Below are 72,089 nucleotides of genomic sequence, written 5' to 3'. Positions count from 1 at the left end.
AGTTGTGTAGATTCAGTTTTCTCCTGCAGGTTGCATGTTCACAAACTGACAAAGTCCAACCAGTTTTTTACCTAGGGGATACGTGCTTTGTACCAAATTTTCAGGCAGTTTTAAGATAGTCTCTATAATTAGTGGTCTAATTTTGTCATGCACAAATGACTTTACCCACCCAAGTAGGAACACAAAACTCGTATTTGTGAACTCAAATTGACTGAATGTGTGTCCTCAAACAAATGTGCTGTGAGTTTGCTGCATGCATAATATTAAGTATGGCAGTCTCTGAAACTACAGCCAACAAACTAATATGAAACACTGCAAAATTATTTTCGTGCAAAATAGGTGAGGCTAGGAAACAGACCAGCATGAAAACTTTGACTTTCCTAATCTGTCTCCTGTCCAGATCTCCCAAACATAGGCAAATTCTCCCAAGAGACTTGGGAGCACTCAGAGATTTGGCAAAGTTGATGTGTTGCCCTGTCAGGGTGTTAACATCTGGTACCATGATCTCATCACATGATCGAGGACTCCATTGCTGGACCTCATCCTTCAGGAGCACCTTGAAGGCATGCATGAAGGTTTATAAACCCCTGTGAACCAGGGACTCTATAAAACACCAGACAGATTAGATTACTGATCATTCCATTCACAGTCCCAAAATATACTTGCACTACACATGTTCTGCACTAGCATTTATAGTCTTGGTTTTCAAACTGTGCCTGTTTCTGTGTTTTATAAGCTGCCTACAAGTACAGCTCAAATGCTGTACTCTGAGCTTGATCATTCTTTAACAATTCTCCATTCCTGTTTCAAAGTTTCTCTCTTCTGTTGAATTATCCAAGTAAGACTAAAGGAATGAATATTGGCAAAAGCACTAGTTAGCGCAGACAGTGGTCCATATCTTCAGCAAAATCTTTTAGACATCATTCTGGCAAATGTGCGAACCACTATGGCTTGAATCCATATATTGTTTCTTGCAATATTCCATAGGGAATCGTAGTGCAGTAGAAACAATTAATCTTATTCCCCTACCAAATATGTGGGGGTTATAAACCCTTCTGAGTAAATACCTTGATTTTATTCTTATCTGCACCCTTTAGTGCTATCTTCTCCATATAAGTAGAAATTGTAATAACAGTAATTATTATTATTATAACTAATAACACATTTCTTAAATTGAGGATATTTTGAGTTATAAGAACACAAAAAGCTTGAAAGAGGTGGAATGATTTTCTTTAAAAATCACAAAACAGAAACCAAATTAATTTTTTTTTAAGTTTACTTTTGAGTTAAAAACATTGTCAAGTTATACCCTAAAGCAAATTTCTGTGGATGACTTATAAATCTCTAAATAATGAGGTTTTTAACAAAAACAAGGCTAACTCAGTGTGAACTGTAGCAGAACAAATTGTGTCACTATAACTGTAACTTAATAGAAAACTACAGAATATTGAAAATGTTTTCTGATTATTTTTTAATTTATCAAAATCATATCATTTACAGCACACTCTAAACGAGGCAAAAGCATATTCAAGGATGTGACAGAGGTAATTATAAAAAGCACCAAGCAGCCAAGGAATGAGTAGGTAGAAGTGTAAGTCACATGAGAGGAGAAAGTATTATTAGGCACAATGTAAATCTGGGATTTCAATGGTTATATCAGCTATAGGTATGGGAGATGGCGGGAAGAATTGAGGACAGGGGGCGGTTAGATGGAAGGAGGGATATAGAACAGGAGCAGAAATGGCTTTGTGATCAGTGAGTTAGTAACATCATCTATATTTCTTCTTGGGGTATAACTGCTGTATATGTAGGCATTTTTAAATGGAAGCTTGAGATGCAATTAAGCAAATGAACAGCTAAAACCAAAGGGTCCTAAAATAAAGGAAAGGCTAGCAAATTAGCTCTGAAGTAAATAGCACTCATCATTTGTGCAGCATTTTACATTTTCAAGGCACTGTACAAACATTGACTAATGAAGGGCCTTTTTTTTCTTCTCCCTGGAATTCACAGGAATTAAGGCATCTACAAAAGAGCAGGAACAGGCCCAAAATTAAGTAGTGCATCAACCAAAGATAACAGAGGAGGGGATACCAAGCAATAGCTGACTACTAAGTAGACACATGGAAGACACAAACTAAAAGAGCCATTAATGGTGCAGTGCATTGCTGCTACAGAGCTAGTTGGTCCGTTACCTGGTACATTAACATTCTGCATCTTTAGGGACTGCACCTGAGCCTTGAAGTCCTCCCTCTCAGACAGGCACAGCACTGTGCTGGGACCAGCTATTACTCCATCAGCCCTGCCTCTGTGCTTCTGCGCCTCTGTGCCTCTGTGCTGCACTTCATCGCACATGAAAGATGTGCGTGAAGCATCACATAGTGCACCGAGAGGATTACAGACCAAGGAATTGCATCCAGCAGGAGCTCACACTGACTGCAGGGAGAGCCCATAACCACCACACTGACAGCATTGCTCTTTCCTCTCTTGAAACTCGACCACCATCCAGGCAAGAATGGGAGATTCATGGAATGGAAACACTCTAAAGCCTAATGCTTACAGAGTTCACTTGCTAAGGGAACAGTCAGGTTCCTGGGCATTAATTTTATGTTACAAACTCTTACAATAAAAATACATAAACTATTGTGGGAACAGGGGAAGAAACACTTGCCAGTGAATGCCCTTATCATAAGATGATTTTGCAAGGGCTCCCTCCAGCCTCACAAATCTTTCAGTTTCAGTTGTAAAATGATCCATTTTTCATCTTTTTTCCTGTTTTCCTGCCAATCAGAAACCTCCAATAGTACCCTGGATTGTGGGAGAAGAAAGTACAACCCCTTTTCAGTTGAGGACACCAGAAACTTGGTTTTACCACCTCAGCCAATATTCCAACCACCAACTATTTTACAGAAGGTGGATATCTCCCTCTTCTGAACAAAAACAGCTTTGATGGCTCACCATCCTGTGAGCTTGATAAAATGTAGCAGTGGTTCCTGTGCTTCAAAGTGAGACCAATCCCACAGTGTGAATTAAGTGTTCTAAGAACAAACCTACCAAACCTGACTGCTCAGGGGTTTAGGCCTAGGCAAGCTTTTTGGATCCCACAGGGACTTCGGACTAACCCCACACTCATCTGAGAAGGTAGCAGCTCTGAAAATGGATACTAGCAGGACCGTCAAGGCCAGGCAAAAGTGCAAACACTTGAGTATTCACTTCTACTGAGTGGTTAGGCACATCACTTGTGCCTCGGTTACACCTATGTAGCATTTGAAGTACATAAGTGTCTTTTTGGATCTTGGCATGAGTGTTAGAGATGACACTAAAAACACATAAACAGGAGCCCTACACAGCCTGGACTGCCAAATGTCAAGTCCTTAGTAACAAATATCTTCTGAGCTGTGAAGTCTGGATCACAGAAAGAGATGCTGAAAGAATACAAGTCATTTTGTGACTGTGTAGTGGCTGTTGGTGCAAAGCATACGTTTTCAAGTGTTTCCAGGACTACAGAAGCTTGCAGCTGGTTCTGAGTCATTCTGAGCAACAGAAAAGGTGATGAACATTATAGGAAATGATCTCCAGTTACTTCAAAATATTATTCTGGAATGGAAACTTCTGTGAGCTATTTGCTCCAGGAGGTATTTTGTGGTTATTAGGCTCATTTCTGTTCTGTTTTTACAGAAATGCACTGCCTACTCCTGCCCAGCACTTTGCAATGATACGCACAGCTGCATCCCATGAAGACTATCCAAGGCATCATTTAAAGAAAGCCAGTAAACAAAACAACAAAGTTTAGCTCACCCAGCAGATGTTGAGATAATGTCTCATGCTGTCACATGATGGGGTTCTTACTCCTTACACCACTAGAGTGAGTAGTCACCAAAGCTCTCACAAATATACTACATCACCTGAGTGTCTCATCAGACACTACATCACCTGAGAGAATCAGCCCCCATTATTATGAACTGAACCAGCAGATCCACTTAGCAACATCACCACCATTCTGCTGGCTGCTGTCAGTTTTCCCCTCTGTCTCCATGCTTCTAGGACAATGGTCTGTTCCTTCCTGGAGTAATTTGTTATCTTAACTGTTCCGCCAAGGGAAGATACAACATGAACACATGAGGTCTTGCTGGAGACGGGGATTGCTTTCAGGTCTAGGAGCTGAGACATACAAACCAGCAGCTGGAACTACCCACTAATAGTAAATGCAGCGCAGATACAAAACACCAGTCTTGTAAATTTTCAGAGAAAATTTTCCGGACACTGACTTCTATTCTATTGCAGTCTAATATCTCAAAGGAAATGGCAGAAGTTTCCTGACTTTAGGCATTTAAGCCTCAACTGCTGAATAAAACTTAACAAAATAGACTGTAGTGAGTAGCTTTTCTTTGGCAAGAAGACAGCCTCATCATAAGGGCTTGCCCTCTCATGCGTCTATGATATCTGACAGATTACAGTTAGCCAAGTAATTAAGGTAAATAAAGTAGCTTAAATGAGAACCTAAAACTGTGAGAAAGGAGAATGATTATAAACAGTGCAGACTATATTAAGGGATTATGGTAAAAAGAAAAAAAATGCCCCAGGAGGATTAAAGTGTTAAACGGTAGTTAAATAGCAAAGGGAGAGAGAGAGAGAGAGAGAGAGAACACAGTCTAATGCCTCTTTTTTTTTTCTTTTTCTCTGTAACCAGATTTAGCAGCAATTTTCGGATGTCTGATGTCCTGGTGTGTGAAAATTGGATGCATTTTCATGAGATTAATTTCCTCAACAGGGATGGCGTCAGGTGAGGCACTATTGTAAATTCTTACTGCCAGACAGCCACTAGGACATTGGTGGAGGTCTTGATGCAGGTCTTATGCCTTGCTCTTCCTTTCGCTGAGAGGGAATGCTTGCAGAAGGGGATGTTTGTGCTATCTGGTTTGAGTCGAGCAGCCCTGTGAGTTCTGCTGTTTACTTGGAGGGGGTAGATGTGGCACAGAACAACCCTTTTAGTATCTGGTATCAACAGAGAAAGATAGCCTTAAAAGAAATAAACAGAGAAGACTCGTCTGAAACTGAAGCATAGATTTAACAGAAGGCATCTTATACGCCCCTATGGCATGGTAACCCAAAAAAATATGACTTTCATCGGAAAGTAGTTTATGACCACAGCTGATTTAAAAGGTGAGTCACTGAAGGACATACTCTAAAAGAAGGCAGTGCCCAGTAAAAATTGACTACATGTGGCAAACCACATACCAGTCCTGCCTCAAATTCATCCATGCTGGCCATACTCCTGTGTCCAGCCTATGTACCAAACCTATCCCAAAATGAGCCAATGCTCCTCTCCGGCTTGACAATGTGTTTGACAAGATTTTAGCTTAGATTCATCTAATATATATCAATCTATTTGTACTCTGTGCCTTTGACAGTTGAGTGAGAAAAAGAGACCATCTGAGAATCTGTGTATAAATGTGATTTAGCCTGTCAAACAAGAGTGCTCCTCAGTTGGGGGTGTTTAAATAGGAATTGAGGCAACAGCAGGAAACAGTAGGAAACATCAAGGTCAAGACACACCGTGTTTGAGCCCTGCTTCCAGTTTCGGATGCTGGGGCGAAAAGAGAGAAGCCTCAGAGAGGAGAAGGCAGCAGCTGGGAGAGCTGAGGAAGCCCTGCTGCAGGGGCAGGAGCAGACAGATGCCGGCTCCTGGGACTTGTATTTCCTGAGGCCAACATCCCTTCTTGGTTTTCCTCTGCTGCTACCCACCACCAGAAAGCTCGTGTGCCCATGCATGTATGTAGCTCTCAAAGCAGCCACCTCCAGAGGTTTTCCCCATGCTGAGCTCCCAGGTCTGCCCTGAGGAAGCTGCCACCGGGAAGGGAGACTAATGCCCTTGCAGGCACAGGGATCAGAGCAGTGCCAGAGCACCCACCATCTTTGTACATCCTGCTCTGTATGCAGCCAGCTCGCAGCAACCTAGCTACACTAACTCTTAAAAAAATCATTCCAAGAAAAACACCTCCTTAAATATCGGTGATTTGGGTGATTTTAAAATGTCATCGCACTGCTGCACAGATCTGCTGTCTGTGGCTGAAGTTTTCAGTACTGTCATTCACTTTCCGTTAGCACTGAATCTTGTGGCTCCAGCTCCGTGTGTTACTTTGAAAATTTGCCCGTATGTATCTTCCAAGATCAATCCACTCAGTTTACTGACACAATCAAATGTTTACTGTGCTCAGTGCTGCAGAGCCAATATAGCTGAGCAGCAAGCTATATCTACTTCTTGCAGCATCATCAAAATTGCCAGCTAGATTTTGATTTCTGATGCCTTATTATTGCTATGAAGATGTACGGAGAAAAGAAAAAAAAGTTTCACTTCCAGATACCTATGTGATTCTTGAAACTGTCTTTGAAACAAAAAATACCCACTCCCAAAAAAGGAACATTTTTTCCTGAACAGTAAATGAACATCTAAACACAAAAATAAATTAGATAGGGAAGAACTAATAGGTCATTTTATACTTTAACTCCATGTGGAACTAAATTCTCAAAAACAACTGTCAGTATTGCAAGCACAAACTTTGGCACCCATGATTGCAGGCAGTTAATAACTGAACATCCTGACGTAACCCATAGTTCATCTCTTAGGTATCCTCTATGTATTTAGTTGAAAGTACAAATAAACATGACCACAACTGTTCTTTGCAAAAGCCAGGCACTCCCACAGTAGGTGTAAGCAAAGTGGGACAGCCTAGCGAACATCTCATTAAAAAAGACCTGGTTAAAACAAACAAACAAAACAAAACAGGTTTTCAAAAATTAAATGCATTCAATACAAGGACCCTAGGAACTAAAGCCTGAAACATCTGACTTGTAAGTCCCAGTTCCTGATGTGGCATTTAGAACCCAGACTTTGGTGTTTTGGGACTCATTGAGCTGCCAGCATTAGTTCATGGTTCACTGGGGATGAGAGCTAAAACCCTGGGACTTGACTATATCTTCTTTTTCTAAAGGCTTTTCAGCAGGGTGGTTGTCTCCAACCCCTTGCCTGGTGGTTAGGACTCTTCCTGAGGAAGGACAGCCTCGAACTTCTTCATCCTGAGGATGGACCCAGAAGCAAGTGTCCCTCAGACAGTCAAACTGAATCCCTGTTTCCCTTGTCTCAGAGCTGCTAACCAGTATCCACAGTCAGAAGGAAGGTGGGGTTTAAAAGTCACCCATCTCTGTTGCCTGCCTGGCTGGTTGGCTTCTCTGTCCTCTTCCCCCTCACACACAGCCTCATGGGCACCTCATGTTGAAAACAAGGCCCATCCCAATGAAGCAATCACCAGGACACAACCCAGCACTGTGTTCACACACTGCTTCAGAAGTGACTGGTTTTAAGCAACAGAGTGTTTTAGTCCTGCACATCTGAACCTACCATATTTCTTTCAGATCCACATCGAGGTAGAGCTGAGCAAGAGTGGAGTCAGGAGGGAAAGCAAGCAGCAAATATTATGGACAGGAGGAGGACAGAAGAGGATGCAGATGTAGGAGAAATATATTTAGGACAGGGAGGCTGCTGCTAACAATGAAACCTAATGGAGGTCTCGTGACCAGAAAGATGCCTGTGCAATTGTGGCTATCACCCATTTAGACCTGTCAAGTCTCAAGCTTTATGTCTGAGGGATATTTGTTCATCTGCCTCCTGGACTGGTGCTGTGCAGCCTGGAGAGCAACAGCAACACAGATTTTCTGTCTTTACCTCCATTGACCAGCTATATTCCGTGCAGGAGGCACCAGGCCTGGGGGAGGCTCTGGCAAGGGACAGAGGCAATGGAGTTTGTATTCCCATTGGGCCCTCACTGGTTGGTACCCACTGGTTTCATGTAGCAGCCATAAATAATATAATGTAGAGCTGCATGAGGAAAATGTGGAGTCAAAAACCACTGTACCCATCTGTCAGGTATTCTGATACCTAAAGTTTGTTACCTCAGAAATGGCTGGATGTCAGTGCTAGATGAAGCAATTCCTATGTTGAGATTGTGAAGAGCTTTGATTTAATGAAATAAAGCATTATCATTGATGTTATTATTAATATTAATATTATTGTTATTATTAATATTGTTGTTATTGTTATTATTACTATTGCTTGTTTGGCACACCTTCTAGTTTTAAAGGCCTGGAGAAACCTGACAGCTGATATGAGGATTAATGTTGTCATTTGGTATGGTTACCAGCAAACCTTTCATTAAATTCATTGCTGCAAGGTAAACTGTGTTTCCACATTTGCTCTGGTTCTATGGCTGCAGCAAGCTGTTAAGGTAGGACTTGGGATTTCGCTGTTCAAACAGAAATGTGGGCAACCAATTCATTGTAATTTGGCTTTCATTCTCTTTAGCATTTGTTGGGGTTTTTTTCAGCACATATGGATAATGATTACTGCACAGGCAGAGATGTTTATGCTAACTTTCAAGGACCCTCAAGGCAGGACTCTGGTTCTGATCCATCTCTTGTCAATAATTCTTTCTCCTTTTAAATAACTGAAGCACATTCTTCAATCACCAGGTATTAAATGAAATGTATGAGATTGAAACATCTATGGTGAAAATACTAGATGGAAATAAAAGGGCAACTACTTTGTAGTTATAATATTAAGCAGCATCAATGTGTCCATTTCCATTAAAATATTGTCCATTAAAGGTCACAGGAAAGGCCACACTGCAGCAATAGTTTGATTTGTACCACTTTTCTCTATAGAGTATATAAATCCTGTCTTAATTTTGTCAGATGATATGCCAGCCTAGAAGAGAGTATGCAATTAAGAATGAAAAAAGCACAAATAAACAGTGCCATCTTTTGGGCACCGCTTAAACTCCACATTTATTAAATTCCAGATACATGTAATGTATGAATGCTATACAGGAATGCACATATACACTTAGCTGTGCGGCAGGTTACTTTAGGGTAGTGATAGGGACTCAGAGCCTGAAAGTCTCCATCCAGGTCTCTGCAGCTGACCACTTTTCTGCTGTGGACCTCCAGGCTCCTGCAGTGTGGGGTGCAGAGCAACGTCTGCCTTCTGAGGCTGTCTGTGGCACCTCCCTGGTGGACGTAAATCATATCAAGAAATAGTTGGATGACTGAGTATCCCTTGAGAATTGTGTATTGAATCATAAAGAATATGAAAGTAAGGTAGAAATGCAGTGTTTTCATTTCTGTATGGGTGAAGAAGATTCATGTTTTACCAACTTGAAGTCCAAATGGATTACATGTAGTATTGGACTGTTAACCTCTGGGATAGGTTTGCCAACCAAAGTTGTGTGGGTCACTGTCCCCCTGACTGATAAGACTTTCCCTCTATCACCTACACTTCCACCAATGCTGGGCTCAACTATTACAACATATTGCAACAATGAGCAGAAGTCGGGCCTTAAACAAGTTCCAGCCCCATCAAAAGGAGTCTCCCAAACCATAAACAGCACCATCCCTGTGCCCCTGGCACTGCCTTAACACTTTCTAAATGCCACAACGAATTCCACTAGTTAGGAACAGCCTGTACAAACAGCTCCAAAGGCAAGCATTGATTTGCAAGTGTATTTATATGTCCAATGCTCATTTGAATAGAAACTTGGTACTCAAAAATCCCCTGAGAATCTGATCCTACCTTGAAAGGAGAGTGGATGTTCAGCCATACTTTATCGAAAAGGTACCCATAGAAAGAGTTTATATAAGATTAATGGCTAATTACAGGATGTTAGAAGAGTGTTGCACTTACCAGTGATACATGCATTGCAGCAGTCATCACCATTGTGGTGGACAGCATCATGGCTGGTGGTAAGCAAGCAATTAACTACCTGGACCATAACAAGGGATTAAGCAGTTCTTGAAACATCCAGGAGCACTCTGGCCAAGAGGAACTGTATAAGGAGATATGACACCAGTCACTCTGCTCCCAGGTGTTTTGCCAATTGACAAGGTCAACAGAAAGGACACAAACACCAAGTTAAAAAGCTAAGCTTATTTTACTTTAGTTTAAAGCAGCAGAAAGAATAAGCAAGGTAATGCACCTGATCATTACTACATAAGGTTAGCTATAGTGATTAAGAAAGATACATCAACAATTGCCCTAATACTTTACCATCACCCAGATCTGTGCTTCAGCTGGGGACCCCCGTCACAGCGAAGGACTGGAGAACAGCTCCTGGCAATTGGGAAGTCCTACGCAGTGCATCCACTCATAGGTGAGGTCTCCACCTTCACTGTGAGAGGGTCCTGTTTTTATACAGTTTAACAAGCAAATCATATTTAAAAAGGGCATGAAAACATCTGGTAGATTGGCTTCACTTCACTTGGACGCATCCCGGATCTGGCCAGGATCCCAGGCACATCCGAGGAGTTCCTGTCTTCTAGAAAACAGCTGGCTTAGGGTCCAAAAATATATATTCTTTATAGTTTTCAGAGGATATTACCATGGTCATATTTCATGCTGATACGATGCTGGTCGGGAGGTTCACTCAGTAGTCAACTCTGGTTCGAGGCCTGTGGTTCAAGGCCTATGGTTCAGGCCCTTTTATGTCACCAGGTAAAAGTAAAATAACAATTTGTACCTGATTTGGGTAGTGTGTACATCTTCAATCAAGGTCATGTTTAGTCCTGAATAACATAATCTATCAAAGAATATTCAGTGATTCTGCACAAATCGAGTATACTATGAAGACCAGAAGGTAATTCCTGGCAGCTCCTCCCTGACCTTCCTCACTGGAGACATGGCACTAAATCCCACAGGGTTGTGAAGGCACTGGCATGCGCTGGAGTCCTGCCCACCAGAGTAAGTGTGGACAGTAAGGCAGAACATTCGGAGACAGAGGTCTTGACCCTTGAAAGAGTAAGTGTTACAGTTAGGAACTGAAGATATACAGACTGGCAGACAAAGCCTGAGCTCAAGATGCAAGGAAAAACAAAATAACCTCTGTGGCACAGATTTTTAAAGATGTTTAGGCTCCTAAAACTTGAGAAATCTGTGGGGGTTGGCTGCTTCACAACACCCAGGTTTCTTTGACAGACATGTTCCTGTTCATCTCCTGTGTCTGTGCTCTCTCTCCTTTCTTTCTCCTCCACACCTCTGTGGTGGAAAGGCAGTTGTATTCAATTACATTCCCAGATAAAGATACAATTCCTTAACATCTCTCTCAGGAAGGCCTACACAGAGAGTGATATTTTGGGGAAAGGAGAATTAGACTATAAAGAATTATGACTTGTACAGGGGTCCAAAACTAACCCACTGAATTTTGACATCTCCAGGTTTCCACTGCAATTCTTTATCTGAGCTGTGATCTGAGAGATGGTTGTCTCTTCAGACTAGCTCTCTCCAGCTAACAATGTTCTGCTCTGAATTTTTCTTCTTACCATCCCCAGATGCTGAATTTGTTAATATTTTCCCAAGAACATGGAGAAGTTTGAAATCTGATGTGCCCTCTTTATTCCTGTAAATTTATATGCTCTGTTCATTTACTCAGAGGAGTTTGGCAGCAGTAGCCACAGCCCAGTTGTGCATGGCACACATTGCAGAGACCAGCGTACAGATATGTCTACTCTGCTTGCCGAGCATATCATTTGCTGCTTTGCAAACAGTGAAAGGCTTGATTAAATTCAGGTTTTGTGTGCTTGCCAACCTGACTTGAGGTCGTAGTCGATGAAATCAAACTCTCATTAGAACTGAAGCGTACACTCAAGAATAAATCATTATCTTTTTCACCTCCAGACTCTTCACAGTCTTGCATGCATTGTTTCTGCGTGCAGTCTTTTATTTGAATTGGTCCTCAATAATAAACACTACATCCAGTTACTTTTTGGTGACAAGAAGACATTGTTTGACACTGTATGGCTCAGATACATTTTCAGGTTGTTCTTGTCTATATTGTTATGTTTTATCTATTACTGTTATGCTGCAGGTTGCCTGGTCAAGAAAAAGGAGTGTGCGATGCATTCTTTGAACAACTGGATGAAGTCTCCTGGTCTCATGCCCTGGTTCTCAAGGTGGGGTTTACTCACTCCAGCATCTGCTGGAAGGGCAGCATGTAGGGCTCAGGCAAGCCAGGAGTTTTCTGGGATGTGTTGAGGGCGATTTTTCACACAGGTACCGGACAGGACAACTAGGGAAGTGCTCGGACAATTCAGCTGCTCATGGATAATGAAAGACTAATCAAGGATGTGATAGCTGATAGCAGTGTTGGCTGGGAGGACAATAGGAGCCTAAGATCCTGAGGGAAGTGAGGAAGGCAACTCGTGCAAAAATTGTTATGAATTTCAGAAGGGTGGACTTCATTTTTTCAGGGCAATAGTAGTCAGGATCCCTTGAGATGCTGCTCAAAAAGCCCAGGAGAGCTGGTTGAGCAACCACCTCATTGCACAAGAATAGTTCACCTCAATGTGCAAGACAGAGCACATGGCATTGATACAGCAGGAGGCCAACCTGTTTGAATAGGGAAATGTCAACTGAACTTAAATGCCAAAAGGATATATAGGGAAGAGGGGAGCAGACATAGGCTATCAGGAAAGAATATAAAGACATTGCCAGAGCATGCATGAGGGAAGTATGTTTGAAACTGGCGTGAAAGGCAAAAAGGAGCAAAACAGCTTGGACAGTCATGACTCTCTGGAATTCTACATCCTTGAGACTTTCACCCCACACAGAGTTGTTGCTTCACAGTTTATTATGTCAGCCTTGCACCAATAACACAGAGATAGCTGGAATTATTTTAGTGGGAAAATAACACTGTCCTCACAAAAAGGCAATTTTCCATGAGAAAATTTTCAATTTTGCTCAAAAATGTTTTGATTTTCTGTCAAGCAAATTGAGCAGACAGCAGACCAGCTGCTGACTTGGAAAGCTCTTTCAGCTGTGTTTCATGGTGGCAAAAAGTCAAATCAACCAAAGCCTGCCAAGGGTAAAGCTAAAGGCCACATCCATCCTCTTTGGTTTTCAGTCTGCGCATCTCCCTCATTTACGAGTGTCCAGCAGGGACAGCTGAGTTCCTCAGCCCTCTGCCTCGCTGGGTCCTACTCAGCACGTCTCCAACCAGCACAGCAGGAGGAGAAGGTGGGCTGTCCGTGCTGTGTCTGATGGAGCTGTGGGGACCAAGTCCTTGCTTCTCTTACACCCAAACCCTGTGGAAACCACCAGCTGATTTCACCTGGCACCCACCACCAAGAGCCTTCAGGTGAACAGTCAGAAACCTTCCTCCTGAGGTTGCTTTGGTTCTTGACATCCCTTTTGCCATTTTCACCTTTACTTCACATGTTTTGTTGGGTTGTTTTTTAAATGCAAAGTCTTTCCTTCTAAGGAACCACCAGTCTCCAGGCCAGAATGACCACGAGTTTCTTCTGTCAAGTCCTTCAGGCCACATCTACACTGCTACAGAAAAGAGGCCCAGGGATGAGTCTGAGGCCAAGCCCACAGATGGGCTTCCAGCCACCCTGCAGAGAGCTATGCCCTGTGCAGAGCAGTGCTGTTTGGTGGGAGGTAGTAGCTGCAGCAGCAAAAAACAGAGCCACAGCTATGCAGCACACAAAACTAGGGAACCTGTGCTGAAACTTGCTTCCTGTTCCTCTTTTACTTAGCAGCACAGCCATACCGTTTGGCACAGACCAAGACCTTGCTGCAGACGACTCCAAAATATGTGCTATTGCCTGGCTGGGGGGATCTTACAGCACCTTCTGAGCGCTCCTTACTCCCTTTGCCACTGGCAGAGGTGATCTCTCCCTCCAGGCTCTCATCTCCTGGGGAGCTCAGCAGTAGCCCATTTTCCCCTACCCTTGGCAACTCATCCTCCCGCTCAGGGAAACATTTGTCTGTGCTGGAAGGCTTCTGTGGGGTAGTCCCAGAAATATGGGATTTGCCAGTGATACTGAAAGCTGTACTCACCAGGAACAAACAGGTCCATCTGAATAGCTCTAGAGGGGGTAGAGAAGCCTCCCGGAAGTGCCTCCATGAGCCAGTGAGATGGACACCTTCACAAGGATCATCCTCCCACCTTTCCCACCTCCTCTTTTACAGCCGATTTGATCCCCATCTAGGGCATCTGCTGTCTCCACTGACTGAAGAGCCTGGATATAGGCCTCATTTAGATGGCTGAAACTGAGGTGGCTTCAATACTAAGTTGGCATCATATACCACTCTTTACTCTGATTTGTGTTAAAAATTCACCTCCTTTTAGAAGAACAGCCCAAGGCTTATTTACCTCTTCAGGTACCACACTTCTTCTTACATCTTCTTGTCTTGTTTATCCCTTTACATGGGATTTAAAAAATGTCTCAGAAACCTAATCTTCACATGACTGGCACTTGAAAGGCCAAGGACCATTGTGCCCTACTGATGGCAGGCCATTTTAACTAGTTAGTTAATGGCAGTGTTTCTCTGACATCTGTAATGTTTAAACATTTATTAAGGGATGTGTTTTACCAGACAGCACAAGAACCTTCTTGGATCCATTTGTGCTACTGTGGTTCCAAGGAAACAAAATGAACAGTTAGTTCAGAAGTGAAAATTTTCATTTGTGAGTGTTTATCTAGAAAATATGTAAGGACATACATGTATATATGTGTATTCCATCATAACCCTACTGCCTAATTCACATTGACACCTGTGAATTTCAGCTCCTAGATGAAAGCTGAAAGTGGCATTTTGGAGGAATAACCCACAGATAATAGAGGAGACCAAAGTGTGCATGTCTACACCTTTACTAGGAGAATTTAAATGACTAACAGCTCATCACAATTGAGCTGATTTCAAGGACTGGAAGGCAGGTGATGAATTCTAGCATGCACTGAGGTTATACAAGATAACAGCATCATTTGAAATTTTACGAGATAACCCGTTTCCTGCTTCAGATTTTTATTATGCATTTCAAACGAAGAGGAAATTCTAGGTAGTGCAGCTGCCTGGCTGTGTTATATGACTTCAGTCTGCCAATGGCTGATTTCTGGTGCAGTTTTAGTGGTGTGCATGCTGGTTCAGAGTATGATAAGCAGCATAGGTCCTAGTTAATGCAGATACTTCCTTAGGTTCTGCAACTGTGGCCAGATCAGATACTGCAAATATCTCAATATCTACCCCTTGCTTGCTAAGAAGCAGCTGCCAACACACTACACAAAAGAAGGTCCCCAAATGTGGGCCCTTTATGGCACACCACATTTGGGGAACTTTGTGTGTTTTGGGGTGAGGAGAGTGGTAGGAAATGGCAGTATGCTTGGATCTTTGAGGTATTTATATTTTGGACATGAAACAACAGAAGGAGGCAGGGTCTTCCCAAGGACAGTCACTGGAGGAGTGGGACTAACACCTCCCTAACCACAGGAGGTAGAAGGACCCTGAGAGGACACATGTTCCTTTTTAGTCATCAAAGCCAGCACACTAATGCTGGGGAGAAGAGGAGATGATGATTCCCCCCCGCCCCCCCCCCAAACCTCCCTTGGAGGGGTGTGTGCTGGCCAGCCTGTGCTGCAGAGAAGGAAAGCTTTCCAGTGCATAGATACAGGGGTCAAAAAAACCCCACCCCACTTGTCTCATCTACTGACCCACTGAGGCAAGTTACCTCAGCTCCATGTAAAACATAGTTTAGCTTTAATCACAATTACTATGGCAACGTCTAAGGATTAACCAAGGACCCCATCAGACTAGGGGCTGCACAGATACAAGGAAGCAGTCTCTGTCCTTAAAGCCTGTACCCAAAATGGGCATTGGTGGGGGCAGGTAAGACTCACAGCAGATGCAAAACAAGTCATCGTGGCAAAGACCGTATTAGTGCCAAATGGATGCAGGACTTCTGCAGGGTGGGAAAGAGGCTGCCATGGGACAGGTGAGCTAACAAAGAATGAGGGAGAGGGACAGAGTATGGAGGGGAGGAGGACCTGAGCTGAGCAGAGGTGAAGCGATGGGGCAGCAGAGACACCGCAAGGAGCAGGATGTGAGCAAGCAGACTGTCAGCACAGGGAAGAAAAATGAAGGCGGCAAAAGTCCCTGGCATGCTTTCTCAAGCCTGTTGGCCACAGGGTTTCCCCAGGACCCTGAGTGGAGGCAAGACGTGTGTTGTCATGCAAGTCAGAGAGGATTTAAGTCAAGAGAGGTCTCCCTCCACCAGCCTGGGGCCGGAGGGAAGGTACTATTTTGGGAAAATGTGGTCCTGTTTTATCTCTTCCCAACAGACATCCCAGCATTGCTCATCGTCCCTTACAGACATTAGTCTGGACTCTTCTCTTTCCACACAGCAGACAGGAAGATTCAGAGGATAAAATCTTAGCCTGGATTTTTCTGAGACAGTGAAGGAATTTCAGCGCTCAGCTCTCAGCAAAATTGGTAGTTAAACAATTGAGTCCAGCTTCAAAAATCTCAACCAGATCATTCATTGCTGTTGTTATTCTGTATTTATATACTTTTGGCCAGGCACATTATTTATGATTCTAAACAATGTCCCAGTTATTGTTCACTATGACACTGAGTTCACACACAATGGAAATGTTAAGAAGAACCTGTGGACATCAACCCTTCCTTGCACAGAAATCAATGCTTGTAGGACAGCACAGAGATGTCAAAGTGTCAGAAGAGTTAGCTTTGATCAAATGATTCTAGAGAAGTGGACATCTGAGGCTGATTTTCCCATTAGTGAGTCTAAAAATCCTGTTGAGTATTTCAGTTTTTAATGTATAATTTCCCAGACCTACCTACTTTGCATGTTATTGTGAGGATTATTAATGATAAAATTATTCATTGATGAATTTAGAAAGTGAAGTTATACATTTCTTCTATGACCCCTGTGAACCCAAGTGACTTTCAAGCTTGGCAGAGCAAACCTCCTACTTACTTATGCAATTTATAGGAATGGACCCAGAAAAGCCTGTGTTGAATGTTCCTCCTCACAAAACTTTAAATGACTCAGTAGCAGCTTAAACCACAAGCAGCATCAATTTTTGCACCACCAATTATTTTGAATGGGAAATACATTTCCATTTTCATGAAGCGGAGGAAGATAAAGTGATGTTTTATGAACTTCCTCTTGTGTGTCAAGCTTGTTTGGTTGATTTTTTGGATAGCACTTAATCATGTTGGGTCTTTTCCAGGAAATGATAATTTACAAGCTTTTGAAACTCATACTCCCCCTCTTCACTTGTCAGAAAGTATGACCTAGATTAAGTTACAGCTTGAAGATGTGACCTAGTTTTACAGGTAGCCTGCACCCATTGTGCTCAGCTCAGCATTATAAAATTTGGAAATCTTCTCTTCATGAAAAGTGAGCTGGACTGTCACCTTGCATCATTGTTCCTTCTCATCTGGCCCCTGAAAAGTTAACAGCATTGCCTAATTTAGAAAGCTCAGGACAAAAAAAATGTAGAGGTACGTGATCTCCTAGACTGAGGTCCTCAAACACTTTGCTGCCCAGCCCCAACAATCTAAAAAGGCCTCAGGGCTCTTCTGTAAATCCCTGCAAAGGGTGGTCATCTGAAGGCCACAGTTTAAGACCGCTTCAACACTGAAGACATGGCTGGGTTGAGAAGCTCAGGCACTATGAATGGTTGGCACTGCTGACAAGGGAACAACCTGGGAGAAACACAGAGGCACATGGGGAGAGCACAGCTGATGGTTTTTTACTTCCTGCACAAACAGTATGCAATTGTGGAGGAAAATTCTTCTTGCTTTTCTGGTCTCCCTACTTCACGGCTAAATGTTTGAGCACCTCTAAACATTGAGCAAATACACTGTTTTATAAAGAGTCTGGACTTATTAATGGCTTTGATGTTATCTTAGTACAGCAGTTGGCTTATTTCCTCTGGGGAGAGAGCACCAGCATGCTTTCAATCTACATCTCTACCTGGATTAGGCAAGAGTTGCTCAGATGGGGACAGTTCTGACCATGTGCAAAATCAGAAAAATTTGCATCCTTAAGAGCAAAGACAGACAGAGATGGCAGGTCCTTCTACACAGAAATGATGTGATTTTCTGGAAGCAGTTTTCCTCTCAAATCCTTGATTCTAGCAGAGCACATCTCAGCTCTAGCAAAGGAATCAAAACCAGTCCTAACTGCTAGCTACCATTTGTAGAGACCTCCATGTGGTCTCATATTACTTTTCCAAACTTTCCACTGCATTAAATAAGGCTCTGCCTTAAACACTGGAAATAACTGAGAGCACTGTTCATTGTCACATCCAACCAGATGAACAAGAGGAGGAATAATATTAGTAATATTAGCTGCTGTAATTAAAATGGAGGTTCCTCTACGTGGAAAGTTATGCATGATCACATCCATCACATCATTGTCTTTGGAGCAATGAGCCAGGCATCTAATGAATGCCTCACTTCCATAGCAGAAAAAATACCAAAATGTGCAGCACTGAAGTTTAGGAGCGATGCCAAACTTGAGCCTTCAGAGGCATATACGGAGTTAATATTCCTCTTAACAAAAAATAATTGCCCTACAAACACAAGTATGGGGGAGTCATGGTGGTGGTTATATGTCACGTCCTTTGCACATAAACAGGAATGGCTTAGATGAACATGGTATTGTAAGGGTTATTTGCACTACCTAAATCTAGGTCACATCAAGAAATTCAAAGAAAACTTCTGAGTTTACTGATACATTTTTAGCAAGTACCACATTTCCGAGTACGCAAAAGTTGATAATATGAGAAATACCAGTATTTCGTTTAGCCTGGACTTTTCTCACTTTAAAATTAGTGCTGTGGTGAACTTTTGGGTAAAGGTTATACAGTGTGAAACAAACACATAGGAAGGGTTTTGGTCTAGCCCAAACTCAGCTGCCTGTTTTCATGGCTAAAGCAGCACAGTGCTCACCATCACCTTCAGTCCTATTTTACTCTCCGTGAGAAGCCGACTGGCGTGTGTTGGTCTTGATGTTCAACCCAAACTACTGACTCCAAACAAAAGACCACGATGAAAGATAGTTCATCGGTAACCATTGGGCAACATCAGCTATAATTACTTCGAGAGGAGGAGCTGGTATTAAACCCATGGTACATTCTTGGTGTTGGTCCTTATTTTAGTGGCTCTTATAGTCTGTTATTTTTTCCTCCCTCTAATGGCCAAGAGGGAGAGGAGATCCTGCTCTGGCAGCGGGAACTTGCTCCAGCAGACTCTTTGGTAACTGGCCCATTCCCATTGTTGATTCAGACTGTCTCGTGTTGGGAGCAAACCCACATTCATATACTTTTTTTTTTTTCTGTAAGAACTTAAATTACTTTTCATTGAATGTGTCTCCAGCCCATAATGGTCATAAAGGCCATCTGTGCTCCCGGGCATTTGGCTCGCAAGCGGAGGAGAGCGGATGCTGACTGGAGCCTCCTCTGTTGTCCGCCTTTCAGTTTCATAAGTGTCATCGATACCTGGGCAAAACCAACAAAAATAAACCAAAATATCCTCCCTACCACTAAGGCAGAATGTCTGCTTGAGTCATATTTCACATACATTGCACAAGCACAATTGATAAGGCAATGTGAAAGTCTCTGGCAAGTCAGGTGTGACATACCTCTTCTCCCTCACTAGATTATGGCCTCAAGAGTTAGGATGGAGCAACTATGAGCCCTTGTTCCTGGCCTGTTCCTGGCTGGGGTGCTGACAAGAGATGGGTCATTCTGGACATTTGGTGAGCAAAGACAGCATTTCCATCATCTATTCATTAGTTGTTGATGCTGTCATAGTCATTCGGTATCATCCTTCTAACACAGGCACAGAAATGCCAAAACAAGTTATAATCTTCCTTTGTGGCAGATCTCACAAGGGATACAAAGATAAGATATGTCACCAACTAGCAAATATTATTCCCAGGGCTATATTATTCTCAGTTACATGTAGACTATATATACTGTATTTGAAATAGCTACAGCTAATGGATCTTATGTAGAAGAAACATTACTTACATTGTTGCTAATGTTTTAAAGCAGTTTATACTGCACAGAGCGACAAATACCAGCATACACTAAAATAGCCACCTCTTAAAAAAGGCTTAAAAAGGAACTGTCTCATGTAAGACTATTTATAATACTAATCTTATTGATGTCAGCAGGAAAACCTCCACTGATTTCAAAGTGAGAAGCTAAGCCCTTTCTTACCAGTACCATATTAACCAAGATTAATAAAACTGAATGAATTGTAACAAGCAATTTATGTATTTGGGGGGAATTTTTCACATTCAGCAAGTCTTACAGCACAGCTGGGCCAATAGATTTCTCAATTATCTTTTTTATGTGAGCTGCTTTGTTTCACTATCTCACACATCAGCAAAATTCTGCAAGTGTACAGATGGCATATACCAGAGAACAAGAGCAAACTTGAGGAAATTTGTTTGGCTGTTTTCAAATAAATCATGGGAGCATTTCTATTTGGCTTATATCTTTGAAAAAAACAATGTTTTTTAAATGTAATTTTCAGTCAAATTGAAAAAAAAGAAGAAGAAACAGATAACAAAGCAGAAATAGAATAAAGTGCTTCTGATCCACAGGGAGCAGAATGCTGGACTGCAGTCCAACACACTTGATACTAATTTATAATATTACTTTTAATAATTATAATAAGGTTAATGAGGTTAAAATAAAATTATCTCTTCTTATTCATAGTAATATAATAGGACTGTCAGATTTGAGGGAAAATGCACATTCACACATGTAGTAATTCAACTGTATCTTTACAGGTGACAATAGATGGTAAAATCAACAGCTGCTTTCAGGGAATAGTCAATAAATTAAAAATTATTTGGGCTGCCACATTATTTTCTAATTTTTTACTCTCTATCGACAGTGATACATCAAAGAAGAAAAAGGCAGAAGCTCAGGCCTGGACATTTCTTGCCCACATGGGTTTATTTTAGTTCCCTTGCTGGCTCTGTTTTGACCTGCTTGAAGGAGCCCTCTACATCGAGCCCCGGGGTGTGCAGCACATACGCTCATTTTGTTGCGATAAAAACACAACTTAGTGGGTTGCAACTTGGTAGGATCTCCTGCTTAAGAGAGGCTGGCTTAAGCTGCAAGGCTGTATGCCACTCACTGCCTCATAACTCCAGCCCTCTTCCAGTTAGCAGGACAGAAATAACCTAACTATCCATTTCCAGAACTGCAGCTGTTTTTCCAGAGCAAAGATCTGGAGCCATGATGAGTGATAAACCATTAAACCAGATCGACCTTGTTTTGTTTAAGCTGTGTTACTGCATGTGATATTGTACTGCAGAAAAAATAATTAGTGAAGTTCACATTGCAAAATGCTGCAGGTAACCAGGGAGCTGGTCAAACTTTTGTGTAACACAGAAAGCATTATATTTGGGAGATATTTATACGAAAAAGAATAGACAATCTGCAGATAGTTACTGACTAAAGCAGTATCATTAGTTATTAGTTCCCAGAGGGAAAAATAAGTATGTGCAGGTTATGTCATTTGCTGTACATCAGTTCCCCAGGATGTCAGCATGGTGGAGAACACACGCTGGGGTCAGAGCTGGCACATGAACCTGCACCAGGTCAGCAAACGAACTATGGACTAGCAATGAAGGGCTGCTCCACTCTATGCATTCATAGCCAACATCTGTGGTTAACTGATTGTATCTGTGTCCATGGAAAGTTGTGATTCTGACATCTGGTGGTTTTTTGTGACGTTCCAAGCATTTCATTCAGTCAGTCCAATTAACAGTGAAGAGTAGGTTAAAATCCTTCAAACTGGTGGGACATGACGTAAAAACGTTGTGTACAAGAGAATATCTGAACTTCCCAAGCAATTACCTTGCATGTGGTCATGTTTCAGTGCTCCAGGATCCATGAGCTGCTGGGAAGAGGACAGGGGGAGAAGATCCTGTTTGTGAATCCTGCCCTTACGGAGTTGGGGTCCCCAAAACCTCCCACCAGGCAGCCTTACACCCAGTAGTACAGACTCAGGGACTGAGGGAGTTTGGGACCTACTGGATGAGGCAGCAGCTACATCTACATCATGGTTATGAAGCCATGTTAGCACCTAAAATGTGAGCTTGGTGGTCAAAGGATTCTAGCATCCTCTGCTAAAAGAACAACCAGGGATCCCTCATGCAGTTGAATGAATCAAGAACCAGAAGGTTGGAAAAATGAATCTATCATTTTGTGACTTAGAACATGTAAGAAGCAGAAAGCAATTGGAGTTCCTGCTTGTCTTCTGTAATAGCCAAACATAAACTGATTGGATTTGGTGATGTGCGGTCTGAGGAAAAGCAATGTGTCTCATGCAAGAGGGCAGGCGGTAGAGACCACATGGCTCAAACACTGAACAAATGTCAGGAAAATATGCCCTCTGTAAACTTCATAAAACAGATTGTGAACAGGTAGCAGTAAATCAAAGATACCCAGCTCCTCACCTCCACCTCAGCACAAATACTTCCTTGGAAACCCAGAAAGAACACCCAGCACATTCAGACTTATGGCTAAAAAAGAAAAAAAAGGCAGAAAAAAGAAGCATCCGAAGTTGCCTAGAAATTTGTGAAATCCAATTTAAACAATCTCGAGCTGACACAGGTCTCTCAGCTTTCCATGACTGAGCTTTGCTTTGGAGCTAGTCACAAATGATGACATTAGACAAAGGTACGGGATCTACAGGGTCAGACCCCAGTGAGTTAAAAAAAAACAAACCAACAGTTGGCAAAGTCCACAGGTAACCCCAAATACCAGCAACCAGGAAATACTGGACAAGACACCAATACAGAGAGGGAGAAAGAACAAGAAATTGTATATGTGTAAGAACACTTTCTGGTTTAAGCGTGAGTTTTCTCAAATCACTGCAGCAAAATGCTGCATAAAGTCATATTTGTGAAGTTTTGCTGGAGACTAATTTTGTAACAGCAAAAGTATAAGAATGCGATAATTGTTTGGAGCCCTCCAAAGCTGATACATCAAACCAAGGGGCAGTATGGACTACTTCGTGTATCCAGTCTGCTGATTCCTTACTCCCCAACTACTTTTCTTTGTTCCTATCCAGCTCAGCCCTTGCATCAATGCCCCAAAGATCTTTTGACAAACATAATTCTTCTTGTTTTCCATCCAAAGACACAGCAAAGCCACCTGAAAGTGGGCCAAAGAAGGGGAAATATGCCTAGATCTGACCCAAGGCTGTTGCTACCACCAGGAAAAAGAGCTGTCAGTCAGTGAGAGTGGGGTGAGCAGGAGACACTGGCAGCTGGAAGGAGCCAGAGAAAAGGAAGTGGGATAGACAGAAAAAGAAACACTTGCTGGCTGGAAAGCAAGTGGGGAAGGCGGGGGGTGGAGGGGAGTACCCAGGTGCCAAAATATGCAATTGTAACCCCATGTATGAAAATTTACTTTTTTAGCACAAACACAGTAAGAATATATGGGTGTTTACATGCATGGAAATACACTGATTTCCAAATAAACTATTTCCAAGTAATTTTTTTAACTTCAAATTTCAGCAAATAATCATCCTCTATCCACAGACCAATTATCTTTTGAAGATTACAAAATAAGAATCACATGTACCTTTCTTAGCCAAGAAAGCATTACCTTCTTCTCAAGGTAACTCTCTTCATTAATTGATTAGTCTACTCTTTTCATTAATTGTGTCCCAATGAAGCAATTAAATAAATGAAGCAGACAGAAAAGAACAGACACTTCTGGGGGAAGACTTGTTTTTAGGAAGGTCAGTGCCAGAGCAGGTGGTTTTACTTTATCATCTTGGCATATGTGCCCAGGCTGCCTCAGATGACCCCACTGAAGCTTTTCAATCTGTTTTGATGTAAAGAGCAAAATCAAACTGTACTAACAGCTCTACACGGAGCTCCCTGCTTCCTTTTAAACACATGTAAGTGGGACAAGGGCCAGGGCAAGGCAGGCAGAATAGGTCTTCCTCTTTGCTTTCTATTTTGTAGAGAGAATAGCCAGTGTTGTTCCTAATTAAAACCCCCAGGGTAGCCTATATAGCCCCATGAGAACTATTTTATCACATCCCTCCCACCTAGTTCACCACACAGCTGGACAATTAGCCCAGAGGACACTGAGGCAAAAAGAACCCAACCACCCCAAGTCATTTAAACCGCAAAATCATCACACAATGGAAATTTAAAGCCCTATATCACACTGTGAAATTCAGGTGCCTACAGCACTCCTAAAGAGCAGAGATGTCCTACTAAGCTGAGCCTCAGAAGCCCTTTTCCAGCCTCTGGTGGCTCAGGATGCATAGGTAACCAACAAGTGTCTTCCCAGGGGCTCACCACACGCTACAGGTGCAGTGACCTTACCTAGCACACACTCCTAGCTACTGCCACTGTCATTCAGATGACATTTAGTGCTGGTGGGTCCCTTCCTTCATATAAACACCATACCTAGGCAGAGCATTTGCTAAGGGCAACTACTAACTGCTAAGTCTAACCCAACCTTCAAAGCATTCAAGCCCCCATCTCTACCTCCCCAGAGGTGACTTAACCCCAGAACAGACAAATAGAGCAGACATTTTTCTCCCAGCCTGCTGCTGGACATCGCTATAGTGGAAAAAATATAGAGTGTGACCTGTAGGTCTTGAAATTTTGAATAAAAAAGCCCCAGATTCTTCAGCCATTTCTGGGTTTGAACTGATAACTATTTGGTGTAAAACATAAATGGGAAGTCCTCATTTCCAGCTAAATTTCCAACCCCTGATGATGTAACCCTACTTGAAAGTGGTGGATGCATGTTTGGAGCCAAATCAAAACTCCATAAAATTAATTGTAATTGACTCAAAATATTTGATTTGTGTCTCAGTTTTCTGGAGTGAGTTATACCAAGCCTGCATGTTCTGAAATCTGAAAAAAATTAAAGCTGCACAAGAAATACAGGGACACAGGAAAATAAAGAAATCAGAAAGTTGATTTTTTTTTCTTAGAAATATATTTTGTAAGAAAACAATATTAACATTAAAAAGAAATGTTTATTATACAGTATAAAATAATTGCTTGAATTCAACTCAGTTTCTTACCAAAAAAAAAAAGCCTGAGGAGTTGTACGAAGCCTCAATTCCTACAGATTTGAGTCTTGCCTTCTGTGATTCTTACCGCATTAAAGAGCAGGTTTTCCCCACATCATCCTTAGAGCACACAGACAAACACTCCTAAAACCTCCCTCATCCCTTCCCCAACAAGTTGCTGTTTGTTCCCTGCCCAGCTGTGCTCTAAACATGACCCACAGTACTTGCAGCTCCCTCCCACATCCCCCAAACCCACCCTCAGATTACATCCACCTACCTCTTTTGGCCAAGCAACTACACAAGCAACAACACACGTTGCAGCTAGCTAGGAGTCCCCCCATATTAATTTGTTGGCTAATATGAACAGTGGCCAGCCACTGACAAATCATGTATAATGGCTGAGTTGTTCTCAGCTGTCTGTTCTCATAAAACCTCTAAGAATATCTCTTAACACTGCCAATCATCTGCCCAATCTGGCAAGAAGTGTGCAGAGTTTTAAAAGCTAGAAGGGGAGACAAGGACAGGCAACGCAATGACATAAGCTTCACTTTTTCAGGAAACTAAGCTAGTAAGTCATTACTCAATTGCAGAATTCACCACTTGCAGATTTTGTTGTAGGAAAATATGCCTGTTCAGTAACTATAAATACCCCTAATATATTTCTGTGGTTTATTATGTATTATTTTTTAATTTACTTTTTCTTTAGGTAATGCCAGCTTTGTAATGTCAATTACCCTCCAGGTTTGAAAGGCACCCAGTGACCAGCATTCTGGTGTAATTATTCATTACATTGGTGTGATTTCCCCCCCCCCCCAATAATACTGACAAGTTTAACAGGAATCTATTAAGTTAAAAAGAACAAAGATATATATTACATTTGCTAATTGCAAACAACCTCTTTTAGCTGCAATTTTTCCCATTGGGATTAAAAAGTGCACCAGTTTAACATGTCTGTACATTAAAAACAGTTTAAAACATTAAATATACAAACAGCAAGAGATTTTAAATATTTTGTATCAAATACTATAGGACAATATAATTTACATTTTTTTTTACACAAAACATTACACCTGAAATATAACTTTAGATATTACAGAATATAAAAATACATACTTTTTGTCTAAAAAATGTCTTTGCAGGTTCTGGCACAATGTAATACTTTAAAGGCACACTGTATTTTGGCAATCTATATTTGCAATTAACTGTGCAACAATAATAAAATGACCTGTAATTAACCTTTTAGAATTGCAAGGCCAGATGATCACCCTTCTTTCTGGAATAGCCCTTTTAATCAGGGAAAAACTTGAGTTGAACTTTTTAGATGTTCTGCAATTCATTTCTGCCACAGCCTGAGCTCTCCAATCCTAATCCAGCAAAGCAAGAACAGGCTTAACTAAGCATGTGAAAAGCCACATCAAATGCAATGGGATTAGTCATACTTTCATAATCTTTGCCATCTCAGGGTCAGAACACTCAACCCCAAGCAAAACTGAGCCCTAAATGCAAGTTGGGAGCCAAGTTCTGTCCTGCCCTACGTTTGTGCCAAAACTAGTAAGAGTAGCAGAGGTTAAAAAGTCAGGGCAGAACTTGGAAACAGAAGTTCAATAGTACTAATTGCTCTGATTTCAACTACACCAATGTAAAAGTCATAATGACTCTACTCAAGCCAGTGGAGTAAAACTGCTATAAGACTGAATCAGGAGAACTATGTACTTTTGCCCTTCTATGCATTTGTGGGACTCCCGCTGGAGTCAGCACAGGGAAAAAATGTGTCTTTAGAGATATATGGCTTATACAGATGCAATTGGGTTGCAAAAGATTTCAGTTCTGTCTTCAAGTTGTTTCTGGACTGCTAAAAACTCAAACAATTTTCAGCACGCTAAAGAAAGAATCAGTCTAAATCCCTTACTTTAAATGCCCCAAAATAAGTTGCTTCTTGTGATGAATCCAGTAGCAATGGGTTTGATACCTGGACACTTATCATTTCACCAGATTTTAATTTAAAAAACCCTCCTACATTTACAGAATAAAAATGAAATTCTGAATTCCCCGACCAGTATTTGGTGCTTCCCCCCTTCATCAACACATCAGAGCGCCTTATTTTAAGGTTTGTCTTAGTCATATATACCATCAGCTGAAGCCCTCTTTTAGTCAGGTTTCCTGAAGTTTCATGATGTCTAAAACAAATATTGGCATACAGGTAGTAAAAACCATCTTGATTAACAATTAGCTTTCCATCACTGAATGTCATATTTGATAAGTTTGCCTGGCCTTTGTCATGATGCCAGGATGTGAGGTTCACTTTGCGAGTTCCTGAAGAGAAGAGAAAAAAAAATTATAAACATTTAACAAACCCCAACATTTAGAAAGCAATCCGTGTTTTTCAGAATCAATAGCAACTACAGTTATAAAGGCTAAAGTGAGTATTAGATAGTTATAAGAATTCATACATTTCCTTTTTTCATCATGTACTGCCATATTTGACTTGTTATTTATAACTGTCTGCCCTCCCACCAGAACATCTGCTGGACCATGGTACAAAACACTTGCTTGGCCAGTAGTTTGATAATGCTAAGCAATCATGCAACAAGCTCTGTATAGAAATCGCATTTCACCTAAAATTTTATTCAAGTAACAAATACTTGAGTTTGAAAAGAAAAATTACTAATGAAAAAACAGGAAAACTTGTTTTCAGTCTTTAACCTGTAAGTGTTTGCAAGGAATAACTAAACAAAATCTGAAAACAAGTTACACTGCCAATTCCCTGAAGAGAAAGCTTATGAAACCTTCCCATATTTTATGTTCTTGTGACTGTAGTGGTACAAAGGTAAGCATATTTTCATTTGGGAACACCAAAGAAATGGGGAAAAAAAATCAGTACAGTTGTGCATCTTTAATACTACACAATAGATTGCCTAGATGTTAGATAGCACTTCAAGTATTTATGCAAAAACAATGTTTAGACTTAACCCAGTGCTTGCATATACCAGAACAAGGCTCTACAATCCGGTTTAGTCATATCCTAGATATCTAGGATAGTGGCCCACAGCATAATGTTAATTCTTTGATAATTGTACAAATACTTATAGCTGGGCAATTATAGATATTCAGGAGGTAAGTTCAGATTCTTTGTCTAATATCTAGCAGAATGTCTTAGAAAAAGTTTTAGAAGACAGATGTGAATCTGGAGGTATTGCTTTTCTTTCCTTAATTTAATTATTTACTTTAAAGTATCTTAAATTTCAAGCTAGAAACAATGAGCTGATATGCCATGCTTGGAGGAGAACAGTCCCGTTCAAGTTATCTTAAGCTGGAGATCCACAAATTAGGAAAAAAATTATTATAATATTCTATCTCTCCATAAAACATCATGCATGTGGGAAGCAAAACACATGTGTAACAGTTACCAAATGTGACTACCAGAAAGGACAGATTAATAGAATCAATGTATGTAAACAAGCATTACTGAATTCCTTCTAACAGGTACACAAGTCTTTTCAGCTCTGCCTGCATGATGGTGACCTGGTAAACAGGAAGCTGGCCCTTATCTGTTAAGGTGACTGAATACTTTGTGAAAAGAACAAAAAGGAGCTGAAAAACTGGAGATGTTTTGATTAGTTCATCAGCTTAGCACTGTCACCAAAAGCTAACTTCACATATACAGGTACAAATGTCCCCCAGGAACTCTGGTCTGAAAGGCACCTCCTGAGTACTATCACCAAGTAGCCACTTTGTATCAAACTGGAGGTTTCAAGCTGGTCAAGACTCAGATGTCATTTCATTTAGATACTACTATTGAGGCTGTGCTAAGAGATGGCCCAGCAGGAGCTCACATAGGCACTGAGAGCAAGCATTTGAGTCTTCCTGCTGAGGCTGGTCACATTTGACACTTCAGATTGGTTTTGGTGGCACAGTGTTAAGCAGCAGCCTACAACACCAGCCCAAACAGCATTGCTACTACAGCACGTGTATTACGTAGAGGTTTATCACAGTATTTTCTGTTGAGGAGCATGCCCTGAAGCACACATCCCACAGTCCCTTCCGCCTCCCAAGATTCACCACCATCCCATTATAGCACCCACTCAACTCACAACCTCTGCCTGCAAAAACAGAGGAAGAACAAACAGTGGGAGGAGAAGACCCAGGCAAGGCCCACAGGCAGGCCCCCCCCAGAGGAAACAGCACTGTCCTGAGAAAGCCACACAGGCCCTGACCCTTCCCGATACGCACAAGCCACTAACACTCTACCATTTATTCAGTGTAATACACAGGGCATAACACAACAGATGAGAGTTGGACAGCTTGTCCTCCTAACCACTAGCAATTTTCAGCACACAAAACTAACTCCATTTGCTCCCTCCCACAGCTGCAGGTCCACACGGGCACCAGAGGACCTTACACCTTCAGCTCCCAGTGCATCTAAATGCCTGCTGGGAATATTCAGTACCTTTTTCTCCCAACAAAGCAATCTATTCTCACCAAACTTTCCATGGCAGATGGCAGGGCCCAGTATCCTCTCCTCCAAGCATGTATCAAGGCATACCCCAGAACCACCAGTGCTCACAAGCATGTTGGGGAAAAGCCCCAAGTACATTTGATTAGTTAAAGAGATTTGTCTTGGATTTGTTTGCGCAGAAAGAACTGAGGGGAAGTAGGGACAAGGGAATTTGAGAGCTATGAGTCTTCCCTAACTGCCAAGGGCAAGAAACTTTTACATGTGAGAGGAATACTTTAATAGTAGTCCAGAACAAAAAGCTTCTGGCATTCTTCCACAAAGACTTGAGCAAAGCACAGGCTGTCAAAGGCAGATCATAAATAGTTGCTCCCCTATGGCTCCAGTGCAGCCAAGCAGAAATTATACAAGCAAGATGATACAGAGAAGCCATCTTCTGTGCAGGGCCTCAAAAAACCCTCTGAAAACCATCAATTAATTGGAAGCAACACTAAGATCTTAAGTCTCTTCGCCTGGAATTATTCACCTGCAAGAGATGCTGAGATAGGGGTACTAGAGTACACCTCTGAAGCACTGGGGATAGCTGAGGAATTTGTAGAATTTCTTGTGCAGTGTTAAGTCTGCCAGAAATACTGCCCCAAGGAGGCTGGGCTACCTTCAAGATGAGGATAGGCAAGAAATCACTGCTTGGATCAGAGAAGAGCCACATCAGAGATACAGGACAGGAATGTATACATCTGACAGAGCAGAAAGGCATGCTGGCATGCTGTGACTGACTGGTGGCACACTGGGTAGTAGTTAGGCAGATTTTATTTACCTGGCAAGTAAACTTTTTAGTTGCCATTCTTAATCAAGTAGCAATTTTGAAGAAATCCTTAGTGGGAATACACAATTCTCTGCTGAAGGCAGCGTGAGAGAGAAAATAGGTGCCACAGTCACAACTGAGATGTTGCGAGGTGCTCTGGGTGGAGTTTGTTCACACTGTTTTGTGTTTGAAGGAAATACGCATCATTCATCCATGTCAGGTGGAGGTACAAGCCAAGAGATGATGGAAGATGACCCTGTTTTGAGCAGAGGGTTAGCCTAGATAACTTCTGGATGTCCCTTCCAACCACTATTATAAAGCTATGATTGTATTAAATGGGCATTTTGCCACAGTTGAGCTTGAGAAGAGGCATGGTACAGACAGCAGCACAACACAAAGACGCATTGGTAGGAGTTATGCCATGCAACCTTTAATGGAAAGAGCGAGCAGATTCTCAGCACTTCTCATGGTAAGACACTCAAGTTTGGAGACACCAAAACAATCAGCATCCCAAAGCACAGGCAGAGGAAAAATCTGGAGTATACAAGTGCCACATCACCTGTCCATCTATCGGAAACTCTGAAACATAACTCAAGCCATGGGACAGTCAGAAATGCTGCAGTACAGTATGTTCTGTGATAAAATTTCCTATGAAGCCATGAAAAAAATAGCACAAGGTAAGTCATGTTGACAGAGAAGAAAGAGGTCAGAGAGATAATGAGTAAGATAACCTTCCAGACATGGTAAAAAGCATTATAAAAAAGTCAAGATAATACACAGTCTTTCTGGTAACTGAATCAAAACAATGTCTTGGATATTTGTGAGCATCAACTAAGACTAATACAAAGAAATTTCAATAAAATTAATTAGTAAGAAAGAAGAAGATGGGAGGGTAACAGAGGAGAAAGTAGCCTTGTATTGCTAATTTGTTTGTATCCTAGTAGCTTTCAGGTATAAAGCCTGAGGGAAGGACCAAAGCACTGTTTGCTCTGAAAAACTGTTTTGGAGGCAAAGGGCAGCTGAGTCAAACTCAGAATAGCTCAGAATACTACAGCATTTCCTTAGACAGCTAAAGGTATCAATTCACATCCCAAATGATATATTTAACATTTATATTTATTTCTGTTTGTGATTTTCTCCTTTAAACTGTGACTAATTTCTGTCATCAATTTATGAACCAAAATTCACTGTTTTCATTTAAAACCTAGGTAGCATTTATAGTGAGCTCTGGTAAAAACCAACCAGCAAGCATCCAGCTTTAACCTAAGGCAGCAAACCTAAAAAATACACACAGCAAGCCAAACCACTATGGCTTCTGCAGCCAAATGATGGGTGGGGACACCAAGATCTGGGAAGGGTTATTTTCCCCCTCCCTCGCACTCCCCCCCAGCTGCAGAAGTTCATTTAGGGCTTGATATTATTGTGAACCAGGTAAAAGGAAAATGTTCCCTCACAGACACTGCTCAGTGCCCTTTCATGAAGGGTGTTCAGTGGCAAACTACTTAAAGTCCTGTTTGACAGTGAATGAAGACTGGTATTTTTTTCCTGACATTGTTTATTTTGGGTCAGAGTGATGACAGGACAGAACCTTAAAATACTAAGAACAGATCTGTCCAGACTCACGGATGGCATAAAACAATTTAGAAGGATTTCAGACATGTAGGGTAAGGAATCAGGGGAAGAAAATAGAAATTGCCATTTGCAGTCTGAGGAAATAGGATGGGAGAGAAAAACTTCTGGTGACCCTCAGCCAAATTCTTCATCCTTTATGCCTGTCATTAGCCTCTATGCCACCCAACCACGTGGGTACTCCCTCATGCAGCAAGTATGATACTGAAGTGCCTCACAACCAGTAAGTTCAGGTTTCCAGCTATCCATGCAGCCCCTCTCTGCTGCAATGCTGCAGGGACCGCAGAAGCTGTGCCCCTGATTAACATCCTGGCAATACTCTTCCAAAAGAGGCAGAAGCCATATGTGCCAGATCAGGAGGAAGTATGTCCAACTCATCACATTGGTAAGGGGTTGATCAGCTCCAGGGAGAAACAAAGCAGCTTGTCACAGGCACTGTAGTTCTGAGAGTTGCTGCAGCCTGTGCTGTTAAAAAAAGAAGTGAAGAGAGCAAGCAAGAGCAATGCCTCCCTTGCCGTTACCCAAAGATGTGCTATGTCACTCCCTAGAAGGTTAATGCAGTGATGCACAACAGTAAAAATTATCAGCTGCTAGACCTGATAAAAATAGTTTACAGCAACATCCAAGTAGACAGCAATAAATACCCCACAGGAAAAGGTGGATTTCACCAAGTGTGACTCTGACACACTCCACTTCTGTAGATACAAGTGATCTGTCTCTGGATTAGCAAATTAATTGAATCCTTCCAAAGACAAAATGCTAAGACAAGTTTACTGATATCTTCTACTGTTGACCTATGTCAAAAGCCAAAAATCTGACTGAAATAGAAGCTTGTCAGGAGGCATTTGAGCTAGTAAGAAAGCTTGTAGAAGTTCTGGCTGCCATCTGACAAGCTGCTTAAGCTCTCTGCTTATAAAGCTCTAGATATTGGCAATGCCAATGCACTTAAAGGGAGAAAGAATCCTATCCCTCCAGGCAAGGAGCTAACCCCTTGTGTACAGAAATACTTTGTCTTCAGATAGAGCAAGAGCAAGGTATTACTCTGCAGGCTGCTGAAACCTCAGATTTCAAGCATCAACACAGCATTCCCCTCTGGTTTGGTTATATAAAACAGAAAAGCAATGCACATAGCTTAATTAACAAGGAGTTCAGCACTGCAGAATGTATACATCTTCAGAGGAAAAAGACAGCGGTGATCAATGCCCCCTCCCATCTTGAGATCCTCTGTCTAACAGCTTCAGAATAAACTCTGGTTTACTTCTACCACACCAATGATGATGATTGTGTTGAAAATACAGCAGGAAAAATCTCAACTGACAGTGCCCCAGGGCAAAAAAGGAAACAGTACTAAGATATCTTAAAATTGTAGGAATGAATCTTTTCCTCTGGAGAGTGTTCCAAGGCAGACTCATGTCTTGTTCCCTCATACGGTACTAGCAAGGATATTCCCAAAGCAATCCAAAGATACCTGTGGGTAGAGAATAAGAGCTCTGGCAAGATAAAAGAATGCCATCCTCTTACTGGGGCAGATAAAAGCCACAGGAACATTTTTTTCCCCCTGCTCAATAGCTCAGAAACATACTGCATCCAAGTCAACACACTGACCAGAAACTCTGTTGCTCAGAGTATAATGCTATGATCTTTGATCTTCCTGCTACTGGACTAGATGGATGCAGACAGACGCTTTGGCAATGCCTGAATGTCAGGAAGGCCCTGGGAGTCTTGATGTGAAAAAGTCTATACCAGCTCTGCAACATAATAATGAATGGAGTATGACAAAACCTTTTCAACATGCCATTAGCAAAAGGAAACACCTTCTATAAATTCAGCCCTATGCTATGAGAGTGCAATGTATCCACAGGGGGCAGGGAACTAGCACACAAGTTATAATAATGACAACGGGACTGCAGTTCTAGGTTCTCAACACCTCAAAATGAAAGATGTGCTTCCTTTATGGCAAGTTCTTACACTGATGGGCACCTGACACGCGTGTGCATTCTGTATTCACTTAAGATTCTTATCTTCCAGATCCACCCTGAAGACAAATGCTGTGTTACCCAGTACAGACCTGATTACATGTCAACACACAAAAGGAGAGTTGCTGTGAAGGGCTAAAAAGTTGGACATAAGACATTCTTGAATTTTATAACAGAAAAGAACACATCTCTTGAGCTGACAAGAGGACAAAAAAAATCTTAAAGTCAATGGAAGAGAATCTTCCAACCTGCAAGATCTGGATTCTGGCCAATCTTTGTGCTGGTATATCCTTGTATTTATCTGTGTATGTATGCATACATCTGTGTGTATGTACACTTACAGCTGATGTCCAGTGTGAGTGAAGAAGTCCAAATGAGCCCTACTAGTCAAATAAATTAAGAAACTTCAGAGGAGAGCACTCAATGCATATCTTCATTCCTCACTTGAAGACAGCACAGAGGCAGGCCAAGCCCTCAGAGCTGGATCATGAAAACTGGTCATTTGAAGTGGAGGCTGTTCAGCACATAAGACTGATATAAGATACCTGAGGCAAAGGGGAGCTTTTTCCTGTAACATTACCCCTGCTGCCTCTGAAATCCTTTAACGCATCCTATTCTCATTATCAAAAGCCATTTCTGAAATCCCAGTCTGTTGCCAGTATTGCTGAACTATTTTCATATACTTCACTGTTTAAGACATTTATACTAGCATTGAAAGTATTCACTTCAAACTGAACTTACCAGATGGAATATTCTTATCATCAATAATGAGATGGGCAAATGGCTGCTTCTCAGGTTTGTTTCTCTTGTACAGATCCATTCCTAATGCCTCCATTGCAGCTAAAGATAAAAGAGTTTCATTACCTCAAAAAAACAAGTTTAGTAGAACTAAAATATTTCTTATACATAGACCAGCACCTACCTTTTTCTGGTCTTGGTGGTGCTCTTCCCATGACACGCTGGACTTCCTAAAATGAGAAAGAGCCATTGTTTTGATGTTGTCTTGGTTTTGTAACAGTGTGTATTGCAGGTAGTTTGCACAATTACAACACTGTGTGTGTGTATATGTGGGGGTGGTTCTACCTACAGTATATTCAGAAGTCTGAGATACATTATATAAATATGAGAATATGTATAATATGAACACACAGTTTAGCTGCCACAATCAAATTACTTCCTCTGTCCAATACTTCTGATAAAGGTGGATAGGAATGATGGTGTGTATGATCACTGCACTACTTACTGAAGTAGTGGTGACTGGACATTTACAACCTTTCCTACTTACTGTACTTGAAATATTTCTCTAAGTATAATGGAACAATGACTGCTAAGAATGCATCACATAAAACAATGAAGTTTGTGAACTAATTTAATTACTTGGGGTCAAAAGGTAACAAAAGAGGCAGTTTTACAGAGGGACTAATGTGTAATCACACTAACAACTAATGAAGTCTAAGCTCTGAATTTTATTTGTGAGGAGTTAAATGAAGTAAATGAAAACCTCCATCCCTCACACTTGACCACTAACAGGGAAGACTGCAAGACTACAAGGCTTTATAATCAAGGCTCACTTCTAACAAGGTATGCAGGAACTGAAGGATTAATCATCTTTCACATCTGTACTGGGCCAAATGAACTGCGTGCCAGAGTTTGGAAGCATGCGTTCATCAAAACTGCAGATGAATTTTAACATGAATGAAACCCATGTTACCCAAAACCAAGAATAGTACAAGTAACAGACATCAGGCACCACAAAAAGCCTTGCCTTTAATAATCCACACCTGTTTTCCTCTTGAAAAAACATACAAACCACAGTTCTCAAAAATCTAAGCAGCCTGTTCTTGTTACAAGCCTGGATTGAGTCTTGGTAATATTAATTTCAGTCCTCAGTTGTGTCTCCTGTTCCTCCATGACTCTCTTCACCTGTTTTCTGAAAAACAGGGGTAATATTCTACTTGCTATTCAGAATACTTTATACCATGGAGCCATCAAGATGATATTTAGTAAAAGGAAGCATTTTGCTGAAGATAGCAAATCCTATCTCAATCTTTGAAACCAAAGAATGGTCTTTTGTTTTGTCTATGTCACACATCTTGCTGTTCATCTGATTCAATACTATGTGTATTCAATACCCCGCAGATTTTGCCAGATCAGCAATGTTCCACTGTGCTCCCAATCACTAGATTTTTATTTAGATTTCAAATCTAGAATTTGAAATCCGGCTTTGAAAACACCTGAAGCCCTGCTTTTATGTAATTTTGCAGCCACAGTCAAATCTGCAATGCCTTCGCCAGTGCATTTATTACTCTCACTTTCCCCTTTCAGTAGGTGTTTAAATGTTAAACCAAAATGAAAAGCCACAGCAGTACGGAAGTTGTAGTATGACTATCAAAGCATAATACTTTAGCAGAGATATGCTGATTTTGTAGATAATCATTAAGATGCTTTCTGCTGTAGAGACGAGAAGAAAAGCAGAAGAATTGCAACTTCAAAAGAAGCAAAACTCATGTCCACCTCCCCCACTTACATTCACTTCCCCTCTCTGATCTTCCTACTTCTATGTCAGTTCTAGGAGCACGAACATGAAGCTCAATTCTAGGAGCTGCACACCAGCATCAGCCTCTTGCCACACTTGAGTTCTTTAACTTCATCAGAAGTAGGAAGACAACAAAAAATTGCAAGCACTAGATACTGCAAAGTGACAAAAGCCTCTGAAGAGAACAGGACATAAGGTATAAGAGACTGGGAGATGGACCACACTCTCAGAGATTACTGTACCACACCTACTCCCAACCCCTTCCCTGGAAAGGGAAGACTCCTTTGTTTTCTTGCTTTCTTAATGGAAACTTCTCAGAAGTGGAGTCTGCTTTCATATCCTTTCCTTCTGGGAGATGTGATAATGTCATTGCCTGGAGAGCCTACTGGGCAGATCCAAAAAGAGCTATGTACGTTTTAATCTCCTATTATCTAAACTGGTACAAAAAAAAACCCTGTGGCTGCTAAATGCACAGGCCTTGGAAGACCCTGAACTGGCCAATTACTATCCTCCTCTTAACCTACATTTTTCTTAGGAGTATAGAGCTCTGCTTCTGAGCATTTCCAATGAGGCTCTAGCTTCAGCAGCTATGGGTACCTCACCTTCTGAGATCTAGCAGCCTGACTCAGCTCATCTTCTATGCGGTCATGAAACACAGTCTGAGCTACCTTCTTTCTAACTGTTGGTGGTGCTGTTCATCTGCAACATCACCACTTGCTAAGCACAACAGCTACCCAGGAAGACTTGGGTCTACAACTCTCCTTGTCCTGATGGCCTTGAGCCTACTTTCCTGTTTCCTAGGAGCATGCCTCTGACAGGAACACTCTCCTATACTCCTCTTGAAGCTATGCCACCATACAATTAGGAATGCAAGTGTCATCAGAACAAAAGGGCGATTATAAGCGTGAGCCTCACACTAACACACTGAGAAGAGCTGGAGACTGGCTCATGTTCATTGACTCTTCTGTGTGTGCTTGTCATTGGATTAGAAGTGGCTAGCCTGTGGCCAGAAAACAGAAACCCTCCATCAGGCAAGTTCTCCAAACACTAGACTAGTGTCAATTTCTTTTCTTGATTCTGGCCAGTCCCAAAAATTTTGATATTCCTTTCTGTTCTGTTTCCCAGGCTTCCAAAAGGAAGCTGAAATAGATGAACCAGTCCCTAGATAACAGAGATGAAGCTGTGGTTTTCCTCCTGAAAAATAAGTAGTTCAACACTTCTATTGATTTTTTTTTTTACTTCATGTTTCTGCAGTTCCAAGGTGCTGATACACACCCTGCCTTAGAAAAGCAATTTAGCATGTACTTGCTTCTGACCCTGAAGGACTTAAGGACCACATCTTTCAGTGGATGTCTGAAGATATCCACATGTTTAAAGATGGCCTCTTAGGGGGATTACAAAAACCCCCTGGTATCTTATACTGCAAGGAATTAAGAGCTAGGATTTTCCAAATCTTTAAAGTATCAACTCCATTCTTTAGCACCTGAATGTCTTTATGCATCTCATACTTAATCCAATGTACACTACCAGTAAGAAAGCAGAGACAACAGAACCTGTCACTAAGACACTGCTATAATGGCATGAGAACTGCTGACAAAATATTACCAGTGACTTCTCTTAAGTCTGCCACCCACAGAACCATGTGCGCTACCAAGCTGTTGAGCTATTTTTAGAAAAACTTTACACAAAAATCACACCATTCTGCTAGTCTTATGATAAGCTGCACTTGTACACCTTTGCGTCATTCGCTCACTGCCCAGCAAGACAACTCTGCTGGCCTGCTTCCCACATTCCGAGCTCCTTCATACAGTCACTGCTTAACAGACAAGTAGCCAGTCACAAAACCGAGAAATGTGTCTTCCTTCATTCCAAAAATGTAAGGCCATGGGAAGCTGCAAAGCTTTCACATTTTAAAAGCCAAAATCATGCTTTAAGTACGTGGAAAGTTGGGAACTGCTCTTTCCTCATCCATGGCAGGCTGCAGGTTTTAACATCTCAGTGTCTTCAAAACAAAAACATCTCTTGCTCTTCAAGTTATGTCCGATATCGAGGATGCAGAGACAAGGCTACATTTGAACACATGTCATCTGTGAAGATTTTTTCCTCTTCTTTGTCTTTTACAATATCAGTATCTACTTTGAGCAGCTCTAAGTAGCCCTTTGAGACCAATCAGAAGAGAACCCCTCTGGACATTCATGTATTGCTTCAGCTGTGATCTTGAAACTCCTTTATGCAGTTATTTCTTTTACTACCCAAGTGCTTTAAGTCCAGCTAATACCAGGAAGAAGTATCTGATTATCTTGCCAGAAATTCAGCAATTTGAAGAATGCTAATCAGGAAGGAAGTGAAATAGAAAGTACATCAACCAATATTCATCAGAATATAGTTTGAGATCAGCACTACAACCTCTACCAAATAAGCAGTCTATTGCCTGCATTAAAAAAAAAAAGGCACATGAGGTTGTAAGATGGAAACTGAAATTTTAACAACTTACACCAATCACTTGTGAAACCTTGAATTTGTCCATAACCACACGCACTTTAAATGTCTGCTAAGTATATAGATCTCTTTGTAAGTGCTGCCTTGGAGGTCTAGCAAAGTACTCTGTTGCCATGTGGGAGACTAGTTTACGCCTGAACTAGCCCAAGCTGCTAGAAGCTGGGAGTATTGCCAAGAAAAGTTACTTATGAATTGACCCAAGATGTGTTTGTAGTTCTTTCTACTTCAGGCTTGTAACAGACTTCATAAGAACTGTGGTTAGTACATCTGGACCGCCAAAAGGTTTTTAGGGTTACATGCAAAAAAAAATTAAGCAAACAGATAGGCTAGGAAAGTATATTATTTACTTGAAAGTTTATACGCAATATTAAAAATGTGCTTTCTACTGCATAAGCTGCTCCCTAAGCAGTACTTTTATGCTGGAATATGTTAAGGAATTCACCATTAGATTTTGATTAAAAGGAAATCTTTAATTATTATTTTTTCACGAGACACCTGTTTATAGACCCAACCTTGCAGCCCTACTACACTGGTTTTCATAAGAGCACTTTCATTCTCAATGTCAATCCCTGCTTTAGATTTAAGCACTAGGTCTACAGGTGTGCAAAGAAAACAGATGAGAACAAATGCAGTAAGCTAAAAGCTGTAACCAGACCATAAACCTGAGCAAAAGCAAGTTGTCTATTTTCATTTCCTGAACAGTTTGAATTGCAAAAGACAAAATATTGAAAAAAAACACAAAACGGTATTTTAAAGTGTTCCATTTCAGTCACTTAACATGCTGTCAATTCAAATAAGGATACTGGTTCTTAAAGCACACACAGGTTAGATTCTCCTTCCGGAAACTGAAGAAAGCACAGACAACAGGAAACCTCTTTCAAGTCACATTAGCTGCAGTCCCACACATACAGGACTAGCACAACTAGAAGGAAGATTCAGCTGCATCTCTGCCCTTCCTTGTAGCAGAGCCAATGAAAGGCAGAGCTTACAGAACATGATGAAGTATAATTTTGCCTTAACACTGTTTCTTTCATTTCTCTGATATACTAAAAAGATGCAAATGTAGCCCCAGGCAAGCATTTTCCTATCTTTATTTTTTTCTGTGTCATCAATATATGAAGACAAAGCATCCAGAACACTGACACAGCTACTTAATACATTCTGTTGCATTCAAAGGACATTCAGAGTCTGAATACTTTGGCAAGGGAATTTTTATTGTTCTCAAACTAATGGTCATCAGCCAAGAAAGTTATCCCTGCTCACTACTTATCTTGGCCACGGACATTGTAGCATTTAACCTCCATCCAGAATGGCAGGATATGCAGCCTCAACTAAAGCCAATGCCTTTGTTGAGTAACCAGCAGCGAATGACCAGAATGCAGGGCTTCCCATTCACTTACTGTAACAAGCTCCTCACTCTGTCATGGGAGGCACATGAACAAGCAGTAGTACCAGCACACAGAACAGAAGTAGGTATAGCATGAAACTCTGTAAAAAGAACTAACCCTACAGAGTTAACCCCTTTTTTTCCCCCTCCCTAAGTTTTTAAAGGAGATGGCTAGCTAAAGGGACAAGACATGAACTCCTAGGTTTCTTTAAGTTTTGTTCACAAAAAGATCTGCCACTCAGGGTACTCTGTTAAAAGCAAACATTACATTAGCACAATTAAAGTACTCCATAATTAACTCAAGTACAATTCACTCTGTAAAGCATATGCAAGTTCAGCTCAAATCTAATGTAGTACCCTTTATGAAAAACTGACAGTCCTATGCAGATAGGAAGAAGTAAAGTTGTAATGGACCTGGTAAGCCAGGAAAACCAAATACCATAGCAGACATTCAGCTGTTAAATAGCCCATAATTAGCACTAAACACTATCCGGAACATGCAAAGAGATCAAAAGCAGTAACTGCAGTAAGAGGTCATTGGTACATATATCCAGCTTGCCTAGGCCTCTTCATTAGGGCTGACTTCTTTAGCCAACTACTTTTGCTATTCATGTTTGGGAACAAGCTGTCATTCTCAACTGCCAGGCAAAGACTGTCCAGTTATTGTGCTATGGCAAAGTAGCTCTTCTGTCGGTGTGGGAATGGTCTGCACAGAACAGACCTGGCAAAGTGAGCAAAAAAATATAAAGGACATACTATCCATCATTTTGGGCTGCAGAAAGAGTAAGAAACAAGATCAAACGAGAGCAAATATTATCTCCTCTGTCTTTCAGGCAATAGTTTTGTTGCTGATCTTGATTTGGGAGAATCTTGTCAGAAACATGGTCAGGAAGACTGCTTTGAAAAAAATGTGGAACTGTCCTTTTTTATGAACATTCAAATTGTTGGCAAGCCTATACAAATATTAGGATAAATAACTACCATTCAGGCCCAACCAAATGCCAGAATGGCCAATCAACTAATTGCAATCACAGTATTCTCAGTGCAACTTCAAGTCTTCCTTTCTTAAAAAAGAAATAAGTAAAATGTGTTTGAATACAGAATCGGTTAACTGCTATCATGTTCACAAGCAAACACAGTATGACCTTAGATGCAACTTCAGGTATTTTTCAAACACCAGAAAATACTCTATAGAACTCACCTCCGAATACAGATGTTGGAAAAATTGTTCTAAGTTCAACAGGAGCACAAAATAAAGTCAGTCTGCCACTCACCTTCTGCACAGCTCTTTGGAGAGCCTGTTTCATGCTTCTACAGGATTCTGGCATTAACTTCGCTTCTTGATTTTCAAAGGATGTATCATGCAAATCTGTATTTTCTTGATGTCCAAAAAGTGTTCTGACACAGTGTGCATGTTCTTTTGAAATTCTAGTAGGGTCCATCTGAAACAAAAATATAAGCACAACCACAGTTTTAAGTGTCAGTCCAAGTGACATGAAGGGCATTTAAGTCAGGGAGAATTTTCAGCCATCTAAAAGTCACCTAGCTAAGTTTATTATCTAAATTTTCATTGTAAATAATGAAGAGAGAAAAAGTTCCCCACATGGAGGTTTATTTCATCCAAGAAGCATGTGAGATAGAGCTGCCTAGTTTGCTAGCTTAGACTAGATATGTGACTTTCAAAAGTTAAAAGATAAATCCCACACTTACAGTAAAAATCAATAATCCTGAATTCCATTTTTCAACCATTCAGTGCAATATCACAATTATTTTAGCAGGCAACATACACAGCCATTCTATCTGTAAAAACTATAGTTTGCAAGATGACACACAAATGCCAAGTAGAGGAACTTGGGGAAAGTATGTTCAACAACTAGCACAGCATTTTCAAGAGGAGAAACAGAAGAACAGAAGCCAGTTATCACTGAAACTATTTTATGGGTGAGAGATATTGCTGCATGAAACAGTCACCAAGTAAGACAGCACAAATTCAGAAAGACAAAGAGATAATAAAACTGTACCACAAAACAGCTCTACTTCATGGGACAGACTGGTAAATTTAGAATATCTGCAAGATATTTTTAGTAATCAGTCTTTGTGATTGAATCAAGTATACTTTTAAACTGTAACTTTAAAATACTCCTGAATTCTATCACTTAGATAAATTGGAAGGATATTCCAAGGATTAGGATTGTGCCTTGGCAGAGTTTAGTTGCATAAATATTATTTAAGACATTTCACCCTCTCTTCCCACACTCCATACACTTTACACTCAAGAGATATTAACCACTATCTTTCAGAGATGGCCTAAGACTCTCAGCAATTGTTCTCAACTTGTATTTATTCCACTTTACTTCAGGCTTGAAGTGTTTGTGCACTCAAAACCTTGTCTAAATTCTCTAATTGTATCAGATGGTCTAATAAAGAACATTTATTCCTATCTTTCTGTATAAGGTAGAAGGAAGAAGGAACAATTTTATCTGAGAATTACAAAAGATAATACATTATTTGTAATCATGATGAGGGAATGCCAAGACATTATGGATATTGCCTGACCAGTGTTCAGTTTCCTTTAACCTAGCACTGAACAAAACAGAACATCAAAATCAAGTTTTGTAGAATACAAAACAGCCAGAGTGAATCAAACACATTATATCATTTGTTCACACAAACATAAATTCAACTCCCTAACCCCCAAAAAGAACTGAGTTAATTTAAAAGCATAAGGTTAGGCAGAAGTTCTGTCTACACCAGCCAGCCCAACCGGCACACAGTGCAAAGAAACATTTGTTCCACAGATGGCAACACCAAATGCCTCCTCCGTCACCATCCTTCTGCTAAAGTCTCCAGATGAGAGCTGTTTGCCCAATTCATTCAGACCAATGTCACCCCCTGTGACCTGGTTTAGCTATCTTGGTTATCCCTGCAGTTTTGGAATGAAACGTGTCAGAAAAGGTTCACCTGAAGATAAGAAGATGCTGCAGCTTTGAGCAGAGGGGCAGAGATGAGTTACAGTATGGCTTTGAGGCAGTAACATCTTCCTGGAATAGCCTGACACAGCTGAATCCAAAAGAAAACCAGTGTATAGCCATTACAGCTCTATGAATTGAGCGCTAAAAACTACACTAATGACTTCTGTTAACTGTTAACATTAACTGTTTAAATTGATCTAAACCAGTACCTCTGTGTTCTCTCCTTCACCACAAAATTTCATCCTGGTTCTCAATCTCAGCTTCTAAATCAATAACCTGGGGGAATTTTTGCTGATCTAATTTCCTGAAAGATTAGCACCCTGAAACTAACTCACTCCAGGTATCGGACAAGCATCAGAGCCAGTACGGGGACAGGCATAGGAATGAAAGAGCAGGAAGGCAGCACTAGCTTTAACAACAGTAAAACCGCACCCTAAAAACATCTCTCCTAGTATGTTCCACTATTATCCAGAACTCAAAAAAAAATTAACTGTGAACAGAAAAAAAAAATTAAGCACAAAATGTTTACCAACAGCTACTGAAAGGCAATTAATACAGAATGACCTGAGTTGGAAGATACCTCTGGAGGTCTCTAGTCCAGCCCCCTGCTTGAACCAGGGCCAACTTGTAACTTAGGTCAGGTTGGTCAAGGCCTTGTCTAGACAAGCTTTGTGGAATCTCCATCACCAGAGACTTTGAACCTCTCTGGGCAAACTGTTTTACAGTTTAACTACTTTTATTGTGTAAAACCACTGGTTTTGATGTCCAGCTACAGTTCTCCTTGCTGCAATGTATGACTGTGCCTCTTGTTTTTGCTGTGCACTTCTGAAGAGCCTGGCTCCATCTTTAGGTAGCTAAAAACAGTGATTAGCTTCCCTCAGCTTAGTCTATTCTTCAATAGGTTCAAAGAATCCAGTTCTCCATTTCTGATACACTATGGTCCCTACCTATCACAGTGGTCTTCTGCTGGACTCCATCCGGTTTGTTGATATGCCTCTGGTACTGAGGGTCCCATTATTCCAGATGTAGTCTCTTGTGTTGGGGTTGTTAGAGACCTGAAGGAATTAAGGTCTTCAGCAGTATCTGGATATCTCAGTCTTCTCCCCTCCACACACATAGCAGGATAGGAGATAGAAAGCCACAGCAAATAACTGCCAGTAGATACTCATTTTTATCAGTAATTCTACTAGTGAGAGACTATTATCCCAGTTTTGGATTTATTTAAACACATTTTCTGAAAAGTAGACAAGAAAACTAGGTTTTACCACACAAAGATCATGAAATTTCTAAAGGCCTGAGCATCCAGCATGATAAATCATGCGTAGCATAGATTTACAGCTATCACCCATCAGCAATCAGTCAAATGTGTCACACAACACTGTGCCAGAACAGTAACAGCAGATTGTACAGAAGCACTTACTCAGATTATAGTTTATCTGCTGAAGGCTTAAGACAGAAAACCACCATCTCTGCACCTACAGTTAAAAGACTGAAGGCTTAATGGAAACACTGTAACAAATAGCTTCAGCAACTTAAAGCTGTGAAGCCCATCCTGACAAACTGCAAGTCTCTAGAGATTCAGTGTTTGATAAGGTGAAGCTCAGATCTTGGGACTAGCTAATCTACCTGGTTGCCTTTACCATTTTCAAAGAATACCTTGTCTTCACCGCATTTAACCATGGAAATTAGCTTGCTTGTCTGAAAAGGCATTCTCAGAAATCCTGCATCTTACATGTTTATAAAGAACAAGTACTGAACTGCCATGGCTGTAAACAGACATTACCAAATGCTGAGACCGAAACTGTGGGCAAGAAGTGATGCACAGAAAAAGTTTCAAGGACATGTTTTGAGAAGAACTTCTAACAAGCCAAATGAAATACTGGAATGGTCAACAGGAAGCATCTTGCTAACTTGCAAGGTAGAGATCTACAGCATGAAGTCCTAAAGATTTAATACCTCAAAGAAATATCAAGATGTAACCAAAAATATTGGAGAATCTTTACAACACATTAAGATAAATATCCTAGAGGAATTAACCTATTTAAAGAGAGGAGTGTCTAGCTTATTTTTCCTGTGTTACTATTGTGTATATATCCATTGTGTCTGACCTTGGAATCAAATCTTTCGGTGCCCCTTGATTTTCAGCATTTCTCATCATTCCAGTTGCATCTCTGGAATCTTTTCACCTAACTCAGGGAAGCCAAAATTAACTCCAGCATGGGACGTGAGACCAAATGAATTTACAGAATTAAGAACCAATTTTCCAATGTTAAAAAGTTTCAGTTTGGGTTTAAAAGACACAATACATTCCAGCCACCTTTACCTGTTAAATGTTGCCTCAATTATGTCATGTTACAGTATCATATTCTATACTTACTCCTTACAGTAAATGTTTTACCTTATTTTCAAACTTAAACCAATTTCCAGATTATCAAATATCACTTTGCACTCCATGATCTATCTTTCTTAACCACCAAGAAGGGGTTCTTCCAGGCTTCCAAAGAGTGCTAATGACTCCCAGCAAGCTGTTCTCTGTTAGCCACTGCTCTAGAATGCTCACAATACTTTAGATGAAAGTCTGAAAGGCGACTGTTTAAAAAACACACTGTAATGGAAGTCAGAGTTCCACAGATGCATGAAAAGACAACACAAATCTGACTTCCAGGTCCCCATTTATCCAAGTGTGAATTCTTCAGTATGGTAGAATATCTAACATTTGTACATAGTTTTTTTTAATAGGAAAAATGAATAATTTTGGAGTTCCAAATTAAACTATGGGAGTTAGATATCCAGCACCCACATATGGATTTGAGCACTTCCAGCTTGTTCCACTGCCCTCCAGTTCAGTCAGTGCTAAACCACATTCCTACTCTTTTATGATCTAAGTACATTGACGAAATAGGCCAGAAAGAAAAATTTAAAAGCAAAGCTTTTGGAGACTATACATTTGCCAGTGAAAGTTAAATAAAACACTTTGCTCTCTCACCCTGTGCCATGCATGAGTATCTTACGTGATGATCTCCAGCTGCTCTGAGTATCTAACTAAATTTTCATGGCATTTTCATTGATCATGAGCAAATATTCCTCATGAAGTATAAGCAAAATAACACTTAAGACCAATATATTTTGTTAGCGTTTAATTTCTTGGATTCAGCACATTGCACAAGATGGTCGAAAAAGAAAAACCAGAACACCTTCACGTTTTTACATTTCAGAACACTGTTACGAGAATACTGGTAAAAATCAATTCTTAGCTTTTTCTCTTTTTAGATATACCAGTTCATTGTCTTATTTGCATTGTGCTGCATTATTTCTTGGACACAAACGTGTTTACCCATGAAAATCTAGTGTCAGTCTTAGTTACATGTCTTGTGAAATTCCAAATGCTCAAGCCACAAAATAAACAAAACTAAGGAAAAACCAAAACCTCAACTATTGTCTCAGCTCATATTGTGTCATGATCCAGCCCAAATGATTTTATGCAAATACAGATAAAATGTGTATGGTAAAACTGAGTCAGGGCTTACTCAGCCTCTTAGGTAGAGTTTTAAAGACCTTGCAAAATGTATAATCTCTTAGTATCAGCCTACACAATCAAATCTTGCTAATTCACATTTGATTAATTCACCAACCAATCAATTCAAATCTTCTGATGCACAGCTACTATTAACTTCTCATTATTTTAACAAAATACACCACAATACTTAAATTCTGTTATTAAAGTACAAAATTAGATAGCTGAAATTTGTACTGAAAAGGACAAATTGAGATAGCTTAATACAACTAAATTTGACAGCAATCTTTTCAAAAGAAAGAGGTCAGATCATGTCCCATATAAATAAAACAATCTGCAAGACAGTTAAGTAAAACTTAACTTCTCCAGGATCTACTATATTTTTCCATCTATCTTATTTCACAAGAAGAAATTGGTGAACAAATATGGATTACCATATCTTATTATTGTGAATTATGTACTTACTTCAAAAGTATACTTATTACTCTGTTTTTTCAGTGATGGCAAAGAAGACATTTTATCCATTAGAAATTTTTCAGGCAATGATTTCAGTCAAGTCTACATCTAGCTACATGATCTCTTTTAGATGTTTCAGAAGTTCAAGTTTACAAAAGGACTCCATACAACAGCATTACTCCAAATCTACAGGAACGAGAAACTGGCAAGAGAATTAAGCTGCCAAATGCAGAATTACACCCAGACTATGTAATTTCTTAAATCAAGAAAGCAGAAGAAAAATAGCCATTATGGTAAGAAAGCTCTTTTTACCCTTTGTTAGGCATGTGCAAAGCACTGACATGAACCTAACAGAAAGAGTCCTTAATAAGGGGGGGAAGGTAAAGACAATGGAAAAACTAGGTTTTCAAAAAGTATACTTTGATTAGTTGTGCTGATAGCAATGACTCTCTAGCCTACTCATCAATACATAGCTGTGCATTTCTATGAGCTACGGTTTGACAAAGACGTCTTTTCAAGTTCAAGCAGATCTGGAGTGGAAAAACATTTTTCTGCCACAAGCTGAAGTAGGCATTAATTTATTTCACTGTCAGGCAAACAAGTAGCTTTAAGCTACTTTACAATGAGTCCCAGAAATTAAATGTCACTCTTCTGAAGCATACAGGATGTGATTAAATAAGTACTGTATTGCTGTTCAATTTTATTTTTGTAAAAATGGCAAACACAAAGCCATTGCCAGTAAGAAAATATGAATTGGCCTGCATAATAAATGATCAGCAGCATTATTGTATATTTGATAGTCATTCATCTGTTTCAGTGGATATACATTTGTGCAACATCTGTTTTCAAGTGCACTTTGTTAAGCAATCCATTCTGCTACATCAAGATCAAGCGCATCTACCTAGAAAGTAAACCGAAAGAAACAGGTTTCCACTCCCCACTGACCTCAAATGAAAAGTACACACAACAGAAGTACCACTTCCATGAAGGCAGTGAGACCCGTATTAACAGAAGTAATTAGCATCCAACGAAGAAAGCTTACACCTAGCCCGGAGAAGCAACCAGCCAGCAGCCCCCCACTTCCTCTGAGAGGGCTCAGCCGTGCAGGGTAAGAGACGCAGCAGCAAGTGAATCCAGCCAGCCGAGCCATTTCCAAGAAGCGGGCTCCTCTTCTCTCCGAAAGCCTAACCGCTCGTCACCTCATCTCCCCCACAGCGATAACCTCCCTGTGCCCGTTTCTCACGCACTGCTACCTCTTCTGAAGCACCATGCCCCTGGCAGGCTTGCGGCCTGGTGGGCGAGGGGCCGCCCTCTTCCTCAGAAACGAGCCCCTGGGCCACAGCCGGCACCTCCGGCCGATGCCCGCTAACGCGCAGACCCCGCTCCGCAGTGCCCCTGCGCAGCCTGAGGGACAAACGATCCCAAGTGGTGTTGTGTGGTGGCTTTTCTTTTTCTTTAAAGACATTCCTCCCGCTGGTGAAACATTTATGGCAGCCAAAGATCCCAGCCATGTCAAACCCCTCTCCAGTGAGCAGCTGAAAGCTGATCATTAAAAACCAAAGCTCCGCAGGAGTTCTGGTGAAGGATCATTACGCTGCTTCCCAAGCCGGGGACCCCTCATGTCCGACCTCGCTGAGAAACTCTGCACCCCGATACCACCCACAGGCCAGAGCACTACCTAGAACACCTCAGGCTGAGCAGCTCCAGCGACCGGGGGACAGCACAGGCCGGGCAGGGTGCTGGGAGCCCTCCAGCCCGACCCCCTCTCGAACCTGGCCCAACTTCAGAGCCAGTTAAAGGTGTTCTCTACCTTAATTTTTATTAACCGCCTCAATCCCACCGACGCGAGAACTTTCCCCTCGTCTGAAAGGTGCGAGGCGGTCGCCGCCGCCCTGCCCTGCCGCTCCCTCACAGCGCGGCTGCCCGCCGCGACGAGAAGGGGCCGCGCCGACCCCCCTCACCCTCACCCCGGCACCGTCCCCGGGCGCCAGCAGAGGCGCCGCTTACCTGAGCTCGGAAGTAGAGGAAGAGAGCGACGCTGCAGACCACCTGCCCCAGCCCCAGGAGGACGAGGGCGGCAAGGAGGGAGCGGGAGGCGGGCGGCGGGTGCGGGTGGGCCGGCAGCGGCGGCGGCGGCGGCGGCGGGGCGCTCTCGTGGGCGGCGCCGCTGCCCAGCTCCTCGGAGCCGCGCAAGTACTTGGTGTAGTCTCGGCTGGCGCGCCGCATCGCTCCGCTCCGACGGCTCCACGGGCGGCCAGCGGCTCAGCGGAACTCCCCAGCCTCGGCAAACAACCCCGCCGCCCCGGCCGGGCACCTCTTATAAACTGGGCGGCCAATCAGCCCCAGGCGGCGTGCCTCTGCCCCCCCCCCCCCCCCCGCCCTGCCGCCACACACATCACCACCGCCCCCTCCTCGCCTCCCCTCCCCGAGCAGAGACCGGCCCCCGTCGGCCCGCGGCGGGAGGGGAGGGTCGGGGCCCGCCCCTGCCCCCGAAGCCCCGGCCTCCGCCGCCGGGCCGGTCGCCCAGCGGTCGCGGTCTGCGCTGCTCCTCCTCGCGGAGCGAAACTCTTCGCCTCCCCTCCACCATGAGTGAACACAGTACAGGCAGCCCTGCCCGGCCGGCTGCTGCCGGCCGCCGTCCCCTTGCCCCCTCCTCACCCTCGCCCCGCTCAGGTGTGCGGTGCGCCCCGGCAGCCGAGGCTTCTCTGAGCCCGTGGTCGCGCCTGGAGGGTCCTTTTCCCCCAAATCCCGGGGTACCTGGAAGCAGCACGCACCCCGGGTGGGCCCTCTCCGTCATCCCCTGGCCCCTTTGGTGTGGTCCAGGTCCTCAGCAGACCAAAGGCCTGTCAACCCTTTATGTGTTAACACACTCCTCACTCAGGCCAGGCTAAAATGACCACAAACGGTGTTGGCTTGCGCTGTCCAAAACAGGCAACACAGTTCAGTCTTTTTAAAGACTGGGGTGAAGAAATGGCAGAGAGCTGTGCTGGCCACTGGCTGCTTGCTGAAACCAGATCAGACCCTTTTCATCTCCCATCACGCAGCCGGTCTGCTGCAGCGGTGTTTCCAAATGCTTGGTTTGGAACGACATCTTTCTGTGCTCCCCACGCCTCAGCTTGCGTTCAATACCGAAACCTCTTTCTCGTAAAGTCATGCTACTGTTTGTAGGCACTTTCTTTCTCATGGTCCTCTGGAGGTCCCATTTGGGTCCAGTCTCCCCTTCACATACTTGCTCATTTAGTCTATTCATAGCCTTTCCTGCCTCCATGTAGTCTTTCCTCACTCTGGACTTTCGCTCATCAGTTTTATGCTTTCGGAGATGTAACTATCTCTTCAGTAGATCCATCTTATGTGCCTGACTAGTCCACTTTGTGGAAAGCATTCTCCTAAATCCTATGAAAGTGCTTGTTGCAAAGGCAGTGCAGGTATATTAGGCCTGCAGCCCTGTAAAATTCAGTGGGGAAATGGTCCAGACATAAAAGCAAGTGAGTTGAAGTCTGGCTCAGGCTTTGAAGAACATGGGAGAATGACACAGATCCATGTAGGTCATTTTGACTGTAGAAAAACAGTATAATTTTCGACTCTTGATACATGACGGAATATCCTGTTTAGGTCTGCCTAAGCAAAGAAACTGAGAAAATTTACCTCCCAAAGAGGTTGACTGAACCAGACATGATTACGTGCTCCAACAAATTAAAGGAAACTGTCTGAAATACACCAAACCACCATGCAACAAATTACTATCAAAATAAGCTGATACCATTGAAAACTGGACCCAAATAGTGCAATAACAATTACTTCACCAACAGTGAGACACATCTGAGAAATGATGGTGAAAGCACCTGCTTCCCAACATCACCCACCAGGAAGTCATGGAGCAATACCCCAACCTTGGATGGCTACCCCTATGTCTTCTTTCCAAATGCTTACATTTATGCTCGGAAACATTGGTAGCATTGTGGTCTGTGGAGAATTGGAGGAATTGTTTCTCTAAGTGTGTCTCAACTTTTCTGAGAAAAAAAAGAAAGTAAACTAGCCACCATCCCCTGCAAAATAACCATGAAAATAATCTCACATTATACTGAGCTGAACACCCCTGAATGAATTTTACATTGGTCTACAAATAACAATTTTTTCAGGAGAGGAATAACAGTGAAACAATTTTTTGAAAGATGCAACTGGCTTTTTTAAGAGTCTACGTAGTTTTTAAAATCCAGTCACCAACTAGTTATTAAACACTTGATAAAGGAGAAGTTAGGATAACATCAGTAATGCAGCAGATGATTTCTGATGCTTTCATATGAGAAGGAATTCAAGTAAGACCTCTGCTCTTTTCACCTTGAAGCTCAAACCTTTCTAATGAAGAAGGAAAAAAATGTGTAAACCCTTCTTTTGCACCTTAAGACTTTAATGTGCTCTTCTAGATTCTTACAGATGGAAACCCAAGGAGACTGTCACTGAAGAGCCATGGGGATCTACAGACACCATCTTTAAACACTTTGTTACATATGAAAGCAGCTTTCTTCAGAAAAACATGCTTCCTCCAGGATCAGTGCTTCATAAACTATCTTCTTACTGTCATCATATTTCGTATTATCATCACTGTGCCACACTAGGGAAGCATTATGCCTGACCTGCATGCCTAAGTGATACCAGCCTTCTAACAGGCATCTTATATATATCAAACCCATCTTTTTCATCTTCATCCACAATTTCCTCCTCACCAAATCACAGATGCAACTACAATCACCCAGGTACTTGTATCCAAGCACCAGGATATCAGGCTCTTCAGGAGTCGCCTCAAGAGAAAGACTTTAGCCTTTCCACCAAACCAGTGCAAGTTCCTAGGATACACTAGGATACATAGATGACATCTGTACTGAAAACTTGGATTCCCTCATTGATTTCTACCACAAATCAGCGACCAGAATTGTCCATCAAACTATCTCTGGAAAACTTACATCAGCATCAACTTTCTAGACACCAAGGTCAACATAAGAAATAGCAACCTTCAAACTACCATATGAAGAAAATCCACAGACCAACACACCTCCTTCCACAAACCATCATCTAAAACACACTAGAAAAACTGATATACAACCAACCCACAGACATCACCTCATTTGCTCTGAGGAGAACGTTCATGACACACCCTCACAAAGCTACAGATGATGTTCATCCAACAGTGACACTCTTCTCGGATTGTATATTTGAAGAAGCCACGTAAACCTTGTACAAACTTACTATAATACAGAAAGAAAATCCTCTCCTGGGTATCAGGTACCACAATATGCAATAAATGTATACTGGAAAATGTTAACAAGTTACAACTTATGTTGGAAAAAAAAATCATAACTTGAAATGATTTTTCCTAGAAACACCCCTCCTCCCCTTCAAATGACACTTAGCATCATTAGCTCCATCATTCAAAGCACATTTCCAGCAGACTAGTGTATGCTGGCTAGAACCAGATAGCTTGAGAAAATCAGATCCAAATTTTGCCACAACTCTCACGATAAATGCCTGCTACACCAGAAACACCAAAATCCACAGATGTTACACATGTGCATCCTGAAATGTCATAGGCATCACACAATGCATTCCCTGCTCTTGGGGAGCTCTGTGGGTGAAACCAACCAACCACCATGTGCTACCTAATTAGGAAAGAACAGCAACACCCAGTTACCAGTTGGAAAATTATATTCCCCAAACATCTACTCCATCTCTAACCTTGCAGTCCTAGTCCTGACACTGCAAGATCAAAGATGGGCCACAGATCTAAAATGTATAACTCTATCAGATACCAGACACCATATCAGATGAATTTGAGACAGACTTCTGAGTTTCCTCACGTCTCAAATCTTGTTGATCTTTGATGGAATTACTATTCTCGATCTGATCATTTAGCTTCTGTCATCTCTTATACTCTTAGCAGGGTCATGATCACCCTCTGCTCCCAAAATAGCAACCACTTTTCTCTCAAATGTCCAACTGACTAAAACAGTTAAGTGCAATTCAGAGCAAACAACTACAATTACCTTCATATTCTATGTTTTGGACTCAAAGAGTAGTTCATCTACCTGAAAATGAATCTGCTTTATCTGATATCTGCTTTACCCAACTGTATCTGTTGGCCTAATAGAAGTTATTCTCTTCCTAAAAAAATGTGGCTTTCTTTGGACTGTGAGGGGACTAATGAGATAGGTAACAGTTCCTGTGAACAAAGTCCTGGCTCTGTAATGTGAACTCTTGGCCCCTGAGCAGAACACAGCTCTTTGCTATTGTCTACAATACACTTGTGTTGCAGGAGACAATCGTGAGTATACTACCTGTTGTGGTAAGACTGCATAACTGCTAGGATTTTTTCATCATTTTGCTTTGAAGCAAAACAGGAAACATAGTGTTTACGTAAAAGACTGTGGTGAAAGTAGGTTCTCATTTCAAAGTTAATTCTCATTGCGAAGTCGAAAGTCTTGAAAAATCTGAAAACATCAAAGAGCAGCAAGCCTGCAGGTCAAAGTAAAACATTAGGAAAAAAAGTCCTTTTGTAAATTTTAGTTTGTCTTCCTTCATAATAGGGAGAATCACTAAAAATTCTTCTCCTGACCTACACTTCAAATAAGGCAACATCAACATTTATTAACTCAAAAGAGATTATGCAGCTGAAATATTCCATTTCAGTAAAGCAGTCAGTCCATCCATCCAACTGCGTCATTTTTTTGACAAGGGTTGTTAAACAAGTGTTATATTCTTACACCGGCAAGATTTTGTTCTGTGGAGAAATGTTCATAACTAACTTCTCTGCTATGACTATAGGTTGGAATATTGTTGGCAAAATTATTTCATCAACAAAAGGTTGTTTTGGACCTGGCACAAATATTTAATTGATATATATCAGTTTCGAGCATGTTTTGGACAATAAGGTTTCCAAGGTCTAGAACAGACTCTTTAGGTGATGTAAAGAGAATCCTGTACTGAAACTCTGATCTACTTAGCGTGAAGAGGGACATTTTGATGCAAGTAGTGAAAATATGCAGAGAGGTGTTTTCCATGCATGTTAGGAGGAAATGAAATTCTACAACCTCTGAAATTGTGATGAAATGGACTTAACCATTTTTTCACTTCTCCACATGCTATACAGTGATTAATATAAGTAAATCCGTGAGTGTAAAAAGAAGGGTGTCAAAATATGTCAAATAACACAGACTGCCTCACTGAAAACTTACACTGTTATTTAAAATAGTATTCTAGAAAAGGCTGGGAAACAGCAATTGATATACCAGGAAATAATTGCTATATTTGAAAACAGTGGAAAAATGCATTAAAATGTCATTTAAATTTCCCAGTGAATTGCCATTCTGTTTCTTTCTAGTCTGGTGTGTATGACAAAGGTCAAAACAATGAAGCTGATTTTGAAATCTCAACAGAAATAATTAGTATATTAAAGTCTTTTATGATTACGTAAAAACTCTTAAATTAAGGTAGTAGAAATAGCTTTTTTCCCTGTTCAGGAAAAAATTACTTTAAATGAAATTGTAGGAATGTTCTTACATTGTTTTAGAACTGAAATCAGCAACAGGGTATTGGGGAAAATACTGAGCAATAAGTTCATGTCTGTCTACATTTGGTAAAACCAAAAAAACCCACATTGTTTCTCAGTAATCAGAGTCCTCAGAGCCTGTTAAAAAGCCCAAAGAAATTGGTGAATATATTTTTCAGGACTTTAATAGGTTTTGGATCAGGTTTCTCCAGTTGGGAGACTCAAAGTCACCTTATATGAATTTGCACAATTTAATTCTGTATTGTACAGGCTTGACACATTGGGATTACATGACCTCAAGGTCTCTTTTGCAGAAGAGGGACTTTCTGGGTATTTCTTTAAGCCAGATATGCTGAAACATTTCTGAGTAGAAAAGATTCCTTTAGCATCACTTGACTGTCATAGCACATCTCTTTATAGCGCCAGTTTCACGTATCCTCGCCTCAAGGTCCATGGCTGAGTTACAGATGACATGCAGAGCTGTGAGACTCCTGTGATGCCTCAGGATGGGAGGCATCCCAGTGACAGATGGGAGTCCATTCCAGTGCTTACAATCCATCCCAGGAGCACAGTCAGTGAAGCACTTTGGTCAGAAGAGTTTGATATCGAATAAAGTCACTCTGGTCAAGCTATAAATTTAAAGTGTTTCAATTTTATTTTTCCAAACAAAACAAAACTAAACACCATACAATACAATCAACTGATTAAATCAAAGCATTGCACAAATAGTATTTTTTATTAAATGGTGTTGTCAGAATTAATTGAACATTTTCTATCTAGTTTCGCTGAACAGCCTTTCCCTCTCCGTGAATTTATGATGAAATACAGGCAGCCCTAGGTTTTTATTAAGACCATCTGCCTAAAATTTAAGATTCCAATTTACAACGCAGTTAGGAGCTGTATAACTTTACATTCTTGTGGCCATCTTCCGAGCTGCTACTACACATCTACTGCTTTCAGCACTGCCTAGAAATGATGGAATTGCTCTGATGCTGTTGCTGCTATTACTAATCAGATTTAGTTAAGATACATATATTTGAAAACAAATCATTTGTTGATAGCATTTGTGCCAAAGGACAGTTTTCTCACAGGAGAGGATAAGAAGAGCAGTACTGAGTCAGACGGAGATCCATCTAGCTCACATTCGCCTGTGTGGGTGGCAGCCTCTGCAGAATAGGAGTAGCCACGTCCAGCTGTGGAAAGCAGTGTGGCTAGCCCAAGCCCTGCTCTTTGGAAACCAGACTGCAGCTCCCTGGGGTCTGTCCTTCACAGGGACAGCTTTGTTAATCAAGTGGAGTCTGGAGCTCCAGCCACCACGCTGGAATTTCTGGGTCTGAGACTCTCAAACTGGCTGGAAAAGTGGTTCAGGCCAAAAAAAACCCCAAACCCAGGATCATGCCCTAGCACCTGCAGTTCGACATCCACAGTGATAGGCAGTAGAACAGTTGCATGCTCATTCAATATCCAGTTTCTCTTGCTGCTCAAGAAACCAATAGCCACAAAATCAATAGTGAGTAAACCCAGCTAAAACAAGAGAATAACGTTCTGATTTCAGAAGTAGCAGTGGCCAATAGTCTATGCCCAGGAAAAAAATAAAAGAACAGGACAAGCATGTAATTAGACCTCCCAGTACACCCCAGCAGCTTGTGGCTCAGAGCTGTCCTAAGCCAGTGGTGGTATTTTTTTTATGTTTAAGACTGTGCGTGAAGATGCCTGAGGATTCTGATGGTGTGTCTTACATGTGATGGAGCCTTGCTGTGAGCTGAGTCTTGGATGGGGCATGGACAAGTAGATGTGACACAAAAAGGAAAGATGTAACAGAACAGCAATTACAACAGAGAATATGAGTGAGAAGCTGTCCAACACACCCAGCAGTGTTTGTGGCTCACAAGAGGGGACACGGAGTACCAGATGATGTAGCAAAGATCCCTTAGAGAGGATACTGAACAGGGAAGACCTGGAAACATTAAGTACTGGATGAAGACCCATGGGAACAGAGCAAGACTGAAACACTGGAGGTCAACACAGTAGAGAAGCTTCTTAAAAAATAATGTCCCTAAATATGACTGCCATTGTTAGTACTAAGTACAAAGTAATGTCTGAAAGGAAGTTGATTGAGATAAATTAACAGTCCATTTGATGCAGATAAATCTTTATCTTACAAAAGGGACATGGCATTCCCAGGGCATATGGGAAGAGGAAAGAGGATTTCTTTTGGAAGAGAAAAGGCGGTGCCTCTACTCTTCCCATTTAAGTTTTGACATTGCTCTCATCTAATCCCATCAGATTTCACAAACTACTTTTTTTCCATTCATCTCGCTGTCACCAGTCATGTCGGTAGGTGCTCTCAGAGCACTGGACTGGGCTTGGCACAGAACAGCTCTTGGGCAGGAGATGCTGAATTCTCCCACAGACACACAGTTTCATCTACTAGGTCATGGATTAAAGCACTCCACAGGATGTGGGAGACTTGCCTTCACATTCCTCTCTTGCCAATGAGATTCAAGCCCACACATATTCCAGGATCCCCAAGAAGAAATCCTAACCACACATCTGTCAGCAGGCTGAAGGATGGGCTTTCCCAGTTTGCATGGCATTTTTAGGGATTTAGAAGTGGAAGGGGACAGGAAGAAGGACAGTGTGTGTGTGTGTGTGTGTGTGTGTGTGTGTGTGTTCCCATAAAAAGCAACATCTGCCTTAGAGATAGTATCTACCTATCTGGACCATCTGTCTTCATCTCTTTCTTTTCTTCACATAGTTCCGTGGTTAAAGCATGGGAGAAGAGCATCTGGATTCAATTCTGCCTCCATGAAGGAAGGCACAGTAGCATGTCCCACTTGCCTGGGAAGGAGTACAATCATCTGGTGTTCTGATGTGGGAGTAAAGGCATTTGCGTAAGCCCACCTGTCAGAGCTGTTCCACATTGCATGGAATAGTTAGAAGGAAAGCACATTGGGGTTTTCTGACTTAGCAGGATGCTCAGTGCAAAAAGGAGACAGCATGATTTGGAGAAGGGTTTAATGTAAATTATGATGTGATATTGAATGTACATCCTGAAAGCAGGGATGCAGGGCTGAGGTGTCTCTCTTTGCAGATGCCTGCTCTAATTATGAGGCTTGCTGTCTCTTTCTGCTTTTTCCACGCAACACAAAGGAACTCACTGCTCATCATCAATCCCTGAAAGTTTCATGCCAGGTACCTGCTATGGAGAACATAGACTGCAGACCCATTTCAGGACAGTGTCTGCCAGTGCTTTGGCAAGGATCACATGAAGTTTGGTGTCACAGCGCTCAACATGGCAGCCCCAATGCACTGCAGATGATCAAAGCCTACACGATAGCCTGGAGTAACCTGCCAAAACACACATCCACTATTTTTTTCCTCCTTTATCATCTCATTTGATCCTTCAGCCACTGCCACTTAACAGTTCAAATAAAGAGCATAGTAAAAGCTGCCCAAGAGTGATACAAAACAGAGGCAGGGTTTACAGAATGAGACCACCTAACACTGTAGCATAGTCAATAGCAAAGGAAGGCACTTGTACTTGTTAACTTTTATTTGAAATAATGAGTTATCTGTAGGTCAGTAGCGCTAAAACTTGTATAACCTCTTCAACAAGTGCACAAAGAGTACACAGAATCAGCAATGGTTTCAGGTACAATGGAAGTAGAAACCAGCATCATTTAGCTTGGAACCTGAAGAAATAGTATAGTTTCTTTACAAATAGCTACTTGCAGATGATTACACCCTATTCTGCTTCATCATACAAAATCACAATAAAAGAATGAACTGAAACAGGAAACACTGCTCTTTATTCTGTCACACTATGGAAGATCTGGGTCCTAATTACATATCATAAAATACTTCGATGCCTCCTATAAAGGCGAAGTGTGAAAATAATACTTCACTAGTTGAGAAGTTCCTACTAATTATAGTTTGAAATGTCTGCATTTATTTACTCAAAGGTAATTATCACCAAGCTGATGAAGTTGAGTGAGACTCCAAATACAATGCTTTTGTTCCAGTTCTGTTTCTATGGGGGGGCAGGGTTAAGTCCCCAGTGACATCTCACAGTCTGTCCCAATCTGGCAGCCACATTCAAGAAAGACCATTTCAAACTGGAAACAGAACAGAGAAATGCTACCAGAATATTAGAGGAGTGGAGAGCTTTCAAAGTCAAGGCTGAAGGCGTATAATTGCTAGCCATAAATATATTAGGGATATAAGAGGGAAAAGAGCTTATTTAAACTAAAGGTCTACAGACAAATTAATATAAACTTGCAAGAAATACATTTAAGCAGGAAATCAGAAGAAGGCTTTCATAGAATCATAGAATCATTTAGGTTGGAAAAGGCCTTTAAGATTATCGACTCCAACTGTTAACCTAACACCACCAAGTCCACCACTAAAGCATGTCCCTAAGCACCACATCTACATGTCTTTTAAATATCTCCAGGGGTGGTGACTCAACCACTTCCCTGGGCAGTCTGTTCCAGTGCTTGACAATGCTTTCGGTGAAGAATTTTTTCCTAATATCCAATCAAAAGCTCCCCTGGTACAACCTGAGGCCATTTCATCTTGTCCTATCACTTGTTACTTGGGAAAAGGATCAACATCCGTCTAATTACAACCTCCTTGTGGAGAGCAATAAGGTCTCCCCTGAGTCTCCTTAGAACTCCAGTTCCCTCAGCCTCTCCTCATAAGACTTGTTCTCTAGACCTTTCATTAACTTAATTGTTCTTCTTTTATCCATTTAAGGAGTGATGTTCTGGAATAACCTACCAGTTAGAGTAGAAGGGGCAGGGAACTTATCTAGAAACCTCAACTAGATAGACTTGACTGTACCCGTGAAAGGGATTATTTAAGTATTTTATAAATCTTGTGGTAGCAGGGGTCTATCTCAGAAGGTCATCTTCTGTGTTGACTTCTGCTTATGCATGTCAAGCACTTCCTAATAATAAGGGGAAGATGCTGCTCTGCTTGTGCAAGGTGCATGCACCTTGAAGCACAGTGGAATTATGTGGTTTCTAGCTTAGGGGAGCAGAGTATGTTGTTCTATACAATATGGCTGTGTTTAAAACATGTAATATGAAAGAGCTTATATTGGACAAAGGCTCAACATCTAGACATTGTTATCAACATGAATGGAAAGGTTTAGAGTCTGAAACAGCAATACAAGATTGCAACTGTAAGTTCTATGCAGCTTTCTTCCCTCAGAGACCATCCCTATTCTGCCTGTAATTGGCACAGAACTAAATCCCACACAGAAAAGGGGAAGTTTAAAACTCTTGCAGTAAAATAGACACCATTGATGGAAAGATCTCCAGGTTAATCATTTTGCAAATTGGGAAGTGAATCTGGAAAGGAGCACAGGGAGAATTCTGCTCCTTGCAAATGCTCTGACATTGAAGCCAACATGCACTGCAGGTCTTTGGACTGTATATGGAGGTGATGGTTTTATCTCCCTCTTTTACAAAACAATGCCTTTCCCTCACAAAAAGTCAACAGCTTAGCCAGCTTAGCACGTTTAGTTATTTTTGCTCTCCAGACATCTTTTAATGAAAAAAACCCACTTGGTCCAAGATTCATTTCTAGTTACAAGACTCACCATTAATTAAATGTCAGTTTTTCAATCCCATCACCGCACTTATGGACAGCAGAGTTCAAGAAGTTCATGAACTGGTTCCCCACAGTTATCTTGAACATGAACTCACTGTTTAGTCAATGGCTTAGAAAAACAAGGCTGGACAGCTGGTCTCTGTGCTACTTACCACAGTCTCAGGGCAGGGACAGAGGAAATTTAGAGAATATTTCCAAATACAGTATGCCAGATTATTCAAATCTACAACACATCCGCATAGACTTTTGGAATTATTTGCTCTAGAATTTAACGTACACTGTAATATGCTCCCTGTTTTATGAAGTGTGAAGGCTGGCATCTGAAATTAGTGCTATTTCGTAGCCCAGTATCCAATTGCTACATCTGGCTGTGTCATGTAGTCTGGGGAAGTGCCCTACCACAAGGACTTGAGCCACAGAGGATGGTGAGACAGTGAAGCTAGATAATCTTTTTTATGTCCATGAGGGTCAGTCTTTCAACACCAAGAAGAACTAAGACAAATAAACAGAAACGGGACACACTGTAATTAATGGCTCCAGAACACAATAAATCTGAACAGCTTCTTATTTTCAAACCGTGGCTCGCTTCAGACTAATATGAAAGTTTAGAGGGAAAAAAAAAAGGTAACCTAGTAATTTCTTTCCTCTTAACTATTCAATTGGATCTTTCCAACAGAACCACTTTCAAACTAAATATGCATGTAGACAGAGCACTCCCCACACCTCAGGTCTCTGTATATATGTATGCATGTCTGTGCCAGTATGTCATTTGAGAGGCTTCTTCCTCTCCCAGTGTTTCCTCATCCTAAGAAAACATCATGTCCTCACGCTATAACTGTGTAAAATCATTGCCAAAATGTTGCCACATGGACTTAGATATCTAATACAATTTGATCCTGCTCACTTTTTTTTTGTATTCTCTGGTGATCCAAACTGATTTTCATTTTAAAGTCCTTAAACATCAGCATGGAACAAATGGCTGCAAAGATTATTTTCAGCACAGATTACCAGATTCACACACACATCACCGCAGCTCTGTAATACAACAAGAGAAACTAAAGATTAATTCAATGGGTTGATAAATATGATTGATTAGTACTATCCCCAGCCTCCAAACACATGTGTGCAAACACACACACATATATGAAAACTGTAGTCTGGACTCAGCAATCACTTTCATCTTCCATATCATGTGATTCTGAATCTTACTTTATTGCATACTGGTCACTTTTAAGTTTGTTGAGTACAACGGGCCTGATTCAAAACACGCTGAAGTTGATGAAATATTTCCATTTAGAGTCAGAGACTGCCTCCTTCTCTTTCACACCCCACCTCCAGCACCCCAAGGCATCATCTCTCCTCCTCCTCTTTGACTTTGGCACCAGAGAAAGAAAGGAGGAAAAGCGGGGAATGGGGAGGAAGGACAACATGAATTTCCTGGGGAAGGCTGTGTTGCTTGTGCAAGCTTCATATTCTGTTCAGATCAAGCCTGTCATTCTGCACACTAACTGCCAAATATATACTGCATGATTTGACGAAAAGCTTCTGGTTAAACATAACTCTTTGAGGCTGGTTCTTTGGTAGCATATTCTTAACAACTGATTTTGAAGTAATTTATCTCATTTTATTATGAAAGTTCAGGCAGTACCTCTCTGTGAGATGTGTTAAATCTCCCCCCATCATTTGTTTGTTTTGTTTGTTTTTTTTTTTATTTTGAAGTGCTCCACACATGTGGATTGTCAGTGTGCCAGCCCTTGTTGCAAATAGCACGCTGTCCTTCTGTGCCCTGGGCCTCCTGGTTGGTCTGGGAAATGCAGTGTGCTAGGAGTTTCTGGCCTCCTTTGGGGTTAGGTATGATGGTCTCCGTTGTGCGTAAGCAAGTGGTTTCAATCCTTAATTGCAATGGGGAAGTGGTCAGACAACATACAGTCCTGGCAGGATAATGGCAAAATGTCTTGGAGGAAAACCAGAAAATAACAAATACATTACATATGAAGGGAATACGTATTTCTAACATAACCTGGAAAATGTGTAACATATAGGAAAGCAAAATACAAATATTATTTTTGATTGTGCTTATTTGAAACTGGAGCATTATCTGATGCTATTGCCTTATTCCTCTTTACAGAAATTAAAGAAGTGGTCTAAACATTTTCTTCTTACATCACAATTACACGAATACAAACACTTATTATGAAGAAATGGATGTGGGTTTTGACTATAATTATGAATTCAAAGTGAGCTGTCAGTCATCAGTAGTGAAGCACCAAGTTACAGGATTTTGCTGTTTTATCTTGGAGAGAGAATTGCTTCACCACAGCAGAACACTAATACCTTGAACTAGACAGCTCATCTCTTCCAAAGAGACAGGAAATCTTTCACAATATCATTTTGGTAACTCACTACATCCTTCTGAGATATGTTTTACTTTACTCACTTTGCAGAGGATTAAACAAAGACATGGAAAACTTAGCAGCTCTAAGTCTTCTGTAATTCAACATGACAGCTGGGAATTACTTCCAGGAATCATGTTTCCAGTGCTTTCTTACAATCACTTTACCGATTCTTTTGAAAGCGTGCTGGCCAGGATAAAATCCAGCTCACGTTCCCAATCTTGTTTGTGAAGCTGATTATCTGAATAAACACTAGTCATCATGCACATCCCTGAAGGAAAAAAAAAAATTAAAAAAAATAAACAACAAACAAGCAATAACTTCTCATCTGAGATTTTCAGAGTGGGCTACTTGGCCTCGCAGGTCTCACTGCTACTTTCATACAAGGCTGCACATTATTTACATTCGGTCACTTCTGTGCCTGAAGTGGGGGTTTTTTATGGGTGTGGGTGCATTCTCCCTTCTGCTGACCTCACTTTGTATCCATGATCACTTTACACTGCAGACATTAAGGTGCCAGGACATTATGTCTGTAAGGTAATAGAGGTAATAAAAACACTAAAGATGTTGGTGCCTATTTCTCAGCTGGTGGTCCTCTCTGCTGCATGAATCTCCAGGAATGTTTCTAAACATTGTCAGTATCATCTAACAGACAGGAAAATGGAGGCATGTTAACTTGGGGTGGTTTGGAGACCAGTTCAACTCTATCAAGAAGCTGGGAAATGTAATGAAATGAGGTTTCCACTGACAAATCCCATGCACATCCCATTGGCAGTGCTGTCTGCTCTCAGCCCAAGTAATTGTTTCAGAGTCAAATCAATGATACCTCAATACAATGCATCAAGAATATGTATACAAATACTAATAAAGCATCAAGACACTAATTCACCCTCTGAAGTGATACATAGCAGCTTTGTCCTCATTCCAGTCCTCTCACACCTGCTTTTCTGCCCTTTACAGAGTAGAACTCATAAACACACATGAAAAATTGTATGTCCATGAGCAGCACTGCTGGTTTTACATCACAGGCTTTCCTGGCTATGTAATAAATCCTCTGACTTGCTCAGTAAAGGTCCAAGCCTATCTCTGATTTTATGTGAGAAATGCACAAATAATAGTAACTCTTACTTGGTCCCAGTCCAAAATAAAATATCACTTGGAAGATAATCGTTTAAGACTCTTTTTGACAGTATAAATTATTCCTTTATTATCTTAGAATATATGCACAAAAAAAGGCACAAGGGATGTAGTTAATTCAGCAAGAAATACAATAGCTTACATCCCCAGAAGGGGGAAAGGCATAAAACCAGGCTCGCTAGAGATAAGCCTGGGGACAGCACGCCAGTGTTTGAGGGATGGTGTGCTAGCAAGGTCCTTCAGTCTGCCGTCTCAGTGGAAGTAGGGGATAGAGAACCTTGTGGCAGCAAAGATGCAAGGGTTATTGATGTGTTAGAAACCACGGAAGCACCTGAGAATGGTTATGTAGGAATTAGGGCTTCTGCTCCCAAAAAGGTGGCAGGATCAATAGCCAAGCTGAAGTGCATCTACATCAGTGCACGCAGCATGGGCATCAAACAGGAGGAGCTGGAAGCCACTGTGCAGTGGGAAAACTGTGATATAGTTGCCATCATGGAAACATGGTGGGATGACTTGCACAAGTGGAATGCTGCAATGGATGGCTATAAACTCTTCAGAAGGGATAGGCAAGGAAGGAGAGGTGGTGGGGTCAGCCTCTATGTTAGGGAGTGTTTTGACTGTCTAGAACTTGATGTTGGTGACGATAGAGTTGAGTGTTTATGGGGAAGAAACAGGGGGAAGGTCAACAAGGCAGATATCATGGTGGGAGTCTGTTACAGACCACCCAACCAGGATGAAGAAGCAAATGAAATATTCTATAAGCAGCTGGGAGAATTCTCACAATTGCTAGCCCTTGTTCTAATGGGGGACTTAGGCTTACTAGAGGTCTGTTGGAATTACAACACAGCAGAGAGGGAACAGTCTAAGAGGTTCCTGGAGTGTGTGGAAGACACCTTCCTGACACAGCTGGTGAGTGAGCCAAGTGGACCTCTTGTTTGTGAACAGAGAAGGACTTGTGAGTCATGTGATGGTTGAAGGCTGTCTTGGGTGTAGTGATCACAAAATGATAGAGTTTTTGATTCTTGGTGAAGTAAGGAGCAGGACCAGCAGAACTGCTACCTTGGACTTCCAGAGGGCAGACTTTGGCCTGTTTAGGAGCCTGGTTGACAGAGTCTCTTGGGAGGCCATCCTGAAGGGCAAGGAGTCCAGGAAGGATGGACATTCTTCAAGAAGGAGATCTTAAAGACACAGGAGCAGGCCATCCCCATGTGCTGAAAGATGAGCTGGAAGAAGACTGGACTGACTGAACAGAAAGCTTTGACTGGAACTCAGGGTAAAAAAGGAGAGTTTATGACCTTTGGAAGAAGGGGCAGGAAATTCAGGAGGACAACAAGGACATCGTGAGGTTATGCAGGGCGGAAATTTAGAAGGGCCAAAGCCCAGCTAGAACTTAATCAGGCTACTGCTGTAAAAGACAATTTAAAATGTTTCTATAAATACACTAGCAACAAAAGGAGGGCTAAGGAGAATCTCCAGCCTTTATTGGATGAGGGGGAAAACATAGTGACAAGGGTGAGGAAAAGGATGAGGTACTTAATGCCTTCTTTGCCTCAGTCTTTAATAGTAGGACCACTTGTTCTCAGGGTACCCAGTCCCCTGAGCTGGAAGATAGAAACGGGGAGCAGGATGAATGGTTAGTGACTTGCTACACCACTTAGACACACACAAGTCTATGGGGTCAGACAGGATCAATACAAGGGCACTAAGGGAGCTGGTGGAAGTGCTCACCAAGCCATTTTCAATCATTTATCAGCAGTCCTGACTAACCGGGGAGGTCCCAGTTGACTGGAGGTTAGCAAATGTGATGCTCAGCTACAAGAAGGGCTGGAAGGAGGATCCAGGGAACTACAGGCCTGTCAGTCTGATGCCGGTTCCAAGGAAGGTTATGGAGCAGATCATCCTGAGTGCCATCACATGGCACATACAGGACAACCAGGTGATCAGACCCAGTCAACATGGGTTTATGAAAGGCGGATCCTGCTTGACTAACCTGATCTCCTTCTGTGACAAGGTGACCAGCTTAATGGATGAGGGAAAGGCTGTGGATGTTGTCTACCTAGACTTTAGTAAAGACTTTGACACTGTTTCCCACATCATTCTCCTGAAGATAATGGCTGCTCATGGTTTGGACAGGTGTACTCTTCGCTGGGTAAAAAAGTGGCTGGATGACCGGGCCCAAAGAGTGGTGGTGAACGGAGTTAAATCCAGTTGGTGGCCGGTCACAAGTGGTGTCCCCCAGGGCTCATTTTTGGGGCCAGTTCTGTTTAACATCTTTATCAATGATCTGGACGAGGGTATCAAGTGCACCCTCAGTAAGTTCGCAGACGACACCAAGTTGGGCAGGAGTATCACTCTGCCTGAGGGTAGGAATGGTCTACAGAGGGATCTGGACAGGCTGGATCGATGGGCCAATGCCAACTGTATGAGTTTCAACAAGGCTGAGTGCCGGGTCCTGCACTTGGGTCACAACAACCCCATGCAACACTACAGGTTTGGGGAGGAGTGGCTGGAAATCTGCCCGGTGAAAAAGGACCTGGTGGTGTTGGTCAAAAGCCAGCTGTGAGCCCAGGTGGCCAAGGAGACCAATAGCATCCTGGCTTGTGTCAGAAATAATGTAGCCAGCAGGACTAGGGAATTGATTGTTCCCCTGTACTCGACACTGGTGAAGCCACACCTCAAATACTCTGTTTGGTTTTGGGCCTCTCACTATAAGAAAGACATTGAGGTGCTGGAGTGTGTCCAAAAAAGGGCAGTGAAGGTGGTGAAGGGTCTAGAGCACAAGTCTTATGAGGAGCGGCTGAGGGAACAGGGGTTGTTTAGCCTGGAGAAAAAGAGGCTGAGGGGAGACCTTATGGTTATGGTACGAGGTGGGTGTCAGTCTCTTCTCCCAAGTGACAAGCAATAGGATGAGAGGAAATGGCCTCAAGTTGTGCCAGGGGAGGTTTACATTGGGTATTAAGAAAAATTCCTTCACCAAAAGGATTATCAAACATTGGAACAGACTGCCCAGGGCAGTGGTGGAGTCACCATCCCTGGAGGTATTTAAAAGACATGTAGATGTGGCACTTAGGAACATGGTTTAGTGGTGGACTTGGCCATGCTAGGTTAATGGTTGGACTCGATGATCTTAAAGGCCTTTTCCAACCTAAATGATTCTATGATTCTAAGCAGTGACAATAATTCTTACAGAGCAGGCTGAGGTCTAATCCTAAATCATTTCTGTTTTCAGAAATATAGGGGCTGTCACCTGATGCTAGTGGGACTGTGGAGTCATCTTGCTCTTCCAGATGAGGTGCATGTATGCCTCCAGCTTCTCCAGGATATGTTTTACTCCACCTTGGTTCTAGGGAACATGTGTGAATCTTTATAACTTGAAAAATATTTATAGCGCCTTGTGTCACTAGCTGTTGTCTGTTTAACTGCAACATGAACAGATATATCCAGCATTGCTCCAGACACTCCAGGAGAATCTAAAACCTGAAAAGGAGCTTTCCTTAGTCTATATGGCACTGGCTAAAAAATTCTTCCACACTTCCCACAAGGCAACACCCCTAAGATACTATTTAACCTGGCAGATGTGGAAGCTGCAACTCCAGGGCTGGTTTGGAGCTATTTCCCAGTTTCTATACGTACCTAAAGTTTATAGTTCACCTGAAGTGCACTCTAGCTTCTTTACAGCTCAATCACCACCATGTGGGGAGAGAGGAAATATCCATTTAAAAATCATTAGACTCTTTACCTACCGGTCCAAATGCCTTTGCCGATATTGAAGAGCTTGTGCTTGGAGGATCTGCTCAGCCTGACCAGAGAATGGCAGTTGAATAGATTATAGCTGCGGCTTCTATTTTGTCTACATTTTATAAGAAAATGGAGGAGAAGAAAGGAGATGAGAGTAGAGGAGAGATTATATTACTTCAGAGTTATATTTCTGAATTAAACATACAGTGTTTTTATGAAAATGAGGATTCTTCTAGAAAAAAACCTATATATTATGGGGAAAATAAAAGAGCAGTTCTACTGAAGACACTGTTTCAGTTGCTTATAATCAGAGCCCTTTTTTCTCTTCTCACTTAGGATTAACCAAGTACTGAATGTAAAAATATCTTGGGGAAATGCCACTGCCATTTTTCAATATATTGGAATGGTTTCAGATGGCTAGAGAAACTGCTAAGACATTTTCCACCCAAGATGACATTCAGAGCTTTGAAGCATAAGTGAAACAGCAAATTGGTTTGTGCAGTTTCCATTTGCTCTTTTCGCTTGCTTGCAATACGCCATTTTCAGTATTAGACCTCAATACCTGGGGAGCTAGTTATCACAAAACAAGTGTAGTACTCCATTCTGGTAAGAGCTTCCCAAAGGTCGAGTGTTGTTCACTCTAAAACTGTGTTAAAATTTAAGTTTCAGGTATGGTTTTTAGAGGTTGCATTATATGGTCTGTATGGGTGTCACTACTGGTTGAATTTTTGGGCCAAAGAGGTGGATTAAGCCTAAAAGTAACCTGAAAGTAGTTCTGTAAGGTACAGTCAACATATTAAAAAAAAAAAAAAAAAAGAGAGAGAGAGAGAAGGAGTGGGCAACAATAGTCCCCAACAGGTATTTTAGAACTCTTCAAGCCAGACAAGTTTGAAAGCTAAAAAGGAAAATACCTTTGTTGCAGGATTTACCTTTTGATATTTGTAATCTCATATGTATAGCTAGTTTATAGTGTCAAATAGATGTGTGCTCTCCACCCTTTTTTAGTCTTGAAGATAATATTGGAACAGCTAAAGGTCTGATTCAGTTCCAATTAAAAAAAAAAAAAAATTAATCAAGCCAAGAATACATAGGGTTAGATACCAAATGCCTTCTTTTTAACTCTTTATTTTTCCATGTTAAAAGTAGTGTTATTTATCATAGAAATTAACCAAATCTTTTTTACTAGTATAGAATATCTGCCAATGTGTAAATATTACTTTTCCAAACTCCAAGTGGTAACCAAATTAAAAATGCTGAAAGAAAAACCTGAAGGAACCACTCAAAATTAAGACATTATCATCATGTTTTATAGTTTTAGTTCTTTGTAACTCAATTTCCTGTTCTATAATCAAGTGTTTAACATTTTACTAGATTAACCCTATTTTCATCATTAACCTTGTCCAGTAAAAGTGAAAGCAATGTGGCAGATGCAGGTTAGTCTGTTCCCACAGTAACAGGTAATGTACTTACAGGGTAAATTTGCATAGTATCGATGAGTCTGCAACCCGGCATGTCTTGCAATACAGCTGTGGGAGTCCGTTTACAGATAGCTGAAAGTAGGAAGGAATGGTGTGGAGGAAAGCTCCCATTTTCCACAGACAAGCTATAGGGCAAAGAGGGGGTGGTGGGAAGACAGCTGATTACCTAAAATGCCCATACATAGCTTTTCTTCTAGATCTCACCTTGAGCTTGCTGGATCATAAGGCATCAAGGAGAAATCAGCTTTGTCTACAGTAGAGCGGGCAGTAACAGACAGTGATCCAAAGAGTGATACATGAAGTCTAGGCTGCAGTTTTCTGTCTCTCAGTGTGAAGTCAATGCCAAGTATCTGCAGAAGGAGTTTGTGCATCATTAATACCTTCTCTCTGTTTCTTGAATATGAAGTGATAGTTTGGTTTTCTTAGGGAACAGGTAGCCTAAATCATATCTCATTCTCTTGAACTCATAAACTGGCAGTTGCAATACCAAAGTAGATATGTTGCAATGAATATCAAAGAATTCAAGAAAGCAGAAGTGAGAAAGGTCAAGAGAAAAAAAATAAACAGACTCATTGAGATTTTGCACAAAGCAACATCCTTGAGACTTAATCCTGAATTTGGAATGTATTTGGGTTTGTTTTCTCACCTAGGTAAATGCTGAAGGTGGTTCTGCCTATCTCTAGGCTTGCTCAACACTTTTTGTTATAACATTCTGATCTAGCTTCTTATCAGTCAGTAGATCTTTCATTCTCCATGTTGAAATTGTTGATGTTGTATACCCCAACTTAAGGGTAACTTTAAAAAAAAGAAATCTAGTCAAAACCATTTATTTTGGACATGGTTAGTGAGATATTAGCAGCTGGCAGACAAGAAGTCTTTTTGCTCTACAGATGTTTCAGTATCTGGCTTTAAAGGGATTTTCCCTGCCATTATGTTAAATTACCCACAAAGTCAGTTTCTCCCTTAGTTCAAATAGCAGAAGCCTGTGTACTAGATCGAAATGTTCCAGTCCCTTAAATTCACATTGCACAATGCTGCTGAGCACTGGGACTTCTATGCTTTCAGTTTCCTTTTTTAAAAATCTAGGAAGGAGACATACAGATCTTTTAAGAGAATAAAAAAGATTGCTAAGGAACTTAGGAAACATGCAACGTGTATGTACATCATATATAGTTTTCATTGTTAAGGTACTTTTTTATTGTTTATTTTCTGGCAGTCCTCATTTAGGGAAAGCATCAGAATGAAGAGAGTTGTGCAGAACTGGCCAAACTCTCTCTCTAAAGTCTCAAGCAATTCAAGACTGGCTCCCACAAAGTATGTTGTGTCACCCCATAGAAGTGAGAAGAAATATGCCTCCACAAATTTTTTTAGCTCCAAAGTAGTGGGGTCCTCTGGGACTCAGCTGTGTACCCAGACCATTTCCTCATGAAATGGGAGATCCCTGAGTATCTCCTGGCTGTGAACTCCCAGAGGTCCTGTTCTATCTCTCCAAGGTTTGTGCTGAAACTCCTGTGCCTATCAACCTCATGAAGATTTTGCTCTGCATAGGGTCAGGAGCATTAGCAGTTCCTGCCACAGTGCTTGTGTGGCTAGAGCAGCAGAGCAGTCAAGGACAACCTGCTGCCACAGTTTTGCAACACAGCTGGTTACAGTGGAAACTTTCACACTTTTATGCTGTTGCTTCAGTATCTACCTGTGTAGATGGCAAGCTTGTCAGCTTGCAGATGAGCTGGAGGAGCCATTCATATGGTGCACAAACCAAGAAAACTGGCCAATGTGTCTGACTTTATCTGCTATACACCAACATCACCATATGCACAAGAGCCACAAAGTATGAATTGTAAATGGCTGGGGCTGCACCCTTGAAACAGAATGACCATGAGTCAATATTAGCCCCTACCAGCTTACTTTTGCCCCATAGGTGGGGATTTGGATTACCAGCAGACAACACAACAGCATATGCTGATCTCATGTCCTAAAACTCCAGCAAATGACCCATGATCCAGACCTGCTATGGGTCATAAAATAATAGTGATCCAATAGATGAGAATTCTTATGTGTAAAGGACTGTAAGATCATTTCTGGTACTAATAGTCAAGTCTTAAAGCCAGAAACCAGCTCCTGTGTTAGGGGCTGAAGATACTACCTACTTCCTGTACCATTTCCATGAGCAGAAATTTGGTTTTGTAACATGAATGTTCATAATTTTCAATATCATTTTGAAATGTAATTCACCTTTTTTTCCTTTCCTTTCCTTTCCTTTCCTTTCCTTTCCTTTCCTTTCCTTTCCTTTCCTTTCCTTTCCTTTCCTTTCCTTTCCTTTCCTTTCCTTTCCTTTCCTTTCCTTTCCTTTCCTTTCCTTTCCTTTCCTTTCCTTTCCTTTCCTTTCCTTTCCTTTCCTTTCCTTTCCTTTCCTTTCCTTTCCTTTCCTTTCCTTTCCTTTCCTTTCCTTTCCTTTCCTTTCCTTTCCTTTCCTTTCCTTTCCTTTCCTTTCCTTTCCTTTCCTTTCCTTTCCTTTCCTTTCCTTTCCTTCCCTTCCCTTCCCTTCCCTTCCCTTCCCTTCCCTTCCCTTCCCTTCCCTTCCCTTCCCTTCCCTTCCCTTCCCTTCCCTTCCCTTCCCTTCCCTTCCCTTCCCTTCCCTTCCCTCCCCTCCCCTCCCCTTCCCTCCCCTCCCCTCCCCTCCCCTCCCCTCCCCTCCCCTCCCCTCCCCTCCCCTCCCCCTTCCCCTCCCCCTTCCCCTCCCCCTTCCCCTTCCCCTTCCCCTTCCCCTTCCCCTTCCCCTTCCCCTTCCCCTTCCCCTTCCCCTTCCCCTTCCCCTTCCCCTTCCCCTTCCCCTTCCCCTTCCCCTTTCCTTTCTCAGTTGTGAATTTGTTCGCAGATTCAGGAGGTTGCAATGATGCGTTTAAATATTTTTTCCTTATCAGTGGCTTACTTCTTTATTTAAATGGCTGCAAGTCTCCCATTCTTTTTGTTTTCTACTACATCTTAAATCAAACTGAAAGATAGGTTATAGTTGTACTAATTTTCCTAAA

The 72,089-nt window shown here is 41.6% G+C and overlaps 1 protein-coding gene across 1 annotated transcript; it reads right to left on the bottom strand.

Moving 5' to 3' along the window:
- Positions 1-26,617: 26,617 nt before the first annotated feature.
- TNFSF11 (TNF superfamily member 11) lies at positions 26,618-49,378 on the bottom strand. Its single transcript, XM_074860993.1, has 5 exons — positions 49,160-49,378; positions 41,485-41,652; positions 34,711-34,756; positions 34,530-34,628; positions 26,618-27,238 (listed from the first exon to the last, which is right to left on the bottom strand). The coding sequence occupies exons 1-5, from the start codon at positions 49,376-49,378 to the stop codon at positions 26,817-26,819; spliced, it is 954 nt and encodes a 317-aa protein (XP_074717094.1). The 3' UTR covers positions 26,618-26,816.
- Positions 49,379-72,089: the final 22,711 nt, after the last annotated feature.

This window comes from Strix uralensis, chromosome 2, assembly GCF_047716275.1.
Source record: "Strix uralensis isolate ZFMK-TIS-50842 chromosome 2, bStrUra1, whole genome shotgun sequence".
Taxonomy (NCBI): domain Eukaryota; kingdom Metazoa; phylum Chordata; class Aves; order Strigiformes; family Strigidae; genus Strix; species Strix uralensis.
Note: the sequence above shows the minus strand (reverse complement) of the source record. Positions and strands in the feature narration are given on the sequence as shown.

Bases quoted from the DNA above. Each gene is read 5' to 3' on its own strand.
- TNFSF11 (XM_074860993.1), bottom strand. From the start codon at position 49,378: ATGCGGCGCGCCAGCCGAGACTACACCAAGTACTTGCGCGGCTCCGAG. The intron at 34,757-41,484 runs GTGAGTGGCAGA...TTCTCATTTTAG, and splicing joins TCCAAAGAGCTGTGCAGAAG to GAAGTCCAGCGTGTCATGGG. The intron at 27,239-34,529 runs GTAAGTTCAGTT...TCTTCTCTTCAG, and splicing joins TGATAAGAATATTCCATCTG to GAACTCGCAAAGTGAACCTC.